The sequence below is a fragment of the Anabrus simplex genome, chromosome 3 (assembly GCF_040414725.1).
Source record: "Anabrus simplex isolate iqAnaSimp1 chromosome 3, ASM4041472v1, whole genome shotgun sequence".
NCBI classification, from domain to species: Eukaryota; Metazoa; Arthropoda; class Insecta; order Orthoptera; family Tettigoniidae; genus Anabrus; species Anabrus simplex.
The window spans coordinates 53,716,240-53,788,328 of NC_090267.1; positions in this window are offsets into that span (position 1 = coordinate 53,716,240).

The window sequence follows — 72,089 nt, forward strand, 5'->3', positions numbered from 1 at the left end:
TTCTTTGCAGATGTTTGATTTCACTTATGCTTCTAAGTGCAGCAGCTAATCTCTTCTTTATGTGTACTGAGAAGGTCGTCCCGGAGACTTGTAGTGTGATCCCTAGATACGTGAACTGGTTTATGGGTGTTAATGTGTGTCCCCCACATACAATGTAGTCACCTTTCGATAAGTGTCCTCCTCTCCTGAATACCATTAATTCTGTCTTCTTTAGATTCATCCTTAGCTCGTTGTCATCCGCCCATTGCGTGACAAGCTCCATTCCGTTTTGCAAATCTTTTATGTTATCAGCGGCTAGTGCCATATCATCCGCATATATGTATATGCTTACATTTTGTGCTCCCTCTTTGATTTTTGTAGGGAGATCCTGGGTCAGCGCATTGAACAATAAAGGGCTCAAGGGGTCCCCTTGTAGCACTCCGATGGTCTGATCTATCCAGTTTGATTGGGATACCCCGTCACTGATTTGCACTTGGTTTGCCGCTAGTATATTAGCTATTAAATTCGTCATATCCGATCGTCCGACGAGGCTTTCCAGTTTCTCGATTAATTTCCTTCTATTGACAGTGTCAAAGGCTTTGGTGTAATCAATGAAGATTACATACTTCTTCCCGTGGGCTTGTGTTCTTTCTTGTATGTCCTTTAGCAGGCAGCTCGCCGCTATCAGGGTGGATCTCGCTTTCCGGAATCCAAATTGTTCATCAGGTAACAGTGGTTCCATCAGGTTACTTATTTTCTGTGCTAATAGTTTGGTGAGTATTTTAAATGCCACCGACTCCAGGGCTATCCCTCTGTAAGATTCTGGTTTGCTTGTGTCCCCTTGTCCTTTATATAGCATCTTTATGACTGCCTTCCGCCATGCATTAGGTATGTTACCAGATTCCACGCATTTGTTCATTAGCATTGTCCACACTGGTTCTAGGTACGGTAATGTAGCTTTTAGATGCTCTGCGCAAAGTCCGTCTATTCCCGGTGCCTTGTTTACCTTGCTTGTTGAGATGGCCTTTCTCACTTCCTCACTTGTGAAGATTGTAGTTCTTTCTATCACTTTCCTCTCCTCTAACTTCGGTCTGGTTTCCTTAAGGGCTAACACACCTCTCATATGATTCTCCCAGGTCTCCATGGGTATGTCTGCTGGAAATCGCGGCTGCCGTGGTCTGAGTGCCTTATAATGGTTCTTCTCAGCATCCTTTACAAGCTTTTCGTCTTCTTTTGCCCTAAATTCCCGTTTTTTCAGCTTTAGTAGCGCCTTGAATTTCTTCCTCGCTGTCTGGTAGCATTCCAAGTCTCTTTTGTCTTTCGTTCTCCTAGCTATGTGCTATTTTTCTAGTGTAATTCGCCTTTCAATGTAACACTCCTTGTCGAACCATTTTTTCGCTTTCCTGGTGTCCTCCCTTGGTCCATTTCCTTCTTCGATAAATTCCGTTATTCCTGCTATGGCCTCATCCAGATTTCCCTCGCTGATATCTTTCAGTATGCGTGGTATCTTACCAGTGTTCTCCTGGAGCATATGTGGGCGTAAGTTGTCGGGTTCCGTGCTGGCTCAGTCCTGTGGCATTTGAAGGTGTTCAAATACACCTGCTTCTTGTTGCGATAGTAATCATATGAGTAAATACCGATACCGTTATATCGACATTCGATATTTCAGTATAGATATTCTGTTTCGATACTTTTATGTATCAATATATATTTCTATCTTCTTTACGTCGCACCGAAACTGATAGGTCTTATGGCGACGATGGGATAGAAAAGGGCTGGGAGTGTAAAGGAAGCGACCGTGGCTTTCCAGCATTTCCCTGGTGGAAAAATGGGAAAAGAAACCTGGGTGCATTGGCCGTGCGGTTAGAGCCGCTCAGCTGTGAGTTTGCATCCGGTAGACAGTGAGTTCGAACCCCGCTGTCGGCAGCCCTGAAGGTGGTTTTCCGTGGTTTCCCATTTTCACACCACGCAAATGCTGGGACTGTACTTCAATTAAGGCCACGACCGATTTCTTCCAACTTCTAGGCCTTTCCCATCCCATCGTCGCCATAAGGCCTATCTGTGTCGGTGCGACGTAAAGCAAATTGAAAATGAAAATAAAAACAGGAAACCGCGGGAAATCATATTTAGGGCTGCCGAAAGTGGGGTTCAAACCCACTATCTCCCGAATGCAAGCTGATAGCTACGTACCTTAATGCCACGGCCGCTTTCCATGCCTTTCCTATACCATCGTCGCCATAAGAACTATCTGTGTCGGTGTGACGTAAAACAAATTGAAAAAAAAAACCTCGTCTCATTCAGTAAACGTTTGATCATGGTTCTACACATAATACTTTGATCACTATATTTGATTCTCTTAATTATCTTTTTTCCTGGAACTACAGTGATCCCAAATTTTAAAAATTTCAATATAATTCCACATCCTTGTACTTTGGGAAAAGATAATTTGATATCGAGAGATAACGATATTTTATTTTGATAATATAGGCATATCGATACATGAATTATCGAAAATTAATGAAATATCGATGTTTAGTGTATCGGAACGTCCCTACTTGTGGGTAGATTTTAGCTACATACAAAGGATCCCCTACGGGACGAAATTCCGACTCTTCAGCGTCTCCGTAAACCGCAGGTTAAAAGTAGCGTGTAGGACGTAAAACCATTTAAAAAAATGTGGAGGATGAGTGTGGGGGAGAATCTCCTTTTCTAGAGAATTTCTATCAAACATTCGATAAATCTTTCCGGTTTTCGTCTTTCTGTACGGATCATTGGATCAATCTCCATTGTGTTGACGGAACTCGACGTTTCGAACACACGCCTGAGCTCAGTTTCTTCTACTTTCGGTTTCTTTGAACGAAAAAATGGAGCACATTCCATCCCCAGCTTTGGTTTCTTTTTTGGTACGACTTTGTGTAAGACGTGTGTGAGACAGCACTTTCCCGCTCTTTAGCTGAATAATGAGCGTAGTGCCTCCGGTTCAGCGGGCCCTGGGTTTGATTCCCGGCCGGGCCGTGGATTTTAGCCTGTCTGGTTGATTGCTCTGGCTCGGGGACTGGGTGTTTGTCTCAATACGCTCCTCTTCATTTATACAAAAACCAGCCAACCACCCTAGAAACATGCAATAATGAATACATCTCTCCACATTCGGTTGGCGTCAGGAAGAACATCTGGTCGGAAAACTGAGTTTAATGTATAGGCTTATACGAAAATACCGAACCCAAGTAACTATGAAAAGTCCAGGTAGTAAAAGTGTATGAGATTGCAGACATTTTTATGGGATATTCAATAATATATCGTTTGTGTCTACCCTAACGCACCATTTACGTGGCCAAAGGTCACTGTCGTCGTAGGCATAATTTCATTATAGTTAACCAACATTTCCATGGTGGTGTGACAGAACCACATTTTCTGTCTCCAGCATAACCATACGAGAGTATTCTGTTACTCGAGACACTGCATCTCAAAACCTATTGATTATTTAATAACTATCATAGCCAGTCTAAATTTTATCTTAATTTAGTATAGTAGCTAGGCGGCTTGCTTTTCTAAGAGACCAATGTAGTCAGCACACAAGCCAGATGAATGGCTTGGCTTTGCACAACCAAGCGGCTTGGTTTGTAAAGGAATGTTATAACCAGACCGCTATATTAAAAAGTGTTATGAGTACTGTCTCAAATATTCATGAGCTGAACAGTATTTGATTCAGTCGAGGGTATACATTGAATTGTAAAACGATGCCGCACAATGTTGTTACTTGCTAATGTGTTAGTTTTCACTTTAAAAATCTGAATACATTTTCTTACTATTTCAGAACTTCGACTTCTTTAAGAACTTCGATGCGGATGGTAGCAAGTACTTGGAACTTTTTTTACAATTTGTTTTACGTCGTACCTACACAGATTGGTCTTAGGCGACGATGGGAAAGGAGAGAGAGCTAGGGGTGGGAAGGAAGTGGCTGTGGTCTTCCTTAAGGTACAGCCCTAGCATTTGCCTGGTATGGAAATGGAAACTACGGAAACCCATTTTCAGGGCTGCCAATAGTGGGGTTTGAACCCACTATCTCCCGAATGCAAGCCCACAACTGCGTGACCCCAACCGCACGGCCAACTTGCTGGGTCTTTCAGAATGAAGCGCTTCGCTAAGGAAAGTTGAGAGTTCAGGGACTCGGCTCTTACAGCGTATTACAGGACGTCGCTCATGTCGACTAATGCTTGGCTACCATCGTTATTAGGGTTTGCATTAATAACGCAACTCGAAAGTAGTTTCAAATTACATCTTGAGTGCCCATTTGGAACTTCTTGCGCTGTAAAGTGTATTGCTTTTTATGGGATCATTGGCGCACCAAAGGTTATCATGACTGTGGGTTACGAAGCTCAGAAGTACTTCGCGATATCCATTATCAAAAATTGATTATTCATTCAATCATTTTATGGATTCTTGTCATTCTAAATGTTTGGGACAATTTCCTCACTTACTTTTAAGTGAACCCGTTGCATTTATTGATCGGAGTGGAGCAGTACTGTATCTAGAAACACAGAGCGATTTGGCTGCGCGGTTCGCCTCATGTAGCTGTGAGCTTGTATTCAAGAGATGGTGGGTTCAAACCCCAGTGCCGATACCCCTGATGATGGTTTTTTTGTGGTTTCCCATGTTGACACCAGACAAATGCTGGATCATGTTGGGATATTGTAGTTGAAAATGTAGTAATTTATAATTGCAAATAAGTTAAAGGCCACAGAAAATATGAGAAATAAGAATAATCAGTTTATATGTATTATTTGAGGAATAAAGCAATATTAAATTTGTAATTATTTTAGTATGACATACTATCGTTATCTATTAACTAATTTCATCAGAAGTAGGTATTAATTACTAAAATATAGGTTTAGGAGACAGTACTTAATTTCAGTCATTTGATGATGAATTTATCCGTTGTTAATTCATTTAATACATAAGTTAATGCACTGAACGGCGGGGAAATGATCTGCTATGACAACAGTGTCATCCGCATATCTGATGATGTTAGTCACTTTCACATTTATCTTGATCCCGACATATTCTGTCAGCTTTTCCTTTAAAGATTCCCTAGGAATAAGTGTTAAACAAAGGAGTTGACAATACACAACCCTTAAGGACACCTTTTCTGATTGAAGCTGTTTCTGAAGTTCCTTAATCGGTTTTGACCTGTTCTATAATATTACTTTGATGATTTCAGCATTTTTAAAAAATCTATCTGAACCGTGGCTTTGTCATTCTTTTGAATTTTTACATCATGCCCAACTTCTTTTTTTTAATTTTTTTGTTATTTATTGGCTAGTATAATTGATTCTCTCATCTTTTGAAGGACGATCATTTCCGTCATCTTTAAAAAAGTTTCAATGTATTTCTTTCATCGTTATGAGTTTCCCTTCCACGCCCAAGATTATTTCATTGTTGTGATTTCTCAGAATTTGACCATATCGTCTCCGCTGCAAACCACTAAGTTCTTTTACTTTCTCATGCAGGTTAAAATCGTCGTGTTTCTCATGAAGGACCTTAATCTTTGTATATATGTCAGACATCCACATTTCTCGGGCTTCTTTGCACTTTCTGCGTATGGTTTTGTGCTTGAGTTTGTATTGAATGTGATCTTCGGTTTTATGTTTCCTTCGTTCATTTATAAGTCTTCGCTATTGGTGACGTGCCTTATGTGAAGTTCCTGGATTTCAGTTATACTACCTTTTGCGAAGTTCCAGGAAGATTCCACCTCTGTTGGCCTAGTGTTTCTTATTGTTTCCGTCTTCTCCTCCAGAGCATTTCCAATTTTACCTCGGGATGCATTAGTTTCCTGGTATTTACGTACCTGGATGGTTTAACATTCCAGCGTAGCATTTTAAAATCTATTACAACAGGATTGTGATCACTATTTACGGGTCACCTACTTCTTTAGTTGTTGCTTCAATAAAATGAAATCAGTTTGGTTCTTTATGATCTGTTTATTGGTATCATCGGGTGACATCCATGGAAGAAAGATGAAATTCTGGAACTTATGCAGGCAAAAATCCCTGGCCTGGCCGGGAATCGAACCCGGGGCCTCAGGGTAAGAGGCAGGCTAGCTACCCCTACACCGCGGGGCTGGCAAGAAAATACTGCTAGCAACGAAAAATAGTATGTTTTATGATCTGCAAGGAATTAGAAAAGTAGCCTGTTTTAATCGATTCCAGATTCAGTAGGACTGACATCTTGCACCAATGTTGAACAGTGCATCTTAGTTGACGTGCCCATCTGTGACTTGACTTTCGTACAGTCTTACACATTTGACAACTTCACTCGTTGATAGTCCTTAATGCGATCGTATTCCCCACTAACTTTTTTGCCGTAGCGTAACGTCTACACAATGTTGATAACTTCCTTACTGATATATGGCTTTGACTGGAATACTTACCGTATTTTTTTCTTTATATTCTTTATTTTCTTTTTGAATAGACGAAATAGAAAGTTTTTAAATATGTGTATACTGAGAGTCAACTTAAGACCTGAGTGGTCCCTTTTTGTTAGCCAGACTTCTGGTCAGTGAAGAGGCTTCCGCAACGGTAAATAGCTCCTAGGTTTGTTGCCTGTTTCTGAAGTCAGGAGCTCTCCTCAGTTTGGTTAGACATTCTGGTGAACTGATTGACTAATTACAAGTTTTTGCCCTGTAAATATATTGAAAATATTTCACAAGTTGTATGGTATTCGGGTTCGTTACCAACTCTTATCTTTCCTACTCAGATGGCTGTGAATAGTTGCTGTTCTCGGTGGTATTTGTAACAAAATACATAATTATTTAATATGAGCTTGATATCTTATTGCATTGTGTGCTTACTAAGCTTTGTTCGAGTTCATTCCATTGCTGTTTAGTTCGCATAATTTTTACGACGTTGAAGATGGATCCAAGAAAACAGTATTCATAATGACTGCCACCTGTGAGTAACACGTGGGTGATGCTCTGACGCTTGAGTCATTAGCGAAATACTTTATTGCTAGTAAATGTGGGGGAAATTAAGTAGGAAGTCGGAACAAATTGTTCTGAACGTTTACAGTAGCCTACGAGATGAGAATCCGCTGTGGAAGAAGTGGTGGGAAAAAAAAAAACCGCGCAGCTGACCGGCGTTTATTCGTAGTGTTGATACGACTAGCGGGCAATTGAAAGAAATTCCTGTTTTTTTTTTTTTTTTTTGTACTATATCGTATATTCTGTCCTGTAGTCGTTTATGTACGTCACGAGTGTTTCTGACGACACGTCTCCCGAAAGTCGCCGAAAATTTAGTTTTAAGAAAGTGTCTGAATTATGTTTACAAGCAGTCAAGGCGATAAGGAAAGTGAAACAAAACATAACTCAACTAAGCTGCATGCCAGATTCATGTGACAGAAAACGTTTGTTCGTTTGGCTGCTTGTCAGTAGCTCTATGTATCAGCTCAGTTCGAACTATACACTCGCCGTAAGTAAAACAGGAAGGGCCTTAACACGGTATGGGGATAGGATCCTTAGCGTACTCGAAATAATAATAATAATAATAATAATTGCACCTCGAAGGTACACCCGCCCCGTGCATTCAGATCAAGCGCCTTGAAACCACTAGTACAAGAAGTTGGGACGTTGGTCAATAGATGTCACTACTAAAGTGATAAAATAATTTGTTATTTTAAGGTTTCCTAAAGTGAGTTGATTAATACTTATCTTTTGTTTTTGGTACGTCTAAGTTGTAAATCCTTCCATCCCTTCCCGCCAACTTGTGATGCGGGCCTATCAAAAATTTCCTGTATTTAATTTTCAACCAATCAGAGCTTTCTTCTACATATTTAATTATCCAATAAAAATCTGAGAGGTGTATCGGGCATTAGTCCAGATCTCTCTCAAACCTTCCTCTCGGGTATAAAAGCTGGCAAATTTTCGAGCTGCAATGTCTTCTTGATCGTATAGTGTACTGAGTGTGTGCTAATAGTGGAGGCAGAGGCGTGTTCGCCCTTCATCGAGCAGTCCTGCGCAAGAAGGTAATGGCAGCCATGTTCTAGCTAGGCGATAGCCTCTGAAAGTTAACCCGAGAGGAAGGTTTCCTGTTTTTAAGAATGTAACTTTAATTTCCCATCTTCAGTAATGTAAACTTTTTCTTCAATGTAAAACTCAAACTAGCCTGAAAGTTGGCCAAAATTCGGGAATAGAGAGTGCGACACCCTCTCGAGTTCTCTATCAACTTGTATTTGAGGTGACTATGTTTTTGTAACCGTTTTCTATCTGTAGCCTTGTGCACCGTTCCCGCGTCCAGGTGAGGATACATGAGATCCAGACTAGCTCTTGATAAATGATTCTATCTGATTAATGTTGCTGGGTTGTGGGTTCCGCTTGAGAAAGTACGCCGATGGCCTATGGTAAATCTCAACCTACGCAGAAGGACGTCTCCAACACGCTATCAGTCGGATACCATACTCGCATGTCGCCATAATTAATCGCAAATTTCAGGTTACTACGATATTTCAAGTGATTCGTACGTGTTGCTAACGAAATCGCAATCAGAAAATGAGTCATTACAGTCTTACATCTAGTTCTTATACTAAGTAGGCATTAAAAGAATTATATAATTTCACTACTCAGCTTTTATTGACTATTCAGTCTAAATATCAAGTAAATGTCATCTAAGATATCGTTAAAAAAATGCCTCGTACAACGTAGACAGTTTCATAATGCTATAAACATCTCCATCAGTTGCAATTACGTTGAAATAAAGAAAAATAGGTTTGGAAAAACCCGTAACAAGTAGTTGAAATCTAGGCCTTAATCATCGATTCATTAACCCTGGTCTGTTGAAATACTAAGTCATAGTTACGTAATGTTCGCAGAGTTAATTGAAAAATTAAAATACATAAATCAAATGAAACATATTAAATAGAGTTGAAAGAATTAGATGCATCCATTTGGTTAAAAATGAAAAGAAAATTATACTCCCTACTATATACATCATTTCAGATTATAGTTTTAAAATAGAATGTAGAACGCAGTGAAATATAGCCAAATAAATAATTCCTTAAGATCTGGAATCTCTTCTCACTGAGCTGAATTGCTCCTCAAAGTTGCTTAAAATTATATCATTTAACTTTTAACTCACATATGACTGGTGAAACGAATGTCACTTTGCTAAACTTAACATCTGTGTCCATACACAGTAGAAAATCGTATGGGAAAGCAATGTCTGTTTTCTGAGGACTTCAGTTAACTCGTATGTTTGGAAGTTCGCTTGGTTTTTTCATGTTTCATAAGATCTGATCCATGGTTAAAATTCAATTTAAGTGCGTATCTGGCTGAATGTAGCATTGCCAAGTGTATTTAATTAACTTTCTAACAAATTATACCATAAGTGGAAAAATTGGCATATTAGAAGACTCTACCTTCATCTAAGAATCCATATACGAATGACTAAGTCACCAGTGATGTGTCAAATTGCTCCCATAAAATCATGAATTAGGTTACCATGTGTGAGAGTACTTGAAAATGGTCATAAATAACTCAGTGAAGGCCTAAATATTAACGTTATTAGCCTCTTGGCTCATCTGATGATCCTACATACTCAAACAATTCTGTATTGATGGCATTGAGATCGTATCCTAACCTATTTTGTGTATCTGGGAATACAAACAGCAATTGAAAGCAGTACGTTTCAATGTATATCTTAGCATGCATAATTTGCACGTACTATCATCTCTTAGAAGACTACTATGACCAACCTCTCAAATAAAAATAAATATCACCATTACAACTTAACATCCGCTTATATCATTACTTCATTCACCATTTATCACTTCAAATATCACGTAATATCCATATCAATGCATCTCAAGCACCCATCTCATTAAATACGCTGCATATGTGCCATAACCTACACATATAAAAAACATTATCCTTGCCGTCATAGTATCAAAGAAAAGTGTATCACAATACTAAGCTGTACTACTATACTTCGTCATAAACATTCCCTAAATACGATCTCCAAGCTTGCTATTTCGATAAAGCCATCACACATGTATATTGACATTCATATTATACTCTAACACTTCACTGATAACGATTTAAAATATCTATTTCTTTCTCTCACACCACATTGATAAATTTGCGAACGGCTTTCACTGGTGTTTTACGCCTATATATGGGATTAACAGTAACTTCAGATGAATACCTACATCCATGTAATTACACTTCAGTATTATATACGCACGCACAATGTCACAAATCATATCACACATAGCCAAAAAATAAAGGTTTCTACTTACGAAAAACGACTCATAGGGGACTTAACTTTGCTTACTGGGCCCTGCTTGCCATCTCGCAGTTGATCATCGGGAATGGTAGGCCTCGCTCCATGGTTCTGCTTTACGTAATCGGGTCCATCTCGTCTTCTCAGCTGATTTCCAATCCTCCTGGGTCATCAATCTCGTAAAGCGCCACCATAGTCGGAGTAGTCTCTGCCTTGGTCTTTTAGAACATCATAGTGGTCTCTGGTACGTTAGGAACAGAATAATACAATGTATTAGTTAATGTTGTCATGTTGCAATTTATCTTCGTTTCGTACTGCCTATGATATCAGAATAAATGTGCTCTGGGCCGTCTAGTTTCGCTATAACAGTTCTAACTGTGCTACTATTTGTAAACTCTCTCGCTTGCCGAGTGAATGCGATTTTCCCGTGCTTCTTAGAAATGCACTTGACAGCTGGTTGGACTCTGCTCTCTACGATGTGCAGTATCAGACAAATATAAAACTTCCAAGTCCAGCCGTGACGTATTAGTTGTACCAGACTTGATGATTCCTTTTTGACTGGTCTTCAAATTTCGCGCAGTTATTTCAATCTATGCAGTTGACGTTGAGCGGGCTGCCGCGGATTTTATTCTCCGTCAATAGTTGATCTTAAAATCAGATAAGCTGGCTTATTTCTTTGCTCGACTCCGTCTTACTTGCCGTAGTGCTGAATTGTGTCGAATCTTCTTCTTCTTCTTCTTCTTCTTCTTCTTCTTCTTCTTCTTCTTGAAAGGTGTGGTTGGACTCGTGTGTTATCGTCCAGTCACGAAGTGTCGAATGTTCTAATGGAAGTCTCTTTTTTTTAATAATTAGTTTAAATAATCCGCTTCTGTCATTCTTTTCTCACAGCCTTCTAAGAATGGTTCTTTCGGTGACTACCGGTTGAAAGAATTATCATTTCGGCTCGTACCGATGTTAGTTGCTTTCACATTGACCTTTTAATGGTTTGAACGCCATTTTTGTTCCTACTGATGCAAATATAGAACGGTGAAATGGCACACTTGTAACTTAAATTTTCTCCATCTAGTCACCTCAGTAGTATGGGATTAGCCCCTGTAACGTCGGGCAGTGAGCCCCACTAGGGTTTTAAACTTCTAAGTGTCAGTGTCAAGGAGTGCAAGTGTCTGCCTCCGCATCATTTTGATTTTCGGGCCAGTAACTTTAACCTATTTTTTTCTCTCTTTCCACCAAGTCCCGCTAGAATGAGTATTCTATACTCCTGTAAAAACGTTTGTGTTAAGCCGGTAAACTGTTGAGTATTGAAGACAGTGATATCTCCTTGAACTATTAAATGTAGGTTGTGTCTCGAGAGGCCTGGAAACTGTAAATTTTCGGTGAGCAAAGATGCTCGGATCGTAATTGTATTAGGTTCGGAGCTCAGTCTCCTATTCTGTTCATAGAGCATAGATGCTCTTCCTATTTTGGTAGACACACTCTGTAAATGAACTGGGGAGACCTGTCTCCTTAACTGTTGGGTGTATGGAGCAATAGTTCCAAAATAACTCTTGCAAAATTGTATTCAACTACTGTACCTGAAATCTTGTAGTGTCGCTGAGCGACTGGTTTTTTCATTTGAAAAAAAAAAAAGGTTCAAAGGAAATATAACCTTGACTTTTAAAGAGCTTTTAATTAATCTTTTGATTGTCGTAGATAGAGCCGTTCATGCCTGCACCTTCTTTCACCTCTGTGATCCACGAAAACTCCGTAACAATAATAATAATAAAATTTGTACTTGACTTTATATTCGTAACTGCCCTGTACCTGCAGAAATGTTGTCATAAGGGGATCATAAATTCGTTCTTACCTTCCGAATGACGAGGCTACAATGTTTACAACATTCCTGGGAACACTGTATTTTGCAATCTCATTCACAGATGGGTTTTCAGCTTGTTGGTCTGCGAGAAACTGCCACTGACAGTCGTTGCACGTATACTTATGTTGTCATACTTTTAGTTGCGTGTCCCCTTGTGTCTCACACAAATTGCATTATGAAATAAAAATAACCTTGCTGTAGATTTTACATGATCAATAAAGGAATAAATAAGTACGATACATAACTGTGGTTCTTTTGATGCTACACTATTTGAGAAGTATTTGTCAGATAGGTGCTCGACGTTAATAATAAGTCGATTGTGGCGGAGAAGGAGGAGAACCGAGACGGAAAGGAGAAACGGGACGTGGAAGGATACTTTTCCTCAGCTCTTGAGTTGACTTTCAGTCTAGTCGATTTTTTCCCCTTCTCGTGACAGATTTTTATCATCAATATCATTGTGGACTATATCCTGTTGCCCGGGTGTAGTTTGCGAGCCTCCTCAATTTCTGCCAGTCTAGATAAAGTTCCTCTGTTTATCATACTGTGTTCAACTCACTCAACATCTTCTTACAGGTCCTTCCCTTGGTATGCAGTCCTCCACGTCACTCTCCAGCCATACTCTTGCTATTCTGTCAGCTGCAATTCCTTTAATATGTCCAAACCATTGTAGTCCAAGTCTTTCAGTACGTTTTAAGAGAAGTTCCTTTATCGTTGCATCTGCACGGATTTTGTCATTCCTAATCCTATCCCGTCTTATTTTCTGAACTGTTGTCCTCAGAAATTTCATTTCTGTACTTCGCAGTGTACTACTGCCTCTTCCTCAAATTGCACAGGTTTCTAGTACATACGAAAAAAACCCTGGTCAACCGGACAGCAGGAGTATCTGAACCGACAACCTTCCGATTTCGCATCGGATGCTTTGTCCAATTGAACTATGGTGGCCTGAGTCAAGTATGTTATGTTGGAAAGGATGTAAGCTAGAACTGTCAAATGCGTGTAAGTCACCCGTTGGGGGACCAGTCGAATTAATATTCATTGAATTGGACTTTTATCCATTGATCAAGTGACCGCATGGTTTGGGTCACGTAGCTGTCAGCTTGCATTCGGGAGATGGTGGGTTCGAACCCCACTGTCGGCAGCCCTGAAGATGGTTTTCCGTAGTTTCCCATTTTCACACCAGGCAAATGCTGGGGCTGTACCTTAATTAAGGCCACGATCGCCTCCTTCCCTCTCCTTGCCGTGTCCTGTCCCATCGTCGCCCTAAGACCTATCTGTGTTAGTGCAACGTAAAGCAAAATGGAAAAAACGTTGGGTTTTATACAGTCTGTTGGGATTTTCTCATGTGTCCAAATTTCGTTCAACACTGTGTATAGCCACTGGGTTCCATAGATGCGTGTTGTTTTATTCATATCAGTGCTGTTTATGCCTGCGGATTACCTTTTAGTCATATCTTTTAGGGCTGATTCATCCTCAGTCCATGTGAGTGGGGATACCTCTTCACTAGTAGGTGATTACTGCTAAGCTTCGTAGCGTAACGGTTAGTGTTATTAGCTGCCATCCTCGGGGGCCCGGGTTCGATTCCCGGTACTGCCAGGAGTTTAAAACTGGCAGGAGGGCTGGTATGTGGGTGAAATGGTACATGCAGCACACCTCCAATGGGGATGTGCCTGAAAAGAGCTGCACCACCTCGGGATGAGGACAGGAGTTTACTTTTGTTGCCATTGATGCTTTCACGGCCCGTACGTATTGACATGACACTGTATAGTGTTTTGGGCTTATGCCGTGTCAAGAAATAAGGTGAAATTCTTTACGTTTCGCAGAGAACTGTGCTCTGCGTAATCAGAAGAAAATCTCGACTGTCCACGAGGAACAGTGTTCTGGGTGGTGACTGAGCCAGTTGAGATTTTGTTTGTATAGTTGCAAGCATATCGATTCAAATTGAACCGTACTAGGAGGGCTACATTACGGCCCTTCACGACGCAAACTGTAGGGATTGTGTTTTATTAAAGGATGCAAGGAGCGGAATTTTACAGTGTTGAAAAAGACAGTAAAGGCCGACATGGATTTATTTCTGAAAGGCAAAAAGCAAGTGAACCCTTGACTTGCGACAAGCCGTACCCCGGAGGTCGTGAGGAAGGTCTAGGCCCTTGTCTTCGACAGCATCTAGCCACACAAAGAGCCATCACAAGTAAGTTGGAGACGTCTTTAAAAACTGTTAACACTATCATCAACCGGGATTTGGACTTGGACAAACGTCACAGTACCGTGCACAAATTAGTAGAAAAGTACGAGAATCACCTGACAGGGGAAAGATGGAAATTTGCTGTCACTTTTAACGGAAATTTTGTTTAAGTGGCTGCAACAAATCCCCCACGATTTACTGCCTTACGAAGGATGAAGGGACATTTCGAAAATTCTTCTTCTTTCCTGGCCGTGTGTGTGCCCAAATGGACACTCCCAAGTATCATTGGAGAGTACTCCCTGCTGTTGGATGTCTCCGCCACTGGAATGCCGTTTCTATTCAAGGCCTTTTCGGTTGTACGCCACCATGTTGCTCTCGGACGCCCGCTTTCTCTCCTTGGTTCCTCAATTGTCAGACCTGTGTAAACAGGATGATCTTTATCTCGATGCGGTACGTAACCGTATCATCGCAACTGCCGCTCCTCCAATTCTTCACTGATTGGGTCCGTACTAAATGATCCTCGTATATTCTCATTGCGCACTCGGTCCAAGAGCGTGACACCCGTTAGTTGAACATCGCAGTATTCGCATTTCCGTTACATGCATTTGCTGATTATGCTTCCTTTGCCTTGTCCAACACTCGGAGCCGTGACTGAGGACAGGTCTAACTACAGTCTTGTGTATCTTGCCTTTGTATTTTATAGGCATCCTCCTGTCACATAAGACGCCTGTCAGCAAACGCCATTTGGTCCATCCAACGTTGATGCGATGGTTCACGTCGTAAATAGTCATATTAGTGGTAATAATTGAGCTCAGGTACTTGAATTTATTCACCATTGCCAGTGGTTCATCCGCTAAGAAAATTGTATTGAGTGGAGCCTGAACTTACAGTTTGGCGAAGTTACCAAACATATACTCCGTCTTCTTACGGCTTATTCTGAGTCCTTTTGATTATCGCAGGATATTGTTTTAATGGGAAGTTAACTATACCGTGTTGCTCAAAAAGGCCAAAGTGAACTCCCCATACAGAACTATGACTGAAATCCTGACTCAAGTTTATCGCACGGAAATCCCTGCTGAGTTTGGTACAGATTCAAAACAAGGTATAGGTCCATTAAGATCAAGATAAGACGCCAAGTCATACTTCCGGTTCGATCGTCTTATTGTAGAGAGTATGGAACAAGAAAGAGTACTCGTGACGTTCTAGTGAACGAAATCTCCTGATGCTTCCCTCGCGGACCGTAGAGTCTTCGGACTTTTGAAAAGGGCATTGGGAAACAGAAGGCCTGTGGGAAGCCTGTGAGGAGGAGTGGGAAAGGATGGACATGGTTGTGCTTCGTAGAAGTCTTCTTGAATGGAAACTGAGGTGCAGAGCTATAGCTCATATGAAGGGACATCAAATAAGGCGCGATAGATGGTGTAGATGCGGCTTTTCCTCACTGCAATTCATTACCAGATATCGGAAACAATCTCGGTATAAAGATGATTCTTTTATTTACTATCTGATTTCTTTCTGTACCTTAAGGCCACGGCTGCTTCCTTCCCATTCCTAGCCCTTCCCTGTCCCATCATCGCCATAAGACCTATATGTGTCGGTGCGATGTAAAGCAACTAGCAAAAACTAGCGAAGAGGTTTGGAATTGGATCCAGACTTTTAACACGCATTCTAGTTATTAAAAATTGTATATCACATTCTGATGGTGAAATTGTTTCAACCAATGGGACCCCAAAGTAGTCAACTACGGTATCAGACCATAGAAACTTGACACCTTAATGATCATTATTATAATGGTAAATGGAATACCGAAAATAAAAGAGAGTGACAGGTGTAGAGACAATGACAGATGCGCAATTTTAATATGTTCCGAAGCCCATGATTCAACAATCCAGATAGCATTATCAGTTCCTGCAAACAGGTTCATCTGTGTTTCCCACCTTCTGAGATTGGTTCTACATTGCGACATGCCAGTTCTGAGTCTATCAAGCTCTTTCAACGTATGCATAAAGAAGGGTCGTGTAGTAGTAGTAGTAGTAGTAGTAGTAGTAGTAGTAGTAGTAGTAGTAGTAGTAGTAGTAGTTTCCTCGTTGACATTCCTCCAGGTGGTGGTGGTGGTGGTGGTGGTGGTTATTGTTTTCAGGGGAAGGACATCTGGGCAACGATCCTCTATTAACACTAATCAAAGGAGAAAATGGAAGGGATCTGACACTTCGAGCAATGCAGGATCCGCCAAAGGAAGGCAAGGGCCTCGAAGGGCGTGAAAATGAAAGACTCTCTAGGATTCGTAAACATAATACCGTCGGTGTTGGAAGAGATCAAGAGTTGACCAAGGGAGGTCGGATAGGATAGATAAAACTGAGTAGCCTGGCCCAAGTAAGTGGAAGTATTGCCAAGACTGAGCTAATGGCCACGTAGTCGCTAACATACGCTCCCAAGTTAGAAGTCCCAGGGGCGGGGACTGCCGTGGGTGATATTATACCGTCCCCACCCACAGGGAGAATTCCTCCAGGAACCCTTGTGTATCGAACTGCGCCAGAAGTCTATCCAGTGAGCTCCGGGTGACGACGGAATTGGCCGCTTGTTCTTAAAAAGCTCTTTCTCGACCTCATCCTCGAGGGCTCGAACCTAGGGTGTCGAAGATGGTTCTCCTGCGTCTTTTTCTCAACTTCTACTGCCGTTCTTCTTCGAAACCAATCCTTGGCTGTAGATGAAATTAGAAAAGTGTGTTGTGGTATTATTTCAGAGTTAGTCCAGGAAGATGAAATGATTCGTGTCTTTGTAATGTCATTCATTATTTTAATATCTAATTCCGTTGCTTGCGCAAAATTATATCGATATGAAATATCTCATTCGATTCGTTATTAACTCAAGAAATGTGAATAAAGTGCTGAACATTCGAAATGTTCTTTGTGATAAAAGGCGTCGTTATTACTGACCACGTGGATGCGAATTGTTTTATTCGTTCAGGCTACGGTTTGTTGTTGAGACCTCAGTGTAAGTTATTCAAACAGTAAATCTAACGAGCATGTTCGCTTTATGAATAAGGCCAATTAAAAAAAAGTGGTGTGTTTATGTGATTCTCCCAGCGATTTTACGTAATAAGAGTAGGTTAGTGCATAATGAGTGGAGTTTGCGGAAGACCAGCAAAACGAGGCCGCGTGTTTGGACACGTTAAGAGGCCGACAACATTTTGAGAACAGACGTGTTGCAAGTACTGTTACGCTCGAACAGGCAAAGCCTTACACATTTATATGAATGTTTTTCTTTGTACTTCGAACAGTATCGGGAAATACTCTTGTAACATCATTTCATTCGGGCAATTGTGCATGTTATATATGATTTGACAGGGAGAGTGAGGGTGTAAGGTGTGCTTCAGTACAAAGCCACGTTGTTCTATAGCTTAATTACTTCATGCCTTTCCTGTTTGGATCACTTGCTGCTTTTAGCGACACAGCTTAAAGGTATTATTTTCTATACTAATTCTTCATTTTCCCATGGTCTAAGTAATCTGTTAACATTTAAACAGTCGCCCAACAGGCAAGCCGGTAAGGCTCCTTGGTTGAACGGTCAGCTTGCTGGCTTTCAGTTCAGAGGGCCGTGAGTTCGATTCCTGCGCTGGCCGAGGATTTTAACTGCGAATAGTTAATTTCTCTGGCTCGAGGATTCGGCGTTTGCGATCCTCTTAATGCACATCTTCATGTACTAGTACACCACACTATCAGCCATCACAGAAACACGCAGCAGTAAATACATCCCTCCACGTAGGGTAGGCGTCAGGAAAGGCATCCGGCCGTAGAACTGGGCTTAAGCCACTTTATTGCCGATCCCCGATGAATGGATAGGAGCAAGGAAAGAAGAATGCAATGTGCAAGCCGCTGTTGCTGTTTGAGGCCGCCAGTATTTCCGAAAGGTATAAAGTGAATGTAACAAGTGTTGATGAATTTTTGTTTATTTGTCATAATGGAAAATTTACAAGAACCAGTGTGCAAATGTAGTGGTGAATGGATGTACAAGAATGGCAAGAATTAAGAAAGGGGTGAGGCAGGGCTGTTCACTCTCACCATACATTTTCAACTTGTTTATTGAAAAGTCTGTGTTTTAAAGGAAAGGGCTAAGGAAATAAAGACAGATGGGTAAAGAATCCACAGTATTAGATTTGCTGATGACATTTCCATAGTAGCAGACTCGGAGAAGGTATTAAATAGAATGTTGAATGTTCTGTGTGATACATTGGAACATTACAAACTTAATATAAATAGTAAGAAAACCAAAATTTTAGTTTATCGTCGCCATAAGACCTATCTGTGTCGGTGCGACGTAAAGCCCCTAGCAAAAAAAAAAAAAAAAAAAAAAAAAATAGTTGTGAACAAAGATGGCAGCGGAGGTTACACAAAGATAAGAATAGGAAATTCCAAAGTAGAATAAGTGCAGTATTTCTGTTACTCAGGAAGGCAATAGATGCATAAAGGGAAATAAGAGAAAAATAGCTCCTGTTAAACAGGTCTTTCAAAATAAAAGAACTCTTTAAACAAATACCCGTGTAAGTTTAGAAAGAAGAAAGGCTTTTGTAAAATCCTTTGCCTGGAGTGTGCTACTTTACTTTAGGGTGAATATGTATTACTTTACGGTTGTGGAAAAGAGGAAAGAGATTCATTGGAAGCAACTGAAATGTGGATTTGGAGGAAAATGACGAGGGCATGCTAGACTCAAATAAGTAAAAGACGAATCGAGATGTTCTGAAGGAAGTCCATAAGCAACGGAGACTAATAAAGGATACGGAAAGAAGGAAGTAAAAACTTTTAGGTCGTATCCTGGGACACTATGACTTCGTAGTAAACGTCTTTAAAGGAAATATACTAGAAAATATTTATGCGATCTGAAGGGAGACCAGTCCATGGCTAAATGGTTAGCGTGCTGGCTTTTGGTCACAGGGATCCCTGGTTCGATTCCCGGCAGGATCGGGATGGTTAATTTCGCTGGCACGGGGGCTGGGTGTATGTGTCGTCTTCATCATTTCATCCTCATCTCGACGCGCAGGTCGCCTACGGGGATAAAATAAAAAGACCTGCACCTGGCGAGCCGAACATGCCCTCGGACACTTCCGGCACTAAAAGTCATACGCCACTTCATTTACTAGGAAAGAAAGGAAGAGGAAGACCAAGGAATTCGAGGATGTGAGAAATTTGATGGTATGTAAGGACTACAAGGAAGTGAAGAGAATAGCAGGATTAAGAGTAGAATGGCTGCAACGACAAGTGCATGGTGATATGATGATGATGATGATGATACATATGATTCTCTATCACATGCTGTAATTATAGAGGAATAAACTAAATACTATTCTAATCAAGACGTTAAAATCTTTTAACACTTCCTGAAATGTCTCAAATGACTCGAGAACTCGAATATAGTGTACAGGATGGGTAACCTTACTCTCTTGCGTTGTTTCAACCTGTGAGAAAATTAATTAAAACTGCGATCCATGCGAGGCTATAAATGCGCACACTTACTGGCACGCTACTGCACGTAGAAGCTGTGAGAAGAAGCGCTGCTCTTACGATGTATCATGGAAGTTAGAAAAATAAATAGTTCATATAAGCTGCATACCGTTGCGATTGTCGCGCATCAGTTCCGCGTTACACAAGGAAAGGAACTTATTTCGTGTTGGAGCCATGGCAAAGTAAGTACAACGGGTTGAAAGGAAAGATCGTGCCTTGACTCTGCTTGCCAAGAATGTCAAGAATCTGCCCGTAAACACAATCAACATGCCACTCGTGGAGGAGAAAAGTTGAGAAAGTTATCTGAACTTCTCAATCTTCAGCCCGTCCTCTTCCTTTTGTTTGAAACATCGTAAGTTAAAATAAAAGTGTTTCTGTGAATTTCTCTCCCCCATTTCAAGCGTGACCAGGTAGAGCGTGCCAGTGACCGACACAAGATAATGTGCTATTCTGCGCATTATCGTGTGGCCATCCAGCACACACAAGAAAGCAATTCCGCAAAACTTCAGTTCGCAAAACATCCCATTTCAGCTTTAGAATCTGATTGAGAAAACAGTAAGCTCGTTTTTAGGTGTATTCTATGGTTTTATGTTTTTTATGTTGAATTGAATAGCACAGTGGCATTAACTGCTAACTATCCACCCTCACGACCGAAGTTCGATCCCCGCCGGATCCTGGAGGGGAATTTTCACCCGCCGGGCTAGTTGGCAGTGCGGTTAGGGGCGCGCAGCTGTGAGCTTGCGTCCGGTAGATAGTGGCTTGGAACCCCACTGTCGGCAGCCCTCAAGATAGTTTTCCGTTCTTTCCCATTTTCACACTAGACAAATGTGCCTTAATTAAGGCCACGGCCGCTTCCTTCCCATTCCTAGCCCTTTCCCATCCCATCGTCGCCATGATACCTATCTGTGCCGGTGCGACGCAAACCAAGTTGTAAGTAATAATAATAATAATAATAATAATAATAATAATAATATATATATATATATATATATATAAAAATCTAATTTTTACCTAATAAAACACATGACACCAAGGGACCCAGAATTACACTGAAAAATGTTTGGTTTTATTTATTTATTTATTTATTTATTTATTTATTTATTTATTTATTTATTTATTTATTTCACAATTTGTACTGTTCTATTATAAAATCAAAGATAAGCTGAAAATTACAGATTTGGACAACATAAAATGAAGAAAGAAAGCACAGTTCAACATATAAAATAGAATAAAATAATAAATTCCAAGCATAAAGATAAAAAGACAGACAGTCATAATGAAAAAGTAAGATACAAAAAAATTAATCAATGCATAAAGAGAACACAATAAGTAATAAAATAAATGGTAATATAAGTATGGCCATAAAATTGATCTATGTACATGAGTAAGAAGCTAAATATTATGTACATTACACTATAATAATAATAATAATAATAATAATAATAATAATAATAATAATAATAATAATAATAATAATAATAATAATAACCACAATCGCACAACCAACCATACGTCATCATACACACGAAACAATCAGCGGTATGCAGTCTTAAATTTTGATATTGAGTTTGTGTTGGTGTAAAATTGCTATAATCATATAACACCTTTTGTTCCTTGCCTGTTATTATTCAGTCGCGGGAAGATCTCAGCAGTATCATATTAGTCACGCAAGGACAAATGGTTGTAAATATAAAAAGTATTCTCAGTTGAAATTGCACTTGTCAGAAGAGCAGATATCTTCTTGTGTAGATAGTAAGTGCTATTAAAGGGATACTTACGTGTATTCACGCCTTACAGACAGTTCCATTCAATTGTAAAAGGTCATCAGTGAACGTTGCCATACTTATGCCTTCGTTAATTTTGCAAAGATCAGTGATTGCAAAATGTCTCTTGAACAGTGCCGATTTCTGTTCTCTTTTGATCCTAAAGTTCGTGTTGCGAGGTCGCATTGCAGGGACCTTCCCATTTTTATGCCTCTTGCATAATATAGTGGTAGATGTTTGCCTCTCGAGACTCGAATCTGAATCAGTAACATCAGATTTTCGAACATTTTGTGTCACCTCCGTCTGATTTGGACTCACGTAAAAAAGTACGTCTTCGGTTTACGGACCCAGCCGCCATGGTCTACGGTTGGTATGTTACCTCTCAATCCAGTGGCCTCATTCTTGAAAGGTTTAGATTCTGATATGACTGTTAGAAGTGATATTTCTCAGCGTCACGAGGACAAATGAAAAGTGTGTTATGCTTGAAGTGTGCAGATTGTAGTCCTCCACAACTGCAACCTCACTTTTTCATTTCCTTATATACTCGTAGAGAGCTCTTCTTGAATTTACATGCCTGCAAAGGAGGTTGATTTTCATGAGTTCGATGAACACTTCCCGGTTTAAATTCAGTCCTTCGTGTACACAGCCACCTCTGTTTGTACACAGCGTTGAACTATCCCTAGAGCTGAGGTGCTCATGCTGGCCATTTTGTCCCGCGGGCGCACAGCACTGTAAGGCTACGGCCACACTTGCGTGTTTACCCGCAGCGGGACTGAGTGTTTTTCACGCAGCTGGACGACCTGCGAGGGAGATGGCCACACTTGCGGTTTGTTCACGCTGGATTTTTGCGTGTTTTTCACCAACTTGACGACAACACGTGGCCACACTTGCGTGCTTGTACGGCGTGATTATATTAGTGTGTTGTATATGGTGATGCGGCCCCGTGGTGTAGGAGTAGCGTGCCTGCCTCTTACCTGGAGGCCCCGGGTCCGATTCCCGGCCAGGCCCCCCTGTGGGTGGGGGCGGTAGAATAACACCCACGGTATCCCCTGCCTGTCGTAAGAGGCGACTAAAAGGGGACCCAAGGGGTTTGAACTTCGGATCGTGGGTTAGCGACTACGGGGCCCTTAGCTGAGTCCTGGCATTGCTTCCACTTGTGCCAGGCTCCTGACTTTCATCTATCCTATCCGACCTCTCTTGGTCAACTCTTGTTCTTTTCCGACCCCGACGCTATTATGTTTTCATTTACACGCCCTTCGTGGCCCTCGTCTTCCTTTGGCCGATACCTTTATTTTTCGAAGTGTCGGATCCCTTCCATTGTTTCCCTCTGATTAGTGTTATGTAGAGGATGGTTGCATAGTTGTACTTCCTCTTAAAACAATAATCACCACCACCACAATCCCGGGCAGGTCAGAGATTTTTACCTGGACCTGAGGGCTGGTTCGAGGTCCAGTCAGCCTACGTGATTAGAATTGAGGAGCTATCTGACGGTGAGATAGCGGCCCCGGTCTAGAAAGCCCTGAATAATGGCCGAGAGGAGTCGTCGTACTGACCACACGACACCTCGTAATCTGCAGGCCTTCGGGCTGAGCAGCGGTCGCTTGATAGGCCAAGGCACTTCAAGGGCTGTAGTGCAATGGGGTTTGGTTTTGGTTGTATTTTGTGAGTAGCAAAACATCGCCATTGCTCTTCATATGGAAGGCATTCCATTTTTAAATAATAATTCCGTTGTTGTGTTATGTGCTTGGTTGTTCTTCGTCGTCGTCAGCGTCATAGAAAACATTGGATCCATCCTGTATTAAGTGACAGGTCATCAAGTGGACAATTTGTGCTCCTACACAATAAACTAAAAGACAACCAAGATAATTTTTTTGAGTATTACAGAATGTCCGTGACCTCATTTGATCAGCAAAAGAAACACAAGGCTGCGGGAATGTATTTCTGAGGAAGAAAAACTCGCATTGACATTAAGGTGTCGTTAAGGCATGGGTACCTTTGTACCTCCAAAATTATCAGTTCACTGTATAACATTCTCCTAAGTTTTAAACACGAACAAGAGCACAATAAAACCGCAGCGTCTTCTTCCCGCAAGTGTGGCCAGGCACTGCTGAGCGGGAGAGCGGGAAACACGCAAAGAAAATGGACCCCGGCCCATTCTCGAGCGGGCGACCTTGAAGACACGCCTTGTCCGTTGTCCCGCAGCGTCTTCTTCCCGCAAATGTGCCCAGTCCCATTAAAGTCTCTCACCGCTGTGTTCCGTGGTTCAAATCCCGGTCACTCCATGTGATATTTGTGCTGGACAAAGCGGAGGCGGGACAGGTTTTCCTCCGGGTACTCCGGTTTTCCCTGTCATATTTCATTCCAGCAGCACTCTCCAATATCATTCCATTTCATCTGACAGTCACTTATCATTGCCCCAGAGTGCGACAGGCTTCGGCAACCGGCACAATTCCTATCCTCGCCGCTAGATGGGGGCTTCATTCATTCCATTCCTGACCCGGTCGAATGACTGAAAACAGGCTGTGGATTTTCATTTTCATTTCACTTGTCTAATGGTGAACAACGTGCATCCATTGCTCTTACTAAATAACTATGAACTCGCTTGCCTCGGCAGCACAAAACAAGTGTTCATGATTTTAAATTATTTTAAAACAAGGAAAGAAGTTAGAAGAAGCTAGATTTAAATATTGCCTACATTAACCCCAGATTAACTATGGCGGTTAACTTTTACTAGTTGTTGGCTGGTACGTCGGTAATTACGGTACAACACCCCAAGTCCATGTTTTTACCAAATCGGTTTTTTTGCGACATATTGTTGTATGAAGTTGACCGCATCCATTCACGAGAAAAATAATCCAAATTTGCATTTCACTGCTGTATATAATGGCAAATTAATGTTTTAACGGAATCCCAAGTCCAGGCCTTGGGAAGTTCATAAGCTCGCCTTCCGTCTTGCCATATGCTGTTACCAAACAAAGATTGGCTGGAAGTAATAAAAAATAAATTTCCTGTGCATTGCTTAGAAACAGAAGATGATGTTGATTTCAAAGGAAGTTGCAAGACATACTTTAAATCCAGCATAACACAAGACAAAAAGAGGTTTTACGTCACAAAGTATAAACTTCTGAAGTTTGATATTCGCTACGTGAATGAAGTTAGAGTAGGGAATACCTGAATAATACCTGAATGTAATGCTTACAACGAAGCAATCACGTTTCTGTAGAAGAAACTTGATGGTATTAAGTCTGGTGAAGTATTTCCAACCATATGATCTGAAGTTCATTAAGGCAATTGTTGGGTCTGATGATGCATGTGACAAGGACACTGATTATGGTTCTGTTGCATTAAAGCTATGAAAGAATGCTCTAAGGAATATTTTGAGAATTATGCAGTGTGTATGTTTGGAACTACTTGGTGTATATTTAGTCAGAACAGCAGTACAAGTATTTAATTTTTATTTCTGTATCTTTGCAATAAAAGATATTCGACCAGAGTAAAACTCATTTACTCTTCCTCTGTTTCTTTCGAGAAAATTGCCGATACTGCGTACCGTTGCGTACCGCCACAAAGAAAGCGCTGTATGTATGTACAGTACACCACGAGAACATTAAAGAGAATATAGTGAAAATCGGTATATAAAGTCGGGAATGAGGCACTACAACTTAGTCTATAAATAATGTAATTCACGCTGAGTGAAATGGTAGGCTTAAAATGCAATTCTTAAATATCTATGTTATTAGTGGTCCTATCGATAAATAATACATAATTAACATTAAAACCAAACCCCATGTCGCAGCAGCCACAAAGGACCTGGGCCTAGCAACGGACCGCTGCTCAGCGAACGCCTGTACATTACGAGGTGTCATGTGATCAGCACGACGAATCCTCTCGGCCATTATTCTTGGCTTTCTAGATTGGGGCCGCCATCTCACCCTCAGATAGCTCCTTGTAAGGGAGGATGCGATCGGTGGTTGAGAGGAAGTTGGATGAAAACCAGTGTGGTTTCGGAGTACAGAGGGGCTGCTAGGTTCAGATTTTCAGTATGCGGCAGTTAATTGAAAAATGCTACGAAAGGAATAGACAGTTGTGTTTACGTTTCGTAGATCTACAGTAGATAAAGCATATGGCAGGGTACCAAGGGAAAAGATGTTCACCACACTGGCTGACTATGGAATCAAGAGTAGATTATTAAAATCAAATAAGGCATGTATGTTGACAATTGGGCTGCATGAGAATTGATGGTGGAATGATTTCTTCATTCAGGATTCTTACAGGGGTTAGACAAGGCTGTGCTGACGACTTGGTCTTAATGGTAAATTGTCCCAAAAGCCTGCAGTCTAATATCTTGCAACCTGAAAATAGGTGTAATGAGTATAGTATGAAAAAGCCTTTCGATGACGAAATTGATGTCAGATCGGTGATACAAAGCTGGAACAGGTATATAATTTCAAGTATTTAGGTTGTGTGTTCTCGCAGGATGGTAATATAGTCTAGTAAGTGAGATTGAATCAAGGTGTAGTAAAGCTAATGCAGTGAGCTCGCAGTTGCGATCAGCAGTATTCTGTAAGAAGGAAGTCAGCTCCCAGACGAAACTATCTTTACATCGGTCTGTTTTCAGACCAACTTTGCTTTACGGGAGCGAAAGCTGGGTGGAGTCAGGATATCTTATTCATAAGTTAGAGGTAACAGACATGAAAGTAGCGAGAATGATTGCTGGTACAACAGGTGGAAACAGTGGCAGGAGGGTACTCGGAATGAGGAGATAAAGGCTAATTTAAGGAATGAACTCGATGGATGAAGCTGTACGCATAAACCGGCTTCGGTGGTGGGGGTCATGTGAGGCGAATGGCGGCGGATAGGTTGCCTAGGAGAATAATAGACTGTGTTATAGAGAGCAAGCGAAGTAGAGGGAGACCAAGACGACGATGGTTAGACTCAGTATCTAACGATTTAAAGATGTATAGAACTAAATGTGGCCACAGCACTAGTTGCAAATAGAGGATTGTGGCGACGTCTAGTAAATTCACAGAGGCTTGTGGACTGAACGCTGAAAGACATAGCAGTCTATAATGATAATGAATGTTGATGATGATGATGATGATGATGATGATGATTATTATTATTATTATTATTATTATTATTATTATTATTATTATTATTATTATTATTATTATTATGTATTTAAAGGTTCGTCAACCACGCTTTTAACTGAGCTTTCTTCACCACTGTTCTTAAAATGAGAGATGTGAGTTGGGTGTTACAGGAGGCATTCTTATGTACTTACAGTAAGCAGGCTTAAGAGCAAGTTCACAGCTTGTTTAAACAAAGAGTGTGGAAAACTTTTTCATGCTCTGGTGTTAAATATTTATTAGTCGAAGTTTTAATTATCTCGAGCATTACTAACCAACCAAACCACCTTCAAGTTGGGGAGACGTGCTCTGTTTCCCGAAGTTCAATGCGAGCCTGGCTTAACACAATTCCGTTCTCGAGAGAACTGTAGTGTTACATACAAGGCAACTGACTGAATAAAGATGCATTTCAGATCGGTTCCCATGATATTTCCATCTCATGACTTACTCGAAATAGAAGCAGACACCGGACTACCGATAATTCAATTCGGGAAACCCAAATTCCCTGCGCGGATTATACTAATAAAATGTGTGCAAAAAATATTTCCCATGCGGGTGGGGCGGAAGAATACATCCACGGTATCCCCTACCTGTCATAAGAGGCAGCTAAAAGGAGACCCCAACAGCTCTCAAATTCTGAGCGAGGGTTGGCGACCACGGGTTACCTACAGTACGTGAATCCGGCATTTCTCCAGTCCGACGGTGTTAGGTTTGCGACGCCTAGGATTTCTCATTTTCTCACTCGTCAAGTTCCTTCTCGTTTTCCTCTGATCAGTGTTAAGAAGGAATGGTTGACCAGTTTTACTCCATATTAAAAATAATCACAATTAACACTAAATTTGAATATAGTAGGAAGAAGCACGACAAAGTGCACTTGTGTGTCATGGAAACAGAAATATAATAATAATAATTGTACCGGGCGGTACACCTCCACGCCGCTTATTTAAAATTTGCGCCAGTTGAAACTCCTCTGCTGGAGGAAGTCTGAACTTTATCTACGGTATTAATTTTCTACTTTCTCAGAATATGTCACTACCTGGAAATTTTGGAGTTTTTGAACTGTGTCATTTTCGACGTATTTTTGTTTTGCTTGTAGTAAGAAGTGTGAACTTTCTCTTCTAGAGGACACTACTGAAGATCAACAATAGTGCACCCTAGTGCGGAGTGAAAGAACTGTTTTTTTTTTTGGAGAAAATTTAATTTCAAAAGTTTGTTCTTTGCTAAATTTCTTTCAGTCATTGTTTAAGTTGGCAATATTAACCCTTTCTTTCCCCTTGTTTTGAATTTAGCCAATCCCGAATTTCTTAAATTAATTTTCCACCAATGATGTGTTTCTTCTTCATCTTGTGTAGGGGTTTTCTTTAACCACCAATAAAAGATTGTGGGCGGGTGTTTTCCTTCCTAAAACGCCTCGAACTTTCCGCGAGAGTATATAAACTGCTGATTTTAGGGTCTCTGCGCCACTTCTGTTCCATCTTTTCGTGTGTAAAGTACATAGCAGGGGGCGGGAAGCGCCTCTTTCTTCGGCGGCAGTCAACAACCAGGTAATGGCCGATTAATTACTTCTTTTCTTGCTTGCTCAGCAGTTTAACTCTCGGGGCGGGTCCGAAGTTTTTCCATTATGTAACCTTCCTTAAAATGTAAAGAAACTTGTATCTATTCTATCTTTTAAACTACATATTGGGATAGAGAGTGCTTAACCCTCTCGAGCTCCCACTCATATTGTTTTGAGGTGAACTTATTTTCTCAACCTATTCTTCCTTAACATTATGTAAATTTGTTTCTTTCTAAAGTCACCTCTTTTGTATGGGATGAGCCCTTGCATTTGTGGCCTAGAGCCAGATTAGGTTTTAAAAGCAAATGTATTAGGAGTGCAGTTCGCCTCCTCTCAACTTGGTATTTTAGAGGTCATGTAATTATCCTTTTATCGCTTAATAGACCTCAGTAGGTTGGGTATTTTACCCCTGTGCTTACGTCCTTAGAGGACAGCTTGAAAGTAGAGTTAGGTATGGCCTTGTGATAGGCTTAAAACTTTGAGAGCGGATCGCTCTTTTGCAATTTGTTTCTGCGTGCCTCTAGGAGGTATTACTGTGTAATTCGGAGCAAGTGCTCCTGGGCATGATTGGGGTTTTCTGCCCCTTTGCTAAACCTTATGTACATGTAAATTCGGGCTAACTGCTCGAGAATTGGAAGTTCGGGGCCCGAAGCCCAAAACCTGTAAATACTATTGTTGCTCTTTGTTGCCTTGCTACTCTGTACCTGCCATTCTTGTTATTTCTGAGTTTGAAAAGAAAATATAACCTTGTTAAATTTTAAATTAATTTTACTTTCGTAGCTTGAGACCTGTTCACCACCCCGCACCTTCTTTCACCTCTAACTACCACAAAACACGGTAACAATAATAATAATAATAATAATAATAATAATAATAATAATAATAATAATAATAATAATGTGCCCGTTCGCATCTCGTAGACCATTTACAAAATGGCGGCGTAGGAAGGTATGGCCCATGCGATCTATTAAGACAATGAACTTCTTATTAATACGGCATATAGGAGACCATGCACGTCACGGAACGGACTGATTTGGAAGACACTGCAGGACAGTAGAGGCTCATTTTGAATTGTTTTAAAAAAATATAGCAGCGGACTGATTGTTTAAAAATATACTCTAAAAATTTCAACTGCAGAAGTAAGACGCAAATACAAGCCAAGCTTTACATTTGAAGATTATCCTAAACTCCTGAAGAAGATATTGACTGTTTTACAATCGGCGATAACATCTGATAAAATAATTCACCGGCGTATGTTATAAAAAAAGACGAGATATTATAGAAATAAATAATTTGTGGTGAGATACGTCTGGCTTGGATCCGGTGAGCAGCCACTCTGCGATTGAAGAAAAAGGATACACCATATTGCAGAACTGATAATTTCGTATGAGAAGAAAGTTACCCCTGTGGTTATAAACTTAATATCTATATACGGAGAATTTATTCCAACCGAAGAAAACTTCGTCGTTTAGAATAGCAGTAGAACTATGGAATATATCATGACTGATTGCTCCTCAAAAGGAATTTTCTACGCTGACTGCAGATTTGGAATGATGACTGCTTGCTAGATCTACATGATGGACTGAACTGGGGATGAGCACCGGCCAGCCAGAGGACCGGACGATGAGGATAGGACCGGCGAGCCAGAGGACCAGCTGATGATGATTGGACCGGCCAGCCAGAGGACCGGACGATGAGGATTGGACTGATCAGCCATGTGACCAGCCGATGACCGGGAAGAAGTTATCCAACCGGAGATCCAGATCCTAACAGAGGGTCTAACCACAACGAAGGAATGGAGCGACAACCAGACCAAACATAACATCTGACGAGCTAAGTCCAGACATTTTTTTTAGTAGAGTAGTTTCTTGCAATCTACACCCTCACTCTAACTTCGGCAAGTGCTGATTAATTGGTGATATTTATGAATTAAGAACGTGTGTGAAACATAAAGTGAAGTGTGAGATATTTAAGGCTATAAGATATGATGGCAGTGTGGAATTAGAATTCTATTATATCATATACAGGATACCGCACTTGCATACATACAGTAGAAATTAGCATGAGTAAATGAAAGAAGTGTTTCTTGTGAAGACCTAATAGCTATGAGTCTATATAACTAGTGAAACTTCGATTAATCTTGTTTACCTGTACAAAGATTACGTCACGAATTTACCTGCGCGACACAGATGAATATAGTTAAGTTACGTATTCCTTTCTTCATAGAAAGAGGGCATTGAACTCAAACTGCTGTTTTTAAAGATAAGAGGTTATTAAAATGCGTTTATTACAAGGCAATTCTAAAATGTTTTGGCGTATAGTTTTGGGTGTAATCGGCTATATGCGTACGGCAATAAGTATGCCGGTGGTATGATAATGTATATTTGAATGGTGTTGAAATGTGGTTATTTCTTGGAGCATATTAAGGAATACTTGAAATACAGATGTTTGTTTATATTCTGCGGTAAGAGAAAGAATTGCTATTCGCCGAGGAAACGTTGTGTTAGATTTACATGAGGAGAGTTTCTGTGTCATATGGAAAGAATATGTCAAAGTGTGAATATCGCGCAGATGACCATTTTAAGGTAAATTGACATGTATTATGGTAGAATTGTGAATCGTGACAGTTTTTATCTGACATTGGTAAATGGCATGTACCGAGTATAAGAGAGTTCTTTAATATACGGTTTACTAGGCTCATGACTAAGTATACATGTGATATTCTTTAGTGCGGTGATGTTTCAATATAATACGTATTAATTTCATTCTGTACTGTCCATACGAGTTGAGTAGCTCGTACATATAAGAGATATTGAGTAAGAGCAGTTAGCTAAAGCACATTGAGCCGTTGATGGAGGAGTGTGTGGATCGGAAACTACTTGAACAGTTAGATAGATGTTCATTTCTTTTCACGCAGATATGATTTCAATTGAAGTGTTTTAAATATAAAGAATAGGATAATGGTTAGTTAGGAGCCATATGTCGTAGGCTCTAGGGAGGTATTGTCTTGGCCCGTAAGTTGTTATTTATGCGTATTCAGGATGAGTGACCAAATAATCAGAGTTCAGATTTATGAATGGAAAATTTGGAGAGGAGTTTTACGATTTCACACTCACGCAAGAGTTTGTTTGGGAAATACATACGTAAAGATATGATCAGATTTACATTCGCAATCTGACTTTATCCCATTTAATTTTTATTACGTTTCAATTTAGCAAACCATCCATTTTTATCACAGTGAGATGACTTAAATGTGGTGAGAATAATTTATATAATTAGCGTGACAGTATTCACAACGAGTATTTATATGGAGACCGTGATTGCTCAGTGATCTCTTGAATATAATTGGAGAAAATCAATTACATTTCGGAACATGGCTACGAATATAGAAGTAAATAACTAATATGAATTTGAACATTAAATGAGAAAGAATGTAAATAATTTAAAGCTTAATTATTTTACTTTTATTTGAGCCAGCGCTGACTCTAATCCTTTATGCTTAAATATTATTAAGATAATATTACCCAGAATTCACATTAACTTACATTGAACATGATTTATTCAATAAATTTTCTTATATTTTTCTTTTAGAAAGTGACTGTGTTTTGAGTTCTTTTTTGGGTAGCGGCTAGTTTGTAAGTTAGTAATAAGTTTTGTAGATATAAGTAATTGATAAGTTTGAAAAAAAGAAAGAGATTCTTTTTGAGGTTATCGGCCACAGGTCCTTACTTGGGCGTATAGGTATTCCCATGATGTGTATCTCAACAGACCGAGTCTCTTGCGAAACCACGTAAAAAAAACTAACCATATAAAATAACAGATTTTATGAACGATAGATGGAATACCCTGAGAAGAAATTGAGTTACCGGGAGAACTTGGCACTGACCGCTCGATAGGCGGGTGCAATAATAATAATAATAATAATAATAATAATAATAATAATAATAATAATGTTATTTGCTTTACGTCCCACTAACTACTTTTACGGTTTTCGGAGACTCCGATGTGCCGGAATTTGGTCCCGCAGGAGTTCTTTTAGGTGCCAGTAAATCTACCAACACGAGGCTGACGTATTTGAGCACCTTCAAATACCACCGGACTGAGCCAGGATCGAACTTGCCAAGTTGGGGTCAGAAAGCCAACGCCTAAACCGTCTGGGCCACTCAGCCAGGCAAAACAGAATACAAACAACTTCGAATTGTATTCAAGATCAAAGACAAATATTAACTGAAGAAAACAGTAAAGCACCTGAGGGTTGAGGTACGAACTTTTAGATTGATGATCACTGTTTTAAGAGGAAGTTCATCATTCGAAGAATCAAAGTATCGAAATTAGAAAGAAAGGAACGTTCATGAAGGGCGTAAAAATTTAAGACTCCGAAGGCATCAAAAACCTAATAAAGTCAGAGTCTATACCTCTTATCTTTAAATCGTTAGAAACAGAGTCTAACCATCGTCGTCTTGGTCTCCCTCTACTTCTCTTACCTTCCATAACAGAGTCCGTTATTCTCCTAGGAAACCTATCCTCCTCCATTCGCCTCACATGACCCCACTACCGAAGCCGGTTTATACGTACAGCTTCATCTATCGAGTTCATTCCTAAATTAGCCTTTATCTCTTCATTCCGGGTACCCTCCTGCCATTGTTCCCACCTGTTTGTACCAGCAATCATTCTCGCTACTTTCATGTCTGTTACTTCTAACTTATGAATAAGATATCTTGAGTCAACCCAGATTTCGCTCCTGTAAAGCAAAGCTGGTCAGAAAACAGACCGATGTAAAAATAGTTTCGTCCGAGTGCTGACTTCCTTCTTACAGAATACTGTTGACCGCAACTGCGAGCTCACTGCATTAGCTTTACTACACCTTGATTCAATCTCTCTCACTATATTACCATCCTGAGAGAACACACAACCTAAATACTTGAAATTATCGACCTGTTCTAGTTTTCTATCACCGATCTGACATTCAATTCTATTGAATTTCTTTCATACTGACATCAATTTAGTCTTCGAAAGGCCAATTTTCATACCATATTCTTTGCACCTGTTTTCAAGTTCCAAGATATTTGACTGCAGGCTTTCGGCACAATCTGCCATTAAGACCAAGTCGTCAGCATAGGTCAGACTGCTTACTAAATTTCCACCTAACTTAATCCCTCCCTGCCATTTTATACCTTTCAGCGGATGATCCATGTATACTAAGAACAGCAAAGGTGAAAGATTACAACCATGTCTAACCCCTGTTAGTACTCTGAACCAAGAACTCATTCTACCGTCAATTCTCACTGAAGCCCAATTGTCAACATAAATGCCTTTGATTGATTTTAATAATCTACCCTTAATTCCATAGTCCCACAGTATTGCGAACATCTTTTCCCTCGGTACCCTGTCGTATGCTTTCTCTAGATCTACGAAACATAAACACAACTGCCTCTTACTACGCTACGAAGCCATTTTATCCCTGCCTTCCCACTATACTTCACCATTTCAAGTCTAATATCATCTATTCCCGCTGTTTTATGACAATGGAGTTTATTTACTATCCTTTCCACTTCTCAAGCGTAATTTCACCATAATCATTTTCCTCCTCCCTATGAGCTAGACTGTTCGCAACACCACCAGGAAGATTTCCTTTTACGTTGAGAAATGTTCAAAATATTCCCTCCACCTCTCCAGTGATTCCCTGGGATCTATTATGAGTTCACACGAATTACTCAAATCACTGTTCATTTCCTTTTTCCCTCCCTTCTAAGATTCTTTATTACTGTCCAGAAAGGTTTCCCTGCTGCTTGACCGTAGCCTTTCCAGGTTGTTACAAAATCTTCCCACGACTTCTTTTTGGATTCAACAACTATTTGTTTCGCTCCGTTTCTTTCATCTACGTACAAATCCCTGTCTGCCTCTGCCCTTGTTTGGAGCCATTTCTGATAAGCCTTCTTTTTACGTTTACAAGCTGCTCTCACTTCATCATTCCACCAAGATGTTCGCCTTTTCCCATCTTTACACACAGTTGTTCCTAGGCATTCCCTTGCTGTTTCTAGTACAGCATCCCTGTATGCCACCCATTCTCTTTCTATATCCTGAACCTGCTTACAGTCTTCTGTTCGAAACTTTTCTTCCCTTCTTCGTTTGCAGACAGATTTCACTTTCTCTACCCTAGGCCTAGAGATACTTAATTTACTACTGATCAGATAGTGGTCTGTATCACCGAAAAATCCCCGGAAAACTCGTACATTCCTAACAGATTTCCTGAATTCGAAGTCTGTTAAGATATAGTCTATTATGGATCTGGTACCCCTAGCCTCCCATGTGTAGCGGTGAATAGCCTTATGCTTGAAGAATGTATTCGTAACAGCTAAACCCATACTAGCACAGAAGTCCAGCAAACGCTTTCCATTCCCATTAGCTTCCATATCTTCCCCACATTTACCAATCACCCTTTCGTATCCTTCAGTTCTATTCCCAACTCTCGCATTTAAATCGCCCATTAGCACTATTGTATCCTTGCTATTGACCCTGACCACGATGTCACTCAATGCTTCATAAAACTTGTCAACTTCATCCTCATCTGCACCATCACATGGTGAATACACTGAGACAATTCTCGTCGGAATTCCTCCAACTGACAAATCTACCCACATCATTCGCTCATTTACGTGCCTAACAGAAACTATGTTGCTTGCAATGGTATTCCTGATAAAACAGCCCTACCCCATACACTGCCCTTCCCTTTCTAACACCCGTTAAGTACACTTTATAATCTCCTATCTCTTCCTCGTTATCTCCCCTTATCCGAATTTCACTTACTCCCAGCACATCCAGATGCATCCTCTTAGCTGTCTCAGCCAGTTCTACTTTCTTTCTTCCATAAGCCCCGTTAATATTGATAGCTCCCCATCGAATTCCATTTCGTTCGCCAAGTTGTTTCCAAGGGGTCCCTCGCCTGTCAAATGGGAGTTGGACACTCTTACTCCCATAGGTCCGAGGCTTGCTTAAAATGTTCCGAGTTGGATGCTACCCTACTTACACATAGTCCAAGTGAGGATGTCTCCTTTAACGCGTTATGGACCATCGGTGGATTGTATAGTCCTAGCCGCCTGGCAAAAGGGGGGCCATGAATCAGAATATGTCCGAGATGCCCACTCCCATTCCATAGCAACTGGTATCCCGACTCTCAGGACCACTTACTAGGGCACCAAGCCGTTGCCCAATAATAATAATAATAATAATAATAATAATAATAATAATAATAATAATAATAATAATAGTTATAGTTTTACGTTCCATAACTACTCTCATGGTTTTCGGACATCTTGAGATGACGGGGTTCTCTTATGTGCCGTTAAATAGACCGACACGAAGCTCGCGTATTTGAGCACCTTCAAATTACTATTTGAATAAGCAGGGGTCGAACCTGCCAACATAGAGTATAGGAATATAACGGAAGAACGATGTGATATCTTAAGTATGTATTTACATTGACTGTAAAAGACGTGTATCGTTTTGCATTGTGGCTAGGTTAATAATTAATCGACTTCGTAAACCCAGTCTGAGAAAACATAATATTTATATTGCCCATCGTCTACCCTGCTGTGTGGCACAAGTGGTTTGCATGCCATGTGTAAGTTTCTAAGGTCGAATCGTCGTGCATTTGAGTACGTTTAAGATACTTGAATCTAAGATGACCGTATCGATAAATACCCTTTAACCGTCAAGGAAATATTTCGGGGCAGAATTCTGGCATTTTGGTCGCTCTTATCCTACATTATGAGATTATGATTGTTACCGTGTTTTTATGGATCGTAGAGAGGTGAAAGAAGGTGTGGGCTTGAATGGGTCTATCTACGATATCAAAATTCATATAAACTTTAAAATAAAGGTTATATTTCTTTTCAAATCACAAACTTAACCAACTTTTCACTAGGTGAAATAACGAGGTTACAGGTACAAATAACAGTTTGGATTTTACAAGTGCTGAGCTGCCAGCTCCAAATTTACAAATTTACAACATCACAAATGTTGCGTTTAGTTGGACGAGGAGAGAATATCCCAATTCAAGAGCACTTTGCTCCAAAGGTTACAAATACGGCCTTGCAAAGGCACCCTTCGATATTACAGTGAAATTAGCATTCTCAGAAAAGAGCTTACATGCTCTCCAACTTTAACCAAGGAGACTGCGCTCCCAATTTCTTACAGCCCGCGCGAGGCAACATTACACACACACACACTCACACACACACACACACACACACACACACACACACACACACACACACACACACAAAATCCTACAAATTTTGTCGTCTCTAGGCCCAACCTATAATTTACAATTTGTACACAGGTGTATCTATTACCCAAACTACTGGGCCTTCGTGGAAAACAGGTTAAATTACTGACCCAAAAACAAAATGTATGGAGGCGTACGCTTGCGCTCCTAGAAAATAAAGTATAAAACCGTAATTGAGCTCGCGGCCCGATGATGCAGAGGCTAATCCCAAGCTACTGAGGTGACTAGAATGAAGGTTAATGTAGTGCTTTACAGAAAAGAGAAACAGTTACAAAAACGTAGTCACCTCAAGATAAATTGAAGGGGAACTCGAGAGGGTAACGCACTCTCTATCCCCGATTTACACTTTAAGTCGTTATGAAATTTTACATTAGCCGAAAGAAGGTTTACATTTTAGAAAACAGGTAGTTAGATAGTTAGAAATTAGAACCTTCCCCTCGTGTGAGTCTGCGGAGGTAGCTACAGAAAAATAAGACTGGTGGCCATTGCCTTCGCTGGTGAACTGCGTGGCGAAGAATGAGGCGCCCCGCCTCCTGTCTTAACATACACACACACACTCAGACGACGTTCAATAAGACAAGGTAGCCTGAAAAAGCCGCAGCTTATATACCCGAGGGGACGGTTCGAGAGGGTTCTGGACTAAATCCGGACACGCCCTCTCATTTTATTGGCCGAATTCAATAGATACAAGAAGCCTATTATTGGCTGAAAAATAATTACAGAAAATTCCTGATTGGCCAGATTCAAAAGCTGACGGAATGAGAAAGAACTGTTGCAAACCTTGAAATAACAAAATACATGAAAAATAATTTGGTTGAGAAAACATAATAACACAAAACTTCTTTAAATCACTAGTTCTTCCACCGTGCACCAGAGTGCACCATAGTTTTTTAAGAACATCTATGGAGAAAAATTCAAATCTCTTGAAGTTAACGAACACAAAACAAATAAATACAGTCCGTTTAAGCAACTTCACAATAACACATTACTCAATAATTCAATGGTGACATCATCTGGCCAATGTCCCAAATTCATGCAGTAGCTGTTTTATGTTTGGTAGGAGAATAGCGTTCCTTAAGGCGCTTCGTTTAAATGAGCGGAGTTGAAGTGAACTTCGCGGTACAATGATCATTGTCGTAATTTCATCCGTATTATCTGACCTCCCTTATGCAACGTTTGTTCCCTTCAGACTTCAGCGCTGTTCTAGAACTTAAAAGCTAGGGTATACTTAAAAGTCTCACGTGTCGTTGATCTTCGACTGCTTAACTTAACATCCCCTTACCCCAAGGGATGAACGAGTCTTGTTTTCGACAACCTTCTCGTTAAGCCTGTGAATCCAAGCATCACTTGGTCTGTTGGTGATAAAAGTTGAAAAGAACGAGTGTCTTGAAGCCACTTGTGTGTGGGAGTGCTGGTCTCCTTGGAAAGGTAGGAAACTGTTTTGAATTCGATGGCATTTCTCCGATACTAATATTGTCGTATACGTTGTGAATTAAGCCAGTGTGCATTTCATTGCCGACTTTGGCCGATTACGAATAAATATGGTAATGTGCATTTGCATAGATTTGTCTGTATTTTCAGTTACTGGCCTAGGGACTGGTTGAAACTACTATTTAGGGCCTACAGTTATTTAGAAGTTCACTCGCGTTTCAGTTCTCTACTGGACACAGCTTTTACTAACGATGGTAAAACACACTAACACACACACACACACACACACACACACACACACACACACACACACACACACACACACACACACACACACACACATCGAACTTTTATTCTCTACACGGCTTCTCACGGCGCAGTGTCGTTCTAGAAGAGTTCACAACTAACAAGCTTCATTGAACTCTGCGTAGCCGTGTGACGGACACATTCCCGATGTATTCGCGATTGTCGCAAGACGGACTCACTCAAGACTGACTTTATGTAGACCCGCAGACAATTCCAGATCATACTGGGCGCGTCGTCCAATATTAATCAGTTACCGTCCGCCTCCATAGCGTAACGGTTAGTGTTATTAGCTGCCGTCCACGGGGGCCCGGGTTCGATTCCCGGTACTGCCAGAAATTTAAGAATAGCAGGAGGGCTGGTATGTGGTTGAAATGGTACATGCAGCTCACATGACAAGAGCTGCACTACATCGGGATGAGGACACGAGTTTACCCGCCCGCCTCCGTAGCGTAACGGTTAGTGTTATTAGCTGCCGTCCTCGGAGGCTCGGGTTCGATTCCCGCTACTGCCAGAAATTTAAGAATGGTAGGAGGGCTGGTATTTGGTTGAAATGGTACATGCAGCTCACCTCCATTGGGGGTGTGCCTAAAAAGAGCTGCACCACCTCGGGATGAGGACACGAATTTGTCCGGCTCCATGGCTAAATGGTTAGCGTGCTGGTCTTTGCTTACAGGTGTCTTGGGTTCGATTCCAGGCAGGGTCGGGAATTTTAACCAGAATTCGTTAATTCCGCTGACACAGGCTGGGTGTATGTGTCATCTTCATCCTCATTTCATCCTCATCACGACGCGCAGGGCGCCTACGGGGATCAATCAGAAGACCTGCACCTGGCGAGCCGAACTTGTCCTCGGACACTCCCGGCACTAAAAGCCATACGCTATTTCATTTCATTTTCAAATAGTTACCAGATTCTTCTAGGAGCTTCCCTATTGCGAGCCTCAATAATTTACCGGCGCTGCTGGCTCCGTGCACATTGTCGCTGCTGCGCCGCAGTTATTGTTTCTCGCTGGCATTATTGCCGGCCGCTCTCATTCTCACAACGCCGTCACGGCTATACATGAGATCGACACTTCCGTGGAAACCGAACTCGATAGCTGGAGTCGCTCAAGTGCGGCGAGTATCCAGTATTAGGGAGACAGTGAGTTCGAACCCCATTGTCGGCAGCCTGCCTTTGTCCTAGAACTGATAGTCCCTGTGTAATTATGTATTTAATGTTTGACCTTGGTTTAGTAATGTTCTAATCAGTGGCGGCGCGTGATCTTTACCAAAATGTTAGCACACTAATTTGTAGGAACATGGATAAAAACTATGTATGGGTATTAAAGATCAAATAGAATCATGCATTTTAAACTTACACAAATAAATCCTCTCCGTACATCTGCATATATTAGGCTTGTTTCTTGCAACACAATTCTATCCGGCGAATTTTAGCAGCAAAAATGTTCAAAACAGAATCATGGAACCTCGGATTCGTCCTACAGCTGTTCAGGAGGTTCTTCTCGATTGAAATTAATGACAATTTTAATTGTCTTTCTTGTGCTTGCGTACTTCTGAAATAAGTTTTTATCCGCTTCATTGCCGAGAAGGATCGTTTGACAGAGGCGCTACTAGCAGGAAGAGTCAAAATTAAAGAACAGAGTTTGGTTACTTAAGGTAATGCTACATTTAATCCTGAACATCTTAAATATTTATGAAGTTCTAGTATGCAGGACTTCATAAATTCTTGGTTTTGAGTACCAGGGCGTTGAAGTAGCGATCACATAATTTAACCGGAGACTCGAATGGCCGAGTAGGAAGAGAGTCCATATATGTTTCAAGCAAATCAAATTCCAAAGGAGAAAGAAATCCTAGCTTATTCAGTTAGGAAAAAACGGTACGTTATATGTCAAACCATTGTATCAAGTACTTCACAACGCAGTTTGCAGTTTGTCAATTTCCACATCACCAGCTCGCTGCCTTTTAGCTCTAACTTCATTTTTATTTGACAAAACTGATGAATGTTCGTCTGTGCACTGATTCCAAAACCAATAAAATTGATCACGCCTGTCATTCAGAAATATCTTGAATTCATCGACTCATTAATTTCGATTTGTAAAATTTTGAACAAGATTTTTGCATGCGATAGTACAGATAAGAATAAATTTGAAAGAAACATATATTCAAAATCTTGTAGAATGGCAAAGAAACCTCTTGAACGGGTTCTTGATTTACCATCCCATTCTTCGGTGTTGCTTATGACTGACTTGACGGATGTTTTCAGATTTTTTTTATTTTACTTCTGATATTACTTCAGCGGGTCAGGGCAACTGATAGCAAATGCTTAGTAGTAAACGCCTGAAATGCAGCTTTTCTTTTGAAGATCTCGAAAAAAAAGTTGCGAAAACAGATAGAGCTTCAAAGAATACTTTGCATTCCTTAATGCCTTTAACAAATTGTTTTAGTACTAAGTTTAGCTTGTATGCTTAGTTAGCATTGCACGAATAAGGCTGACTGATATTTGGCGAGAATAATACGTTGTAGACCGTTATGTGCTCCAGCCATAACAGAACACCAATCGTACTTTTGATCGACTAATTCGTCTCGAAATCGGAATTCATTGATGAAACTGAAATCATGCCCAGCCAGAGAAACAACAGAGCGATCGGTACTTACATCAATGAACCTAATAAATCTCTCCTGAATATCATCATTTGTAATATAACGAAGCACAGAAGAAAGTTCAGATGTGTGTGTTATGTCCGTGGCCTCATTTTCTATCACAGCTACAAATGGTGCTTCTTTGATCTTTTCTTTTCTTTTATGTAACGAAACAGCTGAGACTGAGTAGATTAACTCGCTCAGGATATCATGGGAAGTACCAAGAAAGGCAGGAGAGGTTTTCGAGTGGTTCCGTAATTTTTCATCATAAGTGGCTCTAGAATGGAGCAGTTCAACAAAATTTCCTCTGTTGAGTATGGATCCTAAAAGGCAGCTCTTGCTCCGCCAGGAAACAAACAGCAAACAAACAACAAACAAACAGACAACTAACTATACACCCATTTGCTTTAATGTTTTTCTTTAGGTTTGTCCCAGTTAATTTTGAAGACAAGGCTTAGGGATTCTTCTATTGTGTTGCTACCGAACTTCAGAAAAACTATACATAATAACTGTTAACATCACAAACTCCTTTCGTGTCTGTTGAAATTAAAGGCAAGGCCAGCAATATAAGGAACACGACTTTTTACAGCCACGCAGCCATGTATCATTTGTGTACCAGGAATCATTAAAATGACGCATTTTGCTTTTAACGATCACCATTGGACACTTCATATGATTACTGTTAAGTTAGCCTCTCATCTGCGGCAAACACGCGAGCCTAGTTGACCATATGAATGGAGAGTTGCTATAGTAGCCCCTGTGTATAAAGGAAAGGGTGATAGACATAAAGCTGAAAATTACAGGCCAGTAAGTTTGACATGCATTGTATGTAAGCTTTGGGAAGGCATTCTTTCTGATTATATTAGACATGTTTGTGAAATTAATAACTGGTTCGATAGAAGGCAATTCGGTTTTAGGAAAGGTTATTCCACTGAAGCTCAACTTGTAGGATTCCAGCAAGATATAGCAGATATCTTGGATTATGGAGGTCAAATGGACTGTATCGCGATTGACATGTCTAAAGCATTTGATAGGGTGGATCATGGGAGACTACTGGCAAAAATGAGTGCAATTGGACTAGACAAAAGAGTGACTGAATGGGTTGCTATATTTCTAGAAAATAGATCTCAGAGAGTTAGAGTAGGTGAAGCTTTGTCTGACCCTGTAATAGTTGAGAGGGGAGTTCCTCAGGGCAGTGTTATCGGACCTTTATGTTTTCTTATATATATAAATGATATGAGTAAAGGAGTGGAATCGGAGGTAAGGCTTTTTGCGGATGATGTTATTCTCTATAGAGTGATAAATAAGTTACAAGATTGTGAGCAACTGCAATGTGACCTCGAAAATGTTGTGAGATGGACAGCAGGCAATGGTATGTTGATAAACGGGGCTAAAAGTCAGGTTGTGAGTTTCACAAATAGGAAAAGTCCTCTCAGTTTTAATTACTGCGTTGATGGGGTGAAAGTTCCTTTTGGGGATCATTGTAAGTATCTAGGTGTTAATATAAGGAAAGATCTTCACTGGGGTAATCACATAAATGGGATTGTAAATAAAGGGTACCGATCTCTACACATGGTTATGAGGGTGTTTAGGGGTTGTAGTAAGGATGTAAAGGAGAGTGCATATAAGTCTCTGGTAAGACCCCAACTAGAGTATGGTTCCAGTGTATGGGACCCTCACCAGGATTACCTGATTCAAGAACTGGAAAAAATCCAAAGAAAAGCAGCTCGATTTGTTCTGGGTGATTTCCGACAAAAGAGTAGCGTTACAAAAATGTTGCAATGTTTGGGTTGGGAAGAATTGAGAGAAAGAAGAAGAGCTGCTCGACTAAGTGGTATGTTCCGAGCTGTCAGCGGAGAGATGGCGTGGAATGACATTAGTAGACGAATAGGTTTGAATGGCGTTTATAAAAGTAGGAAAGATCACGATATGAAGATAAAGTTGGAATTCAAGAGGACAAACTGGGGCAAATATTCATTTATAGGAAGGGGAGTTAGGGATTGGAATAACTTACCAAGGGAGATGTTCAATAAATTTCCAATTTCTTTGAAATCATTTTGGAAAAGGCTAGGAAAGCAACAGATAGGGAATCTGCCATCTGGGCGACTGCCCTAAATGCAGATCAGTATTGATTGATTGATTGATTGATGGTCGGCTCTGTGCAGTATTTCCGAGTGCATCGAATGCGCAAGCGCTGCCCGGCTGAATTAAAGCTATACTCATGTTTACCTCGGCGAAACGGCTAACAGAGCGCACGGTCGGCATATCTTCATCATGCGACAGATGCGAAGCTTTCGTCACTTAACGCGGTTTTTATGCGGAAGAGAATTAGGTTTTATGGTTGTTATAATATAGTGTGCGGTATTAAATAACCAGTTTATATGCCATAATATTATGCAGTCATATTCGTTGATCTTTCGTTTTAGATGGTGTTAGCCCGACTAACACGGGAAACATAGACCCGCCGCATCTGGTTCTAATCGAAAGTATAAAATTGTTAAATTATTATCGTGGTCAGTGTATCATAATATCTGCTACTTGTAGCTTGTGCACTGGAAGACGGCACTTATAATTCCAAATAAAATCTCTCTATCTGTCTGTCTATCGGTCAATCGATCGATCTATCTGTCCATCTTCTTTTTCTTCAACTCTTACTTCTTATTTAAAGAACTTCGACTACGGTTGGTAACATGTACTTGGAACTTCAACTGAACTATTATCTCTATGATTTCTTATTTAACGCCGTCTTTGGACTCGATTTAAGAGTCAGATCCGAACCCAACCTACCATTTCCGGAACTTAATCAAAATTTAGAACGTATCACGGCAGGATACGCGATACCATCGGTTGTTACGGTTTCTGTATAACTGCATAAGCTTTGGTGGTGGTGTTCGAGGATTCAACCAGCCTCCGTGCTGAAAACTTAATACAGAATCCTGTGCAGAAGTACAAAAGCCCATGCATACTTTTTGCATCCTCGTCGCAGGCTTGATATGAAAGTGATGCATCAAATGTATTTTCTTCTTTTAACGTCGCACTGACACAGACAGGTCTTACGGCGACCGCGGCAGAGGAGGGGCTTGGACACAGCCGCAGCATTTGTGTGGTGTGAAAATGGGAATCACGCATTAAACTTCACACAGAAACATATTCCAGAAGTTCTCCCTTAAGAGTCATGGGAATATATGTCGTGCCCCTATCTTCATTGCGTGACAGAAACTGACGAGCCGAAACAAACGTCAGCAGATCTGAATTACTTGTATTTTTCGAAGATTTCAGGTACCGTAATCATTGTATAGAAGCCTCTTCAAATAACGCTGCAGGTGAAAGACAACAAGCATAATTAACTTGTGTCCTCGACTTTATTAGGAGACGCCCTAATTTGTATTGGTGATGACCTTGCTCCCAGTTACGTTAATGAGTAGCCTCAGCCAAAGCTTCGTTACGTTGTACGAGAGAGAGAAAAATATCATTCAGCCTTCTTGATGAATTTGACGGTAGGAAAGCATGAAACGACTTTCATAACGGGTCTTGAATATGGTGTGAGAGATTTGAAGTGAGTGTTGCAGTGTTTGTTATTTCTGTTAACACACGGCTCGAATTACAGTCTGCTCTTTAATTTAAACATAGGACTCATATTATTCATATTAGCACCAGATGGTGCTCACAATTGGAATCAAATTATTTTTTTACTGCAGAGAGAGCAGAAATGAATGTTTTTAGAGGGAGCGCGAGAACAGAGAGGATGAAGAAATTTATATTTCTCTTGCGCGTGTTCTCTCTATTTTTTATTCGTGCTGAGAATTCTATTTTATCCTCCAATATGAGTGTTTTGGTGATTAGGTAATTTCATTTCACCCGTTCTCACACCTTAAACACTGCTGGAGATTTGTAGTCTCTTGTTTGCTGGGAAACGATGTAAGTGACATATACATGCCATACATTTCTGAAATACCTTTTCTCTCAAAAGCTACTCTACTATATTACGATAACATCTTAAAATTTAGCTAGTACAATCTCTAATCTTACTGTTGTAGACTACTGCGACACTGTAGGCTTGTTTACAGACGTATCTTAATGCAGTAACAAGATGTTTGAAGGGAGTTCAGACGCTTGTGTAAATGTCTTTGTAAGCAGCAATACGGTTCTAACATTTCACCTTATTATAGGGACTGTCATGGCTTCTGGAAGGTCGCTATCTCCACATGTCCCTTCTGCATGGTATTCTGAATTCAGGTGTACCTTATTATCTTTGTTCAACCTTTAATTACCTCTCGTCCTATCATAAACATAATAAACGACCTGGCTTCTGTCACGTCAGTGTTCACAGCCGCTCCTTCGTAGTCACCGCGTTCCAACGATAAACATTTGCGTTCTCGTAGGAAATTTAAGTTGGATTACCGAAATCACTTCCTGGGTGCATCCAGTCTAGAACTGCGATAAGAATTTAGGAATTGTTCCCCGGGCTCCCACCCATCAAGCCTGTGACTGATATATTTTGCAGTATATTTTTCTTTATAATACGACACTGTAGGGTCATAAATTCTCTTCATCTCTAAATCCACGTCTTCCGGTTGATCAGAATGCTATTCAGTTCGCACCGTTAGGTCAATGATCATTCCATTCTTGCTTTCTGGTTTAAAGGCTATGATATCTATTCGCCTGGTGCTTCCATTTGCCACCAGTCCAGACATTTCCACGTTCTTTGAGGGTGCCGGCCACGAATCTTGTGGTGTCGACTATTCCTTAAAACATCTCCGAACGGACCAGCACTCAGGACATGGGCAAGTGTTTCTTGCACTCTGTGGCAACGCCGAGAGAATAGAAATAGAAATATATTTATTGAAAGTTAATTACAAATAGGATCACAGGTCCCTTTGGCTGTAACTAACTGCCACTTTAACATGTATCAATTAATATACAAAATCTAATAAAAGTAATGCATAAAAAGCGTAAGATACATTTTCCTACTGAGGATAAAAATAAGACTAAGAACTAAACATCTACCATTTACCATTTCAAAAACAGACTATACTAACAAGGAAGAGAAGACATAAGAGAAACCTAAGAATTTTAATAATGCTGAGGATGAATTAATAAAACTGGGCATCTAAAATACATGTAAAAGATTATATTTCGTACTATTTAATCAGTTTGGTTGTGACAATTCACTTGCATGGCTTAAAAAGTCGAAAGACATTTTTCCTGAGTTCCGACACTACTGTGTTCTGTTTCATATAGTTTAAGGTCATTGTATAATTGAGAGGCAGTGACAATGAACGACTTACTGCACTTTACCGTACGATGCTGTGGAATCTGAAGGGTGTTAGCTGTAAACCTATTGTCCCGATCATGCACTTGACTCATCTGAACAAAGGACTTGGTCAAATATGAGGGAGCATTAGATTTTAAATTTCTCAGCAGTAAACAAGCAGATGATTATTATCGTCTATCCTTGAGTTTCAACAACTCTGCGTCTTTGTAGTAAGATGTTACATGGCAGTCTTTACGAATATTGAAGACGAATCGCACACAGGCATTCTCAACTCGCTGGAGTTTGGTATTGTATTTCTCTGAGATATCGCTGTAAATTACAACGCCGTAATCCAAAATAGGAAATACCATAGTTTGGATCAACATCTTTCTCACCGAAAAACTAAGATACGGCATGTTTCGTTGAAACTGACGCAGTATACCAGACATTTTCTTGACCAAATGCTTTGCATGGAAGGTCCAGGAGAGTGGTATCCATTAGAATACCTAAATTCTTAACACATTCCTGATAGTTGACTACAGAACCGTTTACAGTTACTGCTGGAATGTTCCTGCTGAAAAGATTTGATAAATTTCTTCGATATCCTAGAAAAATAGCTAAGATTTTGTTTTCATTTAATAGTAAATAATGACTTGTTGTATATTGATGTAGTCTTTCTATATCTAGATATATTTTACTAATACTTTCGTCAACATGATTCACAGGAAAATGGTAATAGATCTGTAAATCATCGGCGTGTTGCGTAAAACTCCAGGCAGATCGTTTATATACAGTGAAAACAAAAGGGGACCCAACACGGAACCCCGCGGGACACTAACATGTACACTAGACCGTTTAGAGAAATTTTGTTTGTCAAATACTACACGCTGAGACCTCCCTTTCAGGAACGCTTCAAACTAAGAAAGGGCATACTCTATATAATACAAATCTTCCGGAATATTATGCCGTGGAGAGGAGTGGACAACGGCATAATAGCCCGGAAGATTTTTATCATATTGACACCGGCCGTGAAAGCCTTCATACTTTAATGGCATACTGTATGTAATTTAGTCAGAAGGTGATCATGATGAGTTCTATCAAATGCCTTGCTTAAATAGAATAGTACCAGAAGTGTTAGTTCCTTTCTTCCATTGCAAACTTAATATCATCGGCGACCTGAGAAGTGCCGTCGTAGTGCTATGGCCTATTCGAAAACTAGACTGAAACGTGTTAAGAATAGAATGAGTATTTAAATACGAAGTGAGTTGTTGGTAAACCATCTTTTTTGCTATTGGCTTTACGTCGCACCGACACAGATAGGTTTTATGGCGACGATGGGATGGGAGAGGCCCAGCAGTTGGAAGGAAACGGCCGTGGCCTTAATTAAGGTACAGCCCCAGCATTTGCCTGGTATGATAATGGAAAACCACGGAAAACTATCTTCCGGGCTGCCGGCAGTGGGATTCGTACCCGCTATCTCCCGGGTGCAGGCTCACCGCGGCGCGGCCCTAACCGCACGGCCAACTCGCCCGATACAATCCTTTCTAATCCTTTACCTAATATTGACAAAATACTGATTGTGGTGTTGTCCTGGGACCTGCCCGGTAGGGAGGGAACTACGACAACGTTAGCTGTCATCTTGATTGCTTCCCGCCATTCTGAACATGACAGACTATGGTGATCAGATATCCACTTATTGGTTGGTGTGTATTACTTAAATAATATGACCCCCTTGCCATTAGGGGGCATTTCACTCCAGTGCGAAAATTCACGTTCTCGGAATTCGGTACGAACCTTCCTGGTATCAGGAAACTGAGTGCAACTGTTGATGATTCGGTCCGTCACTTCAGTGCCAAGTTTATTCAAGCAGTCATAACTCTTTGCTTTAAGGTCCCTTGTGCTATTCATATAAGGGTTGTTCTCCCTGCTCAAAACCTGACAGATGTTCATGTGTTGAATTCGAGCTTCCCGAGAGGTGTAGAAGAGACCAGAGCCTTCTTATTTCCTTGCCTGTATAGCATATGATCTGGCGTATCGGTGGTAGTTGAAGGACGTCTTTCAGAGTGCTTTTTATTATCTTATCTGCGTGGGATAGATACTTTTGTGGAAGTTTATGCATAGGTGTTGCCTGGAATATATATTTGCAAGTGTTGGCGTGATTAAACAATTTAGAATTAGGAACTTCTGGTCTGCTTGCAGTAAACGTTAGTTAACAAGAATTTCTGCACGTTCTCGTAGTTTTTCAGGATAGTTTGAGGGTCAAATAACAGTTCGTCGGAAAAGTTCATGACTAGATAACGTTTTGATTCACGATGGGCTTGTGTTCTTATTTCTTGTTTAATTTATACTGAGGTTTTCATCTGAATATTTCCCGTCTTTCGCGCATAGAGTTACAGACACAACTAATATATCATTTAATTTTGTCATGTTTGTTGTTATTTTTAAATTTTATTTTGTTTAATTGTATTGTTGTACAGTCGCTCGAAAAGGAATCACTGTATTGTATTGTATAATTTCCTCGCAAGTACTGTACAATTTTCTCGGAAACAATTGAACCTAAATAGTGTTTTTGTGGGTATCCATAGGATTTGTATCTACATGGGAGGTGAATTATATTAAATTGCAACTCAAATGAAGCCTGATAAAATATTAAATGCGAGGAACATGCGATCGTTCTCTTTTGAGCGCCTATACATCCTAAATGAAGGGGTGGGCCTTGAGCCCTAACTTCGGCACGAATAACGACGTTTTTTTATCTACTTCATCGACTTTAGGTTACTGTGCTTAAAAGAATTAAGCTGGTGGTTCGTCGATTATTATCGAGGAGTAGTGGTATTTTAGTAGATGTGTTCTTGTCAGGTAATGTTATCCTTGATAGGATATTCCCCAAGGGAAAACTGTGACTTTACCGTTGACCTAGATGTTAGGCCTCGTAAAATAACAATCTGTCCTCTGGCTGCTTTGTAATAAAGATATTTTACGTATATATAGGGTTTTAGATTATGATCGAAGAGTCACGGAACTCCATGTAAGGATTTTACCAGAGCACATACATAATGACGACCCCTCCTCTCCCTGTCACCTTAATCACCCGTTTACTAATTTCAACCGTAAACCAAGAGTTTATTTGCGGTAAGCCCTTCCTGTTTTGCCAGGTTCCTACAGCAGAGCTGTACCGCCCTGTTTGCCATGCCGTAAACAAACACGGGCGCCGCCTTTCATGGGTAATAGATGTCTACTCAGGATTTCATAACTTAATACTGCATCGTTTTCCTGTGGCTTAAGAAACGTTTTGAATGGAATGCGGCAAGCCTTACAGCGTTACCGCGAACGACTGAATTCTCTACAGTATAGCTATTTGATGGGTGAGTTTATTATTTTAAATAATGTTGATCTGCAGAAATATAACCAGACTGTGTAGAATTATTTCGTTTTAAAATATTATATAGAATGTATATTTCTGTTTCTGTTTTAAAGATGGATTAGCGATTTGAGGTAATAGCTCCAATTTATTGAGAATGTTCAAGATATTTTTATGAAGTTGGAAAGCAGTTTATTAAGACTTGGTTTTCAATAAAGCCGACAAAGCAGCCCAGGTAGTTATGCTTTCTGTAGCAGTATAGGCTTCGACAGTGGCGTGCGGTGAACATATTCATTACCCCATTTGCAACAACAACAACAACAACAACAAAAATTAGTTTTTTTTTTTTTTTTTTGCTAGTTGCTTTACGTCGCACCGCCACAGATATGTCTTATGGCGACGACGGGACAGGAAAGGGGTAGGAGTGGGAAGGAAGCCGTTGTGGCCTTAATTAAGGTACAGCCCCTGCATTTTTCTGGTGTGAAAATGGGAAACCATGGAAAACCATTTTCAGGGCTCCCGACAGTGGGGTTCAAACCTTCTATCTCCCGAATACTGGATACTGGCCACACTTAACCGACTGCAGCTATCGAGCTCGGTATAATAATAATAAAAAATAATACATATATATACAATCGTAGCCCCACTACTCTCTCTAAAGTCAACATTACTATTTTATAAGGCTGCATTTTTCGTGGAAAGGTCTATCTGGGAAAGATCTTTCAAGAATATTTTCAACCACACGCTCGCACTTACTTCCAAATTGATACTCATGACAGTGACGACACCATCATAACTTAATCTATAGCAGTCGAAAGCGACTTTCAACCTATTAGGTCGTGTTACATACATTTAGTACGTGTTGAAGAGATGTTAAGTACAGAACAAAAATGGCCAACCAGACACCAGTGGGATCCGAACCCACAACCTCGATTACAATGTGGTCGTGAAAATTCAATATTCATTAATCTATAGCAGTTTTAAACAATGTACTGACAGTTTCACCTGGTGACGCTTCGTGATAATATATTCATGGTTTTCACAAACATACAGTGCATAACAGTCTTGTTTGTACACCAACTTACTGCAACGAAATAACGGTTAAACGTTTGTATACAATTATTGTGATGTATTTTATTGCCCATATCGTAATAAATACACTAATAAACATTGTAGATAATAAAGAAAAACTGATCTGTGATCTTACAATTTAACACAAATTCAAGCAATGTACAAAAACCGGGCGTTTCATCATGCAACAATCTTGTTTGTACACTTACAGAAGATAGCAAAATGTTCACACAAAAACACTCGTTAATACCCCGATGAGTATCCTCTGGCCTTGAGAACTGCTTTGCACCTTCGCTGCATCGAATGAACCAGTTTCTCATATATTCTTGGGTCGGTTTTACCCCATTCTTCGTTGACTATACTTCTTAAATGCTCTAGTGATTGAGGTTTCCTTGCATGAACCCTTCTTTTTAGATCGACCCACAAATGTTCTATGGGGTTCAAGTCAGGGGATTGGGCAGGAGTTCGCAGTTGCGATGGTACGTTCCATATCAGCCACTGCTTGCAAATATCAGCTGTGTGCTTGGGATCATTGTCTTGCTGAAATATGTAGTAAGACCCTAACCCCATTTTTACTGCACTCTGTTTGACACTGTTCTTCAAAATGTTTAAATAACCCCATCTGTGCATGGTGCCACTGATGATTTCTATATTTCCCACTCCACAAGACGACATGCACCCCCAAATGATAATTGATCAACCTCCATGTTTTACGGTGGGTAGCGTATTTGCAGGTTTATTGGCTGTATTAACTTTTCTCCATACATAACTGTTTCCATCCGAACCGTATAGAGATATTTTAGTCTCATCTGACCAAATAACTTTGTTCCAGAATGTGCAATCCTTGTTTTCATACTCTCTGCAAAATTTCATTCTGGCTTGTCAACGTTTCTTAGTAACAAATGCCCTTTTCCGTGGTCGTCTACCGTGATAATCATATTTCCACAATACCCTACGAATTGTCTGACTTGACATTTTCTTCTTCCGTACTTTCTTCAAGCATTACGCGGATCTTAGGCCCACTTAATTGTGGATACTGTTTTACTTGTTTCACAATATAACGTTCTTCTCGCCTATTCAGTATCTTTTCTTTTGCTTGCCTTGGCAAATTCTTCGTGGTTCCTCTATATCTGAATTTATTCAACACATAGTGTATTGTGGAATGAGGTTTATTTACTTTGCGTCCAATTTCACGCAAAGAATACCCTTGCAATCCGAGAGATACAATTACATTTTTTAGTTCGTCACTTAACTCTGTTCTTTTACCCATTAGGCCTATGTAACACACGGTCTGAGGCACTAACTGCGAACCTATACACACTAGCACAGCACAGATACACACCAGCTAGCTAGGAGTGTTCCCGAGCGACGAGGTAGCTAATGTGTGTACAAACAAGACTGTTGCAAGCAAATAGGCCACTACACAACATATATCACTCATATTCTATTAAAATGGTGTACCGAGACTTTTGATCGCTAACATCAAGTTCTCAACACCTTGTGCAATAACTTATCCATGTCTTGTGCACTGGTTATGTACTATTTAGAAATTATAAAGACATTATATCTGCTAAGTGGGTGTACAATCAAGACTGTTATGCACTGTATACTGGGACTAACTATGTTTTTTACTTAAAACGCCTAATCTAAACTAGTCAGCAAATTTAACTGGTATTTTACCGTCTTTGAAGTTTTATAGTTTCACTCGCATACTGAGTGTGCTTGCATCAACGACAAGCGAGGGAAAATATTTGTCACGACGTATAACACACGTTATATTCATGAAGAATGTCACAGAACTCGCGAAACCTTCACCTATAATCCAAGAGGAACACCACAAAAACTCACTAAATATTACCATCACAGACAACCATTCGCGCCTAACTTTGTGTTCACGCTGGCAAACTAAATATTTTTCTGCGGCTATTGGAACACACACTCTACACGTGCCATCAATGAATTGATCGAAAAAACTGTATAAGTGGCGAAACCCAAGACTAAAATATATTCTTCTATATAACAATTGATTTCATATACTGGCCCCATTTATATTAGCAAGACGATGTGCAAGTGGCTATACTGTTAAGATGTTGATATTTTTTCTTGCAGTCTGTAGTGTGTGGCGCTGAAGACTTCGAGTGTCAAGTATTAAAACTAACACCCATTACCTAAGCTAGCTGGCTTGTCGCCGTAAATTGCTGTTGGGGAAGGGGGCACAGCTCCGCCTCGAGGAAACTTCAAGTGCATGCGTCACCCAAGCGACCTTCAATTTCGCTGGGGGTCTCTCTGTCGCGCCGGCAAGGAAATCCAGCTCGCTGGAGAAGCTGAACTGCGGTAGTGCGAGCGGATTGTCGAGACAGCTGTACTTGGCTTGGCTTAGATGTTCGCAATTTTTAAACATAAAAAACGTTCTAAGGAATAATTATAAAATGTTTATACGAAATTCTTTACCCTGGGGTAGATGGGGTTCAGTCACGCCACTGGGCTTCGTTGTTGATTATATAGGCATAGCACTGTCTTGACCTTACTCGTTTCATCAACGAATAGGCCTATTTAAATTGGATCCTTCACACCATTGAACGCCACATACAGCTTCATATGAGTAAAAAGATGGAAAGTGTCGACTGAGCTTTATTTACTATTGTATTTATTATTATTATTATTATTATTATTATTATTATTATTATTATTATTATTATTATTATTATTAATTATTTATTATCATCAAGCGTATACCATGGAATAGCTGATCTGTATGTACACAGAAAAATACACAGAGACATACATGAATATATACTCGATTCATTCATATTAAAGTTCCTTAGGTAGTCCGTTGAGTCAGGTGTCAGATTGACAGATTCTCCACGGTTAACATGGTTAGCCTTCAGGGAATACTCATATAGTATACGTTAGATTCTGCTGTTGCAAGTTTAACTTTGATATTTGTATTAATCATACTGTACTTCAGCTTCATTTGTCGTTCTTTAGGTAGGTGATGTTTGCCACGTGGTCCGGCTCCTTAGTTGGATGGTCAGCGTAGTGCTCTTCTGTTCAGAAGGCCCCGGGTTTGATTCCCGGCCTGATAAGGGATTTTAACCTTAAATGATTAATTTATTTGGCTCGGGGACTGAGTATTTTACTGTCTCCAACGTCCTGCAAATCAAGCTATCCTCCACCTCAAAAACACGCAGTTCTCCTATACACGGCAGATGCCGCCCGCCTCCTCGGAGGGTTCTCCTTACAAGGGCTGCGCCTGCCTATAAATAGCCACATGAAGTAATAATAATAATAATAATAATAATAATAATAATAATAATAATAATAATAATAATAATAATAATAATAATAATTGTACCGGGAGGTACACCTCAACTCCGCTCATTCAAATAACCGCCTTAATAAACTCATCTATCGATCAAAAGGTGAAACTGATACTACACGAACTTGGAACTTTAATCAGATGATGTCACCACTGAAATATTAAGTAATTGCGTTGTTGTGGAGTTTCCTAAACTGATTGAATTTCTCCTGGTTTTGTTCGCTGTACATCAAGAAGTTTGGACATTTTTCCACAGGTGTCACCACCAAAAAAACTCTGATCATGCACTCTGGTGCAAGGTGGAAGAACTTATAACTTAAAGGTTTCATATTCCTAGGTTTTTCATAACTGAATCTATGTTCATTTATTTTTGAGTTGGCAACACTTCTTTTTCTTTCCGCCAGTTTTGAATCTGGCCAATGAAAAATTTCTGTGATTAATTTTCAACCTATCACAGGCTTCTTGTTCAATTTTGAGTGTAACTTTTGAACTTAACCAATAAAATGGAGAGGGTGTGTACGGATTAGCCCAGAATCCTCTCGAACCTTCCCTGAGGGTATATAAACTGCGGCTACTCGTTGGCTGAATGGTCAGCGTACTGGCCTTCGGTTCGGAGGGTCCCGGGTTCGATTCCCGGCCGGGTCGGGGATTTTAACCTTCATTGGTTAATTCTAATGGCCCGGGGGCTGGGTGTTTGTGCTGTCCCCAACATCCCTGCAACTCACACACCACACACAACACTATCCTCCACCACAATAACACGCAGTTACCTACACATGGCAGATGCCGCCCACCCTCATCGGAGGGTCTGCCTTACAAGGGCTGCACTCGGCTAGAAATAGCCACACGAAATTAATTAATTAACTGCGGCTTTTCATGTTTCCTTGTCAATTGATCGTCGTCTTTCTAAGTGTGTGTGTCTTAAGGCAGGAGGCGGGGCGCCTCTTGTTTCGGCAGCCAGAACATCTACAAGGTAATGGCCACATAAATTCTATCTCTCTTGCTGTATCCGCAGATTAATCCGAGGGGAAGGTCCGAATCTTTAATTATGTAACACTACTTTTCTAAAATATAAATTTTCTTTCGGCTAATGTAAAAACTTCATAAAGTTTTTAACTGTACACCGGGGATAGAGAGTGAGTTACCCTCTCGAGCTCCCCTTCATCTTGGTTTGAGGTGACTACGTTTTGTAACTGTGTTCTCCTGTAATGTGTTAAAGTTATTTCCATTCTAGCCACCTCATTAGTTTGGAAATAGCCCCTGTTTCATCGGCCGAGAGACCTGTATGTTTTTAAATTGTTCCTTATCTAGGAGCAGTGTACGCCTCCATTCAGTTTGTGTTCGGGCCGTTCATTTAACCTGTTCCTTTTTCGCAAAGGCCCAGTAGATACCCAGAGATTATAAATTTTGATGTAATGTTGCCTTGAGTGGGCCATAAGAGACCGAGAGCCTGTTAGCTCTTTTTCAAAGTTTTGTAAGAGTAACGAGTGCCTCTGGAATGCTAGAAATTGTATATTGGGAGCAAGTACTCTTGAATTACGGGATTTCTGCCCTTGAGTGAATTATTCCTTGTTGTAAACTGGATCCGGTATCTCTGGAATTGTAAAACTATGGCTTGAGGCCCAGAATATGTAAAATTCGCTAATCTTGGATTTTCCTAGTCTTTTTTGAAGATTGCCAATTGTACCTGTTATGTTGTTATTTGTTGATTTTGAAATTCTAAAGAAATATAACCTTTGTTAAAGTTTTAAATTCAATTTTGATGTGGTAGATAGACGCATTCACCCCGGCACCTTCGTCAACCTCTTTCTGCTCCACGGGTAACTCCGTACTAATAATAATAATAAATTTATAATAATAATAATAATAATAATACTTGGCGCGGAGATTTATTTAGACTATTTCGCTGCGGCTTATTATCACCCTCTTGTTAACTGTCCTATGGAGTACCATTCATTAAACTTATCAGAAGTTTACTGTTATGAATTGCAATTTGTTTTACGTCGCACCGACGCAGGAAGGTTTTATGGCGAAGATGGGATAGGAAACGGCTACGATTGGGAAGGAAGCGACCGTGGCCTTAATTAAGGTACAGCCCCAGCATTCGACTCATATGAAAATGGTAAACCACAGGGATGTACTCCCTTTCTCACAATTACCAGTCGTAACCCAGAACACTGTTAATAATACATACTATTTTTAATTGATGCAAAAAGGAAAAGGTAATAAGGTGAAGAAATACTAACAATAATAACAGTAATGGTATACTAAATATACTAATTAAAATAAAGTTTTAATAATATATACTTCAAGAAGATACGGAAATATTTCCTTCAGTTGAAAGGTGGACAGAAGGAATATGAAGGAGGAGAAAAAGAAGAAGGAAATTTTCTGCGAAAGGAACAGGGAATGAACGATGGAATTGGACAGGACTAGAATTGAGAAAGAAGCGACCGTGGTCATAATTAAGGCGCAGCCTTGCCTGGTGTCAAAATTGGAAAACCAACAGGCAGTAGGATCGAACCCACCATCTCCCGAATAAAAGTTAACAGAAATACAGCCCGAAAGGCGTAACGAACTCGCTTAGTTACGACATGTTCTTAACATGGTTACTGCTTAGGACAATTTAAAATGGGATGCATTGCAAAATGAATATATAGGTAGACCATATATCGTAGTTTGGTAAAATGCCATCTTGTCTAATATGCGATCGCTTACTTGGAGCTGTTTGTTTACACGTGCCGATGCGCTGATGTGTCCCATATCGTTCGGTCAATACAAACGAGCGATCGGCCATAAAACTGACTTCTGTGTGATTTACAAAAGCTCTTTATCGGCTATGGATGTGGAGCTTTTCTTTAGCAATTAGGGCATGCAAAGAAAGTGACAACACCAACTTCCACAAAGTATCGTAATGCAGATATGAGAGTGTTTAATCTACTACTAGCTGACGTGCCAATGATCGCTATGGAATGAGTTCGGCCGCAGACAGCCGTGAACGCTCCTCTGTCATATTCCGTTAAATTTGCACACTGCTAATTCTAGTCAGCGCCTCAGAGTAGGGATCGAATAGCTAAACCAGTGTGTTACGTACCAATAGTTATCAGAAATGTTATGAACGAGAGGAATGGCTTGCTTAAAAGAAATTAAAAAATATAATATATATAAAAATTCAAAGTTGTGTAACTCCCCAATTACTTCCCATCAGGCAGGCTCTTTTACTTGGAACGCAACAGTAATCCCATGTATTGGACATGAGTGGCAGCAGAAGAGACAATGCACGTCAGAACAAACAGTGGTCAATGTAATGTTATAGTTGATCAATTTTATGAGCTTTCGATGTTGTAGGCCTTCCGACTCTGTGATATTAGAGTTCTCCCTTCCTTCATGCCTCCCTCTTGTCTTCAAGAGATCGTTCTTTCACGTTTTTTCTCACGTTTATAATCTTTCTAATTTTTCTTGTCATTATGGACCAATGGCCACACGGTTTTACACCTTATGACAATCATGGCGAAAACCATCGCCAGTTAGCAATGCTCGGCGTTGATATGGGCTAAGCAACAAAAGTCTAAATTCATGAATTATATTATCATACTCGGTACCGTAAAACTATATTAAGACGTATATGATCGGAAATTGTATTCTCTATAACTTTTCTTACGTAATAGCTGCTTTTCGATAGAACCAATCACACAGGTATTTGAAAATTAAAGTTTAGGCCCCTTCCCCTGAACTACCATTTCATGTAGTGTGTATAAAATTATTTATAGCTTAGACTGTAGCGCCTTATTCCCCAACTTAACATACCGATATTCATTAAATCCTGTTCACCCATTTTCTCATGGCTCGGCGTTGATCTGGACTTAGCAACAAAAATCGAAATTTATTCATTTCTCAATTATCATTGCGGGTACGGTAAAAATATATAAAAGGCATACATGGCCGTAAATGTAATTATATATAACTTTAGTTATGTAGTATTTATCGATAGGATCACTAATAACATAGATATTTGAGAATTAAATTTTAGGCCTTCCCCCAAACTACCATTTCCCTCAGCGTAAAAACAATTATTATTATTATTATTATTATTATTATTATTATTATTATTATTATTATTATTTTGCTAATTTTTTTACGTCGCACCGACACAGATATGTCTTATGGATACGATGGGACTGGAAAGGCCTAGGAATGGGAAGGAAGCGCCCGGGGCCTTAGTTAAGGTACAGATCCAGCATTTTCCTGGTGTGAAAATGGAAAACCACGGAAAACCATTTTCAGGGCTGCCGGCAGTGGGGTTCGAACCCACTATCTCCCGAATACTGGATATTGGCCGCACTTAAGCGAATGCAGCTATCGAGCTCGGTTACAAATATTTATGGCCTAGACTGTATACAGATTTTCATTAAATTCTCTTCTCCCATTTTCTCGCGGTGCCCATACATACATATAGACAGACGGAAATCACGGAAAATTAAATAGTGCACGTGGACACGCCGATACAAAAACACCATTCTTTTCAAATTCTGACCAATGTACAGAAAAAACTCATATTTTCATATATAGATGGTGGTGTTTCGTACATGTTCCGCTGGTTGAAGCTCACAGGGTATAAATTATTTCACGTTCAAGGTCTAAACCATCTGATAACTTGAATTCATTATTTGTTAAAGGCAATGTTATTTCATGTGGCACAGAAGTAGATTTATTTTCTGTACCATACACTGTAATTGATAAACAATTAAAAGCCTGTTTTTCCAGTTAAACCTTCAGATAACATTTCTCTGTTTTATCATTGTCTTTGCTTCGTTAAGATATGTATTATTGCCGTTTTTAATTACCCATTGTTTGTTTAGTTATGCCTTTACTCCATTTCTTGTATATTCAGTATATCGAAAAATCGTGTGCTTATTTTTGATCATAATTTTCTTTTGTAATTCTATCGGGATCTTCTTATCTATTTTATATTTGTTTCAGTTACATGTATATCGGTGTGTTTGGGAGATTCTACATTGGGCCTATTGCCTATATACTTTCAAAGAGGCAATTAAACAAATAAATATTTAAAGTATTCATAGATCAGAGGATAGGGAGAGGGGAGGTGAAATAATGTCATTAGAGGGAGAGGAGGAAAGAGGAAATTGGTTCTGCACCTTTCAAGAAAGATAAGAAAGACAAGTAGGGAAGGGGATCAAATGAGATGGGTGGGGTCATGAGGGACTCAATTGCTAGGCAAGTGGGGAAAGTGTGTGGTGGAAAGGGGAAGAGGTAGAGGTAAAGGAGATGGTGATAGTTTTCCACGTTGGTTCCAACAACGTAAAGCAACCGAAATAAGTACCAAAATTGTTGGAGATGTGTGGGATCTGGTCATGACAGCGGAAGAAGTTTAAGGAAGCGGAGATAATCAGGGATACTGATTGGAAGAGGAAGACCTTGTCTACAATACATGAGACAAATCAGAGAAGAAATGAAAAAGAGTGAAAAATTGTTGCGAACCAAGCTTTGGATGAAAAATTAAAAATAAGAAAAAGTAGTGTGTTTATATGTATTGTCAATATACACTGACTGACAGAGCAAATGCAACACCAAGAAGGAGTGGTTCGAAAGGGATGAAAGTTGGGGGAAAAACAGAGACGGCACGGACGAATAATTGATGTTTATTTCAAACCGATATGCAGGTTACACAATGCGCACGGCATCGATTCAGTAGGATGTAGGACCACCGCGAGCGGCGATGCACGCAGAAACACATCGAGGTACAGAGTCAATAAGAGTGCGGATGGTGTCCTGAGGGATGGTTCTCCATTCTCTGTCAACCATTTGCCACAGTTGGTCGTCCGTACGAGGCTGGGGCAGAGTTTGCAAACGGCGTCCAATGAGATCCCACACGTGTTCGATTGGTGAGAGATCCGGAGAGTACGCTGGCCACGGAAGCATCTGTACACCTCGTAGAGCCTGTTGGGAGATGCGAGCAGTGTGTGGGCGGGCATTATCCTGCTGAAACAGAGCATTGGGCAGCCCCTGAAGGTACGGGAGTGCCACCGGCCGCAGCACATGCTGCACGTAGCGGTGGGCATTTAACGTGCCTTGAATACGCACTAGAGGTGACGTGGAATCATACGCAATAGCGCCCCAAACCATGATGCCGCGTTGTCTAGCGGTAGGGCGCTCCACAGTTACTGCCGGATTTGACCTTTCTCCACGCCGACGCCACACTCGTCTGCGGTGACTATCACTGACAGAACAGAAGCGTGACTCATCGGAGAACACGACGTTCCGCCATTCCCTCATCCAAGTCGCTCTAGCCCGGCACCATGCCAGGCGTGCACGTCTATGCTGTGGAGTCAATGGTAGTCTTCTGAGCGGACGCCGGGAGTGCAGGCCTCCTTGGCCTCCTTCAACCAATCGACGGGAAATTGTTCTGGTCGATATTGGAACAGCCAGGGTGTCTTGCACATGCTGAAGAATGGCGGTTGACGTGGCGTGCGGGGCTGCCACCGCTTGGCGGCGGATGCGCCGATCCTCGCGTGCTGACGTCACTCGGGCTGCGCCTGGACCCCCCGCACGTGCCACATGTCCCTGCGCCAACCATCTTCGCCACAGGCGCTGCACCGTGGACACATCCCTATGGGTATCGGCTGCGATTTGACGAAGCGACCAACCTGCCCTTCTCAGCCCGATCACCATACCCCTCGTAAAGTCGTCTGTCTGCTGGAAATGCCTCCGTTGACGGCGGCCTGGCATTCTTAGCTATACACGTGTCCTGTGGCACACGACAACACGTTCTACAATGACCGTCGGCTGAGAAATCACGGTACGAAGGGGGCCATTCGCCAACGCCGTGTCCCATTTATCGTTCGCTACGTGCGCAGCACAGCGGCGCATTTCACATCATGAGCATACCTCAGTGACGTCAGTCTACCCTGCAATTGGCATAAAGTTCTGACCACTCCTTCTTGGTGTTGCATTTGCTCTGTCAGTCAGTGTATTTGAGTTACATTGTTCACCTATTAAGAATACTTTGGAGCGATAGTCACAAACGAGAACGCTCTCAAAAGAGTAAATGAGACACATGCCTTGTTGAAACCTTGAACAAAAGAAGAAATAGCTTTGTTTGCCACTTGCTTCGTCATTCTGACTGCTGCGCCACCCTGATTGAAGGGAAAATGGAAGGTGGAAGACCTAGAGAGCAATTTATAGACAACATTAAAGGCAGTCGCACCCATTGCCACTTGAAGCTCCTGGCCAAAGAACGGGAACGCTCGGAAGGCATGCATGTTACCCATCAACCTTAGGGTTGAGGAGAATAATAATATGAAATTGTTCATGCAATTTTCTAAAATGTCCACCCTTCGAGTAACAATCAAGATTACAACTAAACTTGCACAACACTGGAAGCTAAATGAAAATAAATGTGTCTATCTCTGATATGCATTGCATGTGTCAGACAGAGAGACGGATAGTCAGACGAAATAGGCCTACGTGAAAAGGTGCTCTGATTTCAGAACAGTATCTTCTTCTTGTAAAATCAGTGACATTTCATTGATCGTCATGATTAATGTTAATGCGTAGACAGGACAATCCGTAGTTTTGGACATATGCTGAGGTAGGCAGGGACGTGTGGCCCTGATTGATAACACGACAGTAGTTAAACGCTCTAGGCACCGCTGGTAGAGCGGCAGTAATTCGTGCAGTTAGAACTCCACCTTAACGACTTGCCGGCTGGAAGCATTACATTTCTAACCGCTCCCTCAAGGGCCAATATCTCCCGCTTAGCCCGCAATTTATGTCTTTCAAGGCTTCTTCGACGATATCAGACGAAGTCCAAGAACAAAAAGAAAAGATTAAAGAACCTGTACTTAGGTTTGAGTACCAATAAAATGTATTATAACACACTTCTGAAAGTATGTTTTTTACCATTGATATTCTCAGAAAAAGGACTGACAAGATATGCTGACTACACATTGGCCACAATCTTTGAGACCTCTATGGCATAAACACCACATACGAGAGTGTTGGTTAGAAGCCCATAGAGGCATACTGAAAACAGCGGTTAATTTATTTATTTATTTCATACCACCAACAGAGATGTTTCTCCAATTACAGGTGGCTTAGTCATTATGCATTAATTATTAAAAATAACAATTGTTAGAAAGAACTTAATATCTAAAAATAAAAATATACAACATTATTAACAAGTAGAGTAGCAAACGGAATTTACAGCACATTAATACTTTTTCAAGTTTAAATATACTTACTGTAATATCTAAAAATTAATTTAAAAAGTAGACTTTTTCAGGTTCGAAGTGGACTTATGACCTAAAATACTTAATATCTAAAAATGAATTAAAAATTAGAAAAACAGAAACATAAAATAAATTAGGAATTAGGATCTACAAAAGAAATAACTCCAATCTTAAACTGACACCAGTTAAATAAACTGACATACAAAAAGAAAATCATAGAAAGTAACGCATGAAATATATGTGTTTGGTGAGAGATGAGTTGTAGCAATAGGTATGAACAGCACATTAAATCTTAAGTGCAAATAGACATTAGTAACGATAATTTGTTCGCAGTTTTCCCTAAATTTTCTTCATCTATATTAAATTATATGAATTTAAATAAAATAAAACACAAAAATGAAACACAAATTAACCAAGAAATAAGTATAAATATAGTACATATATACACCTATAGGGTAAACCTTCAGAAATAGTGAACTGAACTCAAAGTGCCCAGCATAGTGTGACCATTACTTCAACTGTGTGCCTTCTTCAATAATTTTACATAATAATTGTATCTAACAGCAAAGTCTAGATCAAGATCAGGAAATTTTTGAACTGTGACGTTATAAGTAGTGCACATTCTGAACAGTGGTGAGCTTCTATAAAATACTGTTTTAGAAATCGGAAGAAACAAGAGATGTCTGTGTCTTAAACTTCCTTTCCGGGTATTGAACGAGAATTGTTGTAGAAAGTAACTGTTATCTACCACATTATTGATAACTCTATGGAGGTATTTTTGATCATTTATTATACGTCTGTTTAATAATGAAGTGAAGTTAAATTCTTTCAGGAGATCTTTATAGTGAATTATGCCGCTAGGAACAAACCTGTTATATTTTTTAAAGTAAAGATAACGTAGGAAACGTTTTTGAACTTTCTCCACATGGTTTTGATAAGATTTGTAAATGGGAGACCAAATTACCGACGCGTACTCAAGTTTGGACCTCACAAGTGTGTTGAACAAAAGTGTGAGGGCTTGGATATTATTCAGCTCTCTGGTGTGTCGGATTAAGAAGCCCAGTTTTTTGTAGGCATCATTAATTGTGTCATAAATGTGTGAGTTAAACGACAAATTGTTTGTGATGCGTACTCCTAGATCATTAATTGAATTAACCTGCGTCAGTAATTCGTTGTTGATAGAGTACACGTGTTCTTTAGGGAATTTTCCGTGTGTTAATTTCATGAAGCAACATTTCTTTATATTGAAATGTAAATTATTTTCTATACTCCATTCGTATAATTGATTTAAATCGCTTTGAAGTTTGTCGATGTCTCCATCACATTTTATTTCTTTGTAAAGTTTTACATCATCCGCATATAAAAGGCAGTTTGAAAACTTAACCTTAGATGGGAGATCGTTGACATAAACGTTAAACAGCAACGGACCCAGGTTTGAACCCTGTGGAACACCAGAATAGACAGAAAAAATGTCTGAATTACAATTGCGATATGCTACATACTGTTGCCTGTCTCTAAGGTAAGATGAAATCAGTGATAGCATTGGCGAAGTCATTCCAAATTCAGAGAGCTTTTTCAATAAAATATCGTGATCAATTTTGTCAAAGGCTTTCGAAAAATCCAAGTAAATTACATCAACATTTCCCTGCCTATGTAGAACATTAAAAGAATACTGCGCAAAATTAACAAGATTGCTTATTGTTGATCTACCAGGCATAAAGCCATGCTGATATTCACTTATAGCCCTCTTTACATGAGCGAAAATACGACAATATAAAATTTGTTCTAGGATTTTGCACGGAGCGCATAAAATACATACAGGTCGATAATTCTCAATCATCTTATTGTCCCCAGATTTAAAGATTGGACAAACTCTCGATATTTTCCAGGCTTTGGGAAATGTCTGCTTCTTAAGTATCAAATTATACAGTCTCAGAAGAGGAATGAGTAACACTTCAGAACATGCTTTTAGGATGTAGGGAGGTATCCCATCAGGGCCACATGATTTTTTGGACTTTAGTTTCATAATAGCTGCTTTATATTCACTTGTGGTTATAAATTCTACTCCTAGGGAATCGTTTACCAGTAATCGTGGTGTATCAGGAATAGCGTAAGAAGGTGGAGAAGAAGAGTAAACAGATTTAAAGAACGTTGCAAAACCATTGGAGATACATTGACTATTATCTAGCGTTATATTATTAAGTTTCATACTCTGTAAGGGTGGATCTTTTTGAGTTCGCTTATTTTTAATAAAATTCCAGAATGATTTAGTATCTTTCGTGATGTTGTTTTGAATTTCAGAGATATAACGATTGTACGCTTTGTTGATTAAGGTTTTAACATATTTCCTGAGTTGTTTATATATTTGTTTACTATGATCAGAATGTTTTTGTCGTCTTCTATGCAATTCTTTCAACTTAATATTATGGATTATTTCCGAAGTAAACCAAACCGGATATTTAGTTCTCCAAAAAAATGCTCTTTTGGGGACCGTGGCTTCAAATACAGAATTTATTTTCACGTAAAAATATTCTACTGCTTCATCTACATCTTCGATTTTTTCCAACTCAGACCAGTCCGTTTCTCGAAACATGTTATATATACCAAGAAAATTTGCTTTCTGAAAATCATACGCTATAGTACGAGTTTGCTTTATTCGATCACGTTCACCTCTTGGTTCTAGAAGAATTGTTAGTGCAGGGTGGTGAGGATCTTCTGGGACTAACGGATATTGCTCTCTACTCACAGTAACACCACTTACATTAGTTAAAACGAGATCAAGAGTTCTATCATTAACATTCAAAACATTATTGAGAGATTTCAATTGATACAGAGACATAAAATTAGCTAGGGACTTGTATGCGATTCCACCATTTAACATATCATAATCTGAACTAACTATTAATGGAAGGTTGAAATCGCCTACAAGTATGATATCCTGGCTTTGAAGTTTTTCATTAGTTTCAAATAAATTATAAAACGTTAAGTATGTTTCTAGATCACTGGCAGGTGGAAAGTATACAGATACAATGTAGTATGTATGGTGGTGCAACACTATTTTAACACATACTGCCTCAATATCCTTAAATTTTACATCTAGTTGCTGTGACATGATCTCCTGATTGACAGCAATAAGTACCCCTCCTCCCCTCTTGGTACCCATTCTATCTCTACGATAAACATTATACCTATTATCCAAGAGTTCACTATTGCTGACGTCACTACTCAACCATGTCTCGGAAATTAACAATATATCATGTTCTGAATCGGTACTATTTACGCAAAATTCATTTAGTTTGGTGTTGAGTCCTCTCACATTCTGATAATAAATAGAAATTATATTAGAGTCCTTTATGAGTTTGAGAGATAAGTCATTTTAGTTTAACCTGCTGACGTCTTCAAGTGTTTTCAGATTATACACGTACTGATCCTCTTCCCGCTTGCGAAGCTTTATGTTGCCTGAAGGATCAACCCACAAATACGCGTAGTTCTTCTCATTCTTCAATCTGCGCGCATGTCCAAGAATCTTCTTACGATAAGGAGTTAAGTTCTGGTTTATGTAGATTATTCCATTACTTGGAAAGCCAAGCTGGGATGCGTTCAGATTCCTCTTCACTTTACGTCTCCGAATAAAGTTTTCTTTATCTGTTCTCCGCACAAACTTCACAATGATTCCCGCTGAAGACTGATGGGGTTGTTTCTTTAATCTGTGGCAGGTGTCGATCATTTCGTTATTCACTTCAATGTCCAATGCTCGACCTAACACCTTCACTAATTCCAGCGTGTCTTCTGTTTTCGTTTCAGGAATTCCATGAATTTCGATGGAATTCCTCCTACCATACTGGTCTAAATCGTCAAGCTGCAATGTTACATTATTAAGCTGCGTTTTAAGTTGAAGGTTCTCCTCCTTCAGTTTGTCAATGTTTTCTAAGCACAGCGCTATTTCTTTTGATTGTTGCTTAATTAGCTCCGCGGCGGTGTCAAGTTTCTCATGAGTTAATTCTAAACTCTTGCCCAGTTCCCGTTCTATTTCCATGTTCTTTATTTTCACGTTCTCTAGTTCCGTCTTTACACTTTTCATCTTTCGCTACTTCATTCTTCAACTCACCTAGTAGCTGGTAGATATCACTAACAGATGGCGCCTGGGCTTTATCACCACTGGCTACAACCTGACATGTCTTACACTTCCATAACCGTCCCTCCGATTCTATAATGTCCACATCCTGTTCTGTTAAATCAACACATTTGCTGTGGTACCAACCCTGACATGCTCTGCACTTAATTTTCTGTGAACTATTCCGTTTGCCAATAGTTTTACCACATTTTACACATGAATTCATAGCGGAGAACTTGCGAAACGGTGAATCGATAGTTCAACGGCGATAGTACTCCCTTAGTTTGATATTGTCTGTTGGTAACAGTGCATTCACTACTCTTTGTTTACATCTAACCTACACAATCCGTACTCACTTTATTTGGAATTTTACTGTTCTTTCAGAATTTCGATGCACACGTATTTATCAGTCTGATAGTAAAATGCTAATTGTTAAAAGTACATACCTTTCTAGCTGCATACACAAGGTATAACACACTGAAATTACACAGTTTGAGGGAGCTTCACCGCCACACAACTACCTACCACCACACCATAACAGAATCATGAATGATCAGGTTTGCGCGTGGTGGTAGTAGCGGCGGCGATTATTGTGTTAAGAGGAAGTATAATTAGACAACCATTCTATATCATTACTAATCAGAGGGAAAAAAATCGAAGGGGTCCGACACCTAGAAAAATGAAGATATCGGTCAAAGAAAGACAAGGGCCACGAAAGGCGTGAAAGTGAAAGGCCCCCTAGGCCTCGGAACCTAATGCCGTCGGGGTCGGAAAAGAACAACATTTGACCAAGGGAGGTTGGATAGGATAGATGAAACTGAGGATCCTGTCAGAAGTAAGTGAAAGCAATGCCAGGACTCATCTAAGGGCCCCGTGGTCGCTAACCCACACTCCCAAGTTAAGAGTAGCTGAGGCCTCTTGTAGTCGCCTCTTACGACAGGCAGGGGATACCGTGGACGTTTTTCTTCCGTCCCCACTCACAGGGTATTACTCCTTAACAATAATGGAAAACGACAAAACTGTACGACAAACAATCGACCCTTCGTCGATCATGAAACTCGGTGGAAGATTCGATTAATCTTTTATTCTGTAGTTAATTAATTCATTTATTCATTCACTCATTCATTAAGGCCAACGGCCGTAGCCGTGTTGAAACACCGGATCCCGTGAGTTCTCTGAAGTTAAGCAACGTTGGGCGTGTTCAAGATTTGGATGGGTTGCCACGCGCTGTTGGTGTGTGTGTGTGGGGGGGGGGGGTGTAAGGGAATTGAGGAGCGGAAAGGAACTAGCCAGGTTCGGACCTGTCTTCGGGTAGAATACACCCTTACCTTACCATTCATTGACCGTATGGCTTTTAGTGCAGGGAGTGCCCGAGGATATTTTTGGTTCGCTTGTTGAAGTTCCCATAATTCTGTAGTGTCTAATACATTGCAGTTAAACTGTTTTGTTTATATTTTCTCGCGTAATTCTCCTCCGAGGTCATTCGATATGAAGCGACCCATTTTTTGGCATCTCACGTTAGAAGAGAGCTCGAGCAAAAAGGCTGTTCTCACGTGGACACTCCCTACTGTAAATACTAAAACAATCGTAGCGCGCACGAGGTCATCGTCTGTGGCCATTGTGTCTTTATCCTTAAAACGTAGCTCTCAACTTGGCAGGTCGCCGACCTTCAGGTCGACCTAAAATTTCACCTGAAATCTAAAGTTTACCGACCGGGCGAGTTGGCCGTGCGGTTAGGGGCGCGCGGCTGTGAGCTTGCATCCGGGAATTAGTAGATTTGAATCCAACTGTCGGCAGCCCTGCAGATGTTTTTCCGTGGTTTCCCGTTTTCACACCAGGCAAAGCTGGGGCTGACGAATTGAATGCTGTAGCACACATGGTGTGTTACTAAACAGCGACTATTACTCTGGTAGCGGACTCTAGTTTGGTTAAGCACGTGATACGACCATAGAGCCGAGTCATTCTCCTATATTACACGTAATAAAACTTTTGTTACAATTATACATGATTAACAAAATGCATAGAAACTATTTACACGTTAAACAATAAAATGAAATGCCTGGATGGCTATCGATTAAGTTTGAGGCCATGTGGCCGTGAATGCATGTCTAGCCGACATGTTGTCGCTGATCAAGTCTGTCTTCTCTCGTTGCCGGAAACCAGATGCATTCTGGTCACTCAATAGAGACGCGGACAAGAGCGCGCTCTGTATAAATTTTCTAAGAGGACGCTCCCCTCTGTTGATTGCTTTCAATCAAGACAAAATACAGTTTCAATCTAAATAACACTAACTAAAAATGTCATCAGAATACAAACACATAATAATACGTGTTGCACTTAGAATTTCAATCACTAATTAACGTAGATAAAATGAAACAGAACTGTACACTAGTGTGCAAGTTGATGCATTGTTTTGTTTTGTTCACAGCTGCACAATGAAAGTTTTTGAAGTGTAAATCTTGTTAAATGACTGTACAACATAAATACAAATACAACTTTATACACCAGTCAACTCACTGACACTGTAAGGAATCATATTGTCATAAAAAAAAAAACACTGCTCGATGGGAAGGGGACACAATTTCACTATTGGTCTCTTGAAATTTCCATAAGCAGTTTTTATGGCGACTGCTCGCACAAGTCCATCGGAACCTGGGTGAAGTGCCTCAACCACACCTAGTCTCCACTGAAGTGGGGGTAAATTGTCCTCCGTGATAACCACCACTGCTCCAAGTTGTATACTGGGTTGCTGGGAGACCCACTTTGGCCTGTTTTGTAGTTGGGTTATGCCATCTGGTCCAAAAGTGTTGCGCTATTTCCTGCAGCCGTTTCCATGCTGAAAGTTTATTGCTGGGTGCAAGAGTCAGATTGGATTCAGGAATGGAATTTAAACTGTTTCCAGTAAGAAAATGACCTGGAGTTAAGGGTTGAGGGTTGGCCGGATCTGAGGATAGGACTGTAAGTGGACGAGAGTTCAAACAGGCTTCAATTTGTGTGAGCACAGTACTGAGCTCTTCAAATGTTAACGATGACTTTCCAACAACTCGATGCAAATGGTATTTGACTGACTTGATGCCAGCTTCCCATAAGCCTCCAAAATGGGATGAATGAGGTGGAATGTAATGCCAGTTGATACCCTTGTTTGCCAGATTGCTTACAACTTCCTCTTGATGGTGCTGTGATGCCATGAATTGGTGAAAATCTTTTAATTCTCTGTCGGCTCCAATAAACGTAGTAGCATTGTCACTGTAGATGTCTGCGGGCTTGCCTCTTCTGGCTATGAAACGGCGAAGTGCGGCTAAGAAGACATCTGCGGTAAGACTGCTGACTACTTCCAAATGTACAGCCTTCGTCGTGAAGCAAACACATAGTGCGATGTATGCCTTGATACGGACATTGCTCCTCTTGTTAATTGGGCAAAGTAGAATTGCACTTCCATAATCAATGTCACAAACACTGAATGGACGTGCTGGTTGAACTCTGTGCTCAGGATAGTTAGCCATGAGTTGATGACTAGTTACGTCTTTTAATTTGTAACATGTTACGCATTTGTGCACTTGCTGTCTGGATACATTTCTGCCATTCAGAATCCAATAACGTTGACGAAGGGTTGCTAACAACAATTCTGGTCCTGCATGAGCCTGTTGTAAGTGTTCATGTTTGACAGTTAGTCGTCAGGTGATGTTTTGATGGTAATAAAATTTGGTATTTTGTTGACAATGGGAGCGACGTGTTCTTCAATCTACCACCAACTCTAAGTACATTATCATGTAGAAATGGACAGAGATTTTTCAGCTGACTTTTCTTTGATACAGTGCCTTCCTTTTGCAATTCCTTGATTTCTTCACTGAATGACTCCGCCTGAGCTATGCGAATGCATGACATTAATGATGACTTCTTGAACTGACAAAGGTCCCAGTCGTTTATTGTTTGACTGTTTGGATTTGTGAATGAATCTGCTGCAATACGCCAGAACTCTTTGTGCAGTTTTGTCAGCGAAGAAAATCTTTCGATGATGTCATTGCCTTTAGTCACAAGTAATGTTGCTACTGTTCGCTGTTCCAATGTGGTGTGTCAACTTTCATCGATGACTAGGGACTGCGGCAGGATGAGCTGAGGTGCTGGCAACCACGATGAACCTGACCACCACAATGTGGACTGTTGTAACTCTTGAGGTTCGAGAAATTAAACGTGCAGGGTTCTGATGAGATGAAACATGATGCCAATCTTTGACATTAGTTAACTGCTGAATTTCTGCCACGCTTTTGGCTACAAATATTTTCCAACGCGACGAAGGAGAAGCCAACCATGATAAAACAATGGTAGAATCTGTCCACAAATGAGTGTCATTAATTTCAAGATTTAGAATTAGAATGGATTTTTGAAGTAATTGAGCCAACAGTGCAGCTGCAAGCAATTCAAGACAAGTGAGTGTAACTCGTTTGACTGGAGCCACTCTGGATTTTGAGCACAACAACTTGACACTTATTTCCCCATGCTGATTTACAGATCGAAATTAGATGCAAGCTCCGTATGCTGTTTGAGAGGCGTCTGAAAAACCATGCACTTGAATGTTACAATACACACCTGCTCTTAAAACATGCCTATCCACCTGAATCTTTTCAATGTGCATCAAATGGTTCTGAAGCACCTTCCATTCTGCGGCTAAGTCTTCAGGTAATGTTTGATCCCAATCAAGTTGGTATAACCGCAATTTCTGGAGAAACATTTTGTAGGTTATTACTAATGGGCTGATGAGTCCTAATAGATCAAAAATTGAAGCTACTATTGATGTAGTGGTGCGTTTAGCAATGTTACTGTTCCCTGGAATGTGTTTGATTCTGTTTGCCAATAAGAATTTGTCTGACGTAGGATGCCATGATAATCCTAAAGCTTGTATGGTGTCATCATTATCAAACTGGAAAGGTAAGTTAATTTCTCTGTCTTCAGGTGGAACAGCAGCAAGTATAGCTTGATGATTTGAGCACCATTTCCTGATGGGAAAAAACACTTTTATTGAGTAAGGCTATGAGTTCACTTTGCAATTGTAATGCTTCAGCGATGTTGGACGCACCACATAGGGCATCGTCAACATAAAAATCCCTTTGTAAAACCAATGATGCCAGTGGAAATGAAGTTGCTTCATCTTCTGCCAATTGTTTGATGCACTGTGTTGCCAAATACGGAGTTGAAGCTGTGCCATACGTGACAATCAATAGTTCGTAAGTCTTGATAGCTGTTTGTGGCGAGTCCCTCCAAATAATTCTTTGCAACCGCCTGTCATTTTCATGAATCCGAACTTGTCTGTACATTTTTGTGATGTCTCCCGTAAATGCAATGTTGTGTGTCCTGAATTTCAACACAATGGAATAAAGGTCTTGTTGTATAGTAGGCCCTACTAACAATGTATCATTAAGCGACACTCCAGTCGTGGTTTTGGCTTATGCGTCAAAAACTACTCTGAGTGATGTAGTTGTGCTTTGTTTAAATACTGCATGGTGTGGCAAGTAATAATATTCAGAATTATTTGTTACACGTAGGCCTACCTCCCTCATGTGAGATAACTGTTCATACTCGGACATGAAGTTCGCATACTGTTCATGCAATACTGGATTTTTCTTGAATTTTGCTTCCAGTTGTTGAAATCGTTGTGTTGCCATATCATGAGAATTGCCCAAGGGTGATCGAGTTTCTTTACGAGGTGACCTGACAACGAATCTTCCTTCAGGAGTGCGTGTGATGTTATCCTTGAAATGCTGTAAACACTGTTGTTCATCCTGAGTTTTAGGTTTGGTGTGCAATTCTTCTATTTTCCAAAATTTACGAAGTTGCGTGTC